General features: G+C 41.4%; 2 protein-coding genes and 1 long non-coding RNA gene across 3 annotated transcripts; 2 read left to right on the top strand and 1 right to left on the bottom strand.

Moving 5' to 3' along the window:
* Positions 1 to 25,238: 25,238 nt before the first annotated feature.
* On the top strand, positions 25,239 to 49,077 carry LOC121568859 (sphingosine-1-phosphate lyase 1-like). Its single transcript, XM_041879321.1, has 14 exons — positions 25,239 to 25,369; positions 30,423 to 30,588; positions 31,798 to 31,865; positions 35,869 to 36,016; positions 37,209 to 37,288; positions 37,501 to 37,629; positions 37,766 to 37,854; positions 38,066 to 38,174; positions 40,716 to 40,814; positions 41,456 to 41,602; positions 41,766 to 42,004; positions 44,114 to 44,260; positions 44,466 to 44,586; positions 44,757 to 49,077. The coding sequence occupies exons 1-14, from the start codon at positions 25,358 to 25,360 to the stop codon at positions 44,913 to 44,915; spliced, it is 1,713 nt and encodes a 570-aa protein (XP_041735255.1). The 5' UTR covers positions 25,239 to 25,357; the 3' UTR covers positions 44,916 to 49,077.
* Positions 49,078 to 50,610: 1,533 nt separating this feature from the next.
* Positions 50,611 to 53,633, bottom strand: LOC121568866 (pterin-4-alpha-carbinolamine dehydratase). The gene is made up of 4 exons (XM_041879332.1): positions 53,538 to 53,633; positions 51,951 to 52,082; positions 51,552 to 51,632; positions 50,611 to 51,314 (listed from the first exon to the last, which is right to left on the bottom strand). The coding sequence occupies exons 1-4, from the start codon at positions 53,538 to 53,540 to the stop codon at positions 51,222 to 51,224; spliced, it is 309 nt and encodes a 102-aa protein (XP_041735266.1). The 5' UTR covers positions 53,541 to 53,633; the 3' UTR covers positions 50,611 to 51,221.
* Positions 53,634 to 53,743: 110 nt separating this feature from the next.
* Positions 53,744 to 64,476, top strand: LOC121568875. The gene is made up of 4 exons (XR_006001301.1): positions 53,744 to 54,812; positions 55,010 to 55,107; positions 64,133 to 64,196; positions 64,437 to 64,476. It is a non-coding gene; the product is annotated as an uncharacterized LOC121568875 (long non-coding RNA).
* Positions 64,477 to 72,089: the final 7,613 nt, after the last annotated feature.

Raw genomic sequence — 72,089 nt, 5'->3', positions numbered from 1 at the left:
TATGTATACTTCTCCTTTTAATTTGAATTTGGGGACAATTATTTTTAAAACCTAAAAGAATAAGGTACATTGAGAACCACTTGTTTCGGTTTTCATTATATTTCCTAAAACTTGATAACTTTTATGAAAACACACATTGCATTGATAACAGTAACAGGTTGGCCACTTGGTTAAGTCACTTTATAACATCAGGTTACAGGACATTCATTCTATGATGTAGGTGTAGTGATGATGTCAGTCACAACATTGCAATTAAATGGCTTGTGCCTTTATGTCTCGTGGGTTTCATAACCATGTCTTTATAACAATGCAATAATGATGAGATGGGATACAGGAATTAGTTCAACCATTTATCTGAACGTGCTCATCTCAACACATACAACCCCCATAATGCTCTGCGGCACAACCCCAATACACCACATCTCCCCTCCTACTTAAAAACCCACACCAGTAGATATCCACTTTTTAGAGCTGAAAGACGATTGCCAGAGCTTACCCATGATGTTGCACAACGATTTAAGTCAATAAGTCAATGTATTAGTCAAAGTATGATATATTTGGACTTGAAGTGACATCCGAACTGCCCACTTCATGCAAATCCGTGTGAATGTGGTGTCTTTTCCTATGAAATGCCGTACAAATTATTTTCAACCTACGTTTCGTTTCAGGGCTGGTTTTATTTGAATGTTACCACCTCCCAGCATGGTATTGTTTATAACGCACAAATATCATAACCTCAAGACATGATAATCTCTCACCATTACAATAACAGAGGAGGTTTGCATTTTTTGGGGTGTATGATATTTGTGCGTTTAACTTTCTCACTCATCATTATTCACTCATCATTCAGGATTATCTGTAATCATGGTAGCATCCACATTAATGTAGAAGTGTTTAGAAACATATTCTATTCTCATTTACAATAAAAGTGACTCCAGAATGACACAACACATTATTTACCATTCATTTCTTTGGGCACAAAATAATCTGAAACACAACCAAAACAAACCGCAAATGCAACCAACACATTTGTAGAGTCACAAGCTTGATATAGTCATTGTGTGGTATGAATATGGGAATAATACTTAACTTTTTCCAACTCTAATACACATAAGTGAATTTGGTCCCATAAAATGGGGGAGCCTGTACAAAAAGTGCTGTAATTTCTAAAAGGTTCACCCGATATGGATGGAAAATACCCTGAAATGAAAGCTGACCGTCTGAACTTTAACCTCATAGTCATTGTATCATTTCAAATCCAAAGTGCTGGAATACAAAGCCAAAACAAAAATGTCACTGGCCCAATACTTTTGGAGCTCACTGTAAGTGTGATCTCACATGGCATTTTGGCAACTTTGAAAAAAGCAATTTTGTATCTGAGTTGTTCCTGTTGTCATAGCGATAGAGGACTCATCATGGATATAACCCGTTTTAGAATGGATCTTGCCATTGAGGGCTTCCACCATTTTAAAGTAGTCAACTGGGTGGGGATTTCTATGAATTGGGAGCAATCAGCCAATAAAGAAAAATAAAATTGACTATTTTAAAATGGAGAAAGCCTTAATGGCGCTGCCCATGCTGTAACAGACGCTATAATGGCACAGATACAAAGATGAGTCCTCTATCTCTATGGCCTGTTGTTCACACACTTATCTATCTCTAGCTCCAGAACCAGCCATAGAGCCAGCTGGCTAATCTTTTCAATACAGTGTAGCTAAATAAAAAAAAAATAACAACAACAGATAACATTAGATAGCTAGATAAGGTTAGCATGACCCACTGGGAATGTGATGAAAGAAATAAAAGCTGAAATAAATCATTCTCTCTACTATTATTCTGACATTTCTCATTCTTAAAATAAAGTGGTGATCCTAACTGACCTAAGACAGGGAATGTTGACTAGGATTAAATGTCAGGAATTGTGAAAAACTGAGTTTAAATGTATTTGGCTAAGATGTATGTATACTTCCGACTTCAACTGTATATGTATGTGTGTGTGTGTGTGTATATATACACTGCTCAAAAAAATTAAGGGAACACTTAAACAACACAATGTAACTCCAAGTCAATCACACTTCTGTGAAATCAAACTGTCCACTTAGGAAGCAACACTGATTGACAGTACATTTCACATGCTGTTGTGCAAGTGGAATAGACAACAGGTGGAAATTATAGGCAATTAGCAAGACACCCCCAATAAAGAAGTGGTTCTGCAGGTGGTGACCACAGACCACTTCTCAGTTCCTATGCTTCCTGGCTGATGTTTTGGTCACTTTTGAATGCTGGCGGTGCTTTCACTCTAGTGGTAGCATGAGACGGAGTCTACAACCCACACAAGTGGCTCAGGTAGTGCAGCTCATCCAGGATGGCACATCAATGCGAGCTGTGGCAAGAAGGTTTGCTGTGTCTGTCAGCGTAGTGTCCAGAGCATGGAGGCGCTACCAGGAGACAGGCCAGTATATCAGGAGACGTGGAGGAGGCCGTAGGAGGGCAACAACCCAGCAGCAGGACCGCTACCTCTGCCTTTGTGCAAGGAGGAGCAGGAGGAGCACTGCCAGAACCCTGCAAAATGACCTCCAGCAGGCCACAAATGTGCATGTGTCTGCTCAAACGGTCAGAAACAGACTCCATGAGGGTGGTATGAGGGCCCGACGTCCACAGGTGGGGGTTGTGCTTACAGCCCAACACTGTGCAGGACGTTTGGCATTTGCCAGAGAACACCAAGATTGGCAAATTCGCCACTGGCGCCCTGTGCTCTTCACAGATGAAAGCAGGTTCACACTGAGCACATGTGACAGACGTGACAGAGTCTGGAGACGCCGTGGAGAACGTTCTGCTGCCTGCAACATCCTCCAGCATGACCGGTTTGGCGGTGGGTCAGTCATGGTGTGGGGTGGCATTTCTTTGGGGGGGCCGCACAGCCCTCCATGTGCTCGCCAGAGGTAGCCTGACTGCCATTAGGTACCGAGATGAGATCCTCAGACCCCTTGTGAGACCATATCCTGGTGCGGTTGGCCCTGGGTTCCTCCTAATGTACGACAATGCTAGACCTCATGTGGCTGGAGTGTGTCAGCAGTTCCTGCAAGAGGAAGGCATTGATTCTATGGACTGGCCCGCCCGTTCCCCAGACCTGAATCCAATTGAGCACATATGGGACATCATGTCTCGCTCCATCCACCAACGCCACGTTGCACCACAGACTGTCCAGGAGTTGGTGGATGCTTTAGTCCAGGTCTGGAAGGAGATCCCTCAGGAGACCATCCGCCACCTCATCAGGAGCATGCCCAGGCATTGTAAGGAGGTCATACAGGCATGTGGAGGCCACACACACTACTGAGCCTCATTTTGACTTGTTTTAAGGACATTACATCAAAGTTGGATCAGCCTGTAGTGTGGCTTTAATTTTGAGGGTGACTCCAAATCCAGACCTCCATGGGTTGATCAATTTGATTTCCATTGATAATTGTTGTGTGATTTTGTTGTCAGCACATTCAACTATGTAAAGAAAAAAGTATTTAATAAGATTATTTCATTCATTCAGATCTAGTATGTGTTGTTTAAGTGTTCCCTTTATTTTTTTGAGCAGTGTATATATATATATATATATATATATATATATATATATATATACACACAGTGAGGGAAAAAAGTATTTGATCCCCTGCTGATTTTGTAATTTGCCCACTGACAAAGAAATGATCAGTCTATAATTTTAATGGTAGGTTTATTTGAACAGTGAGAGATGGTTTTTGCGACTGCACTTGTTCCGTATTTACTGACCTTCATGTCTTAAAGTAATGGACTGTCGTTTGTATTTGCTTATTTGAGCTGTTCTTGCCATAATATGGACTTGGTCTTTTACCAAATAGGACTATCTTCTATGATCATTTTAACATTAGTTGATGGGAGACTTTGCAATTGAGCTGAATGCAAATAACTAGCAAACAAATATCTCTTGATAAATATCCCCCCCCCCCCCATGTAGACTTGATTGTGTGTTTTGGATCATTGTCTTGCTGCATGACCCAGCTGCGCTTCAGCTTCAGCTCACAGATGGATGGTCTGACATTCTCCTGTAGAATTCTCTGATACAGAGCAGAGTTCATGGTTCCTTCTATTAAGGCAAGTCGTCCAGGTCCTGAGGCAGCAAATCATCCCCAAACCATCACACCACCACCACCATGCTTGACCTTTGGTATGATGTTCTTACTGTGGAATGCAGTGTTTGGTTTTCGCCAAGCATTACTGGAACCATGTCGTCCAAAAAGTTATACTTTTGAATCATCTGTCCATAGAACGTTATTCCAAGAGTCTTGATGATCATCCAGGTGCTTTTTGGCAAACTTGAGTCAACTTTTTGGACGACATGGTTCCAGTAATGCCTGGTGAAAACCAAACACTGCATTCCAGGCTTCGCACTGGCTCCAGTCCATAGAAGACTCAAAAGCTTCCTGAGAGATATGACACGCCAGGGACACATTGTGAGAGTGCAACCATAAATCTTCATTATGGGGTGGGACTGTTGTGTTTTTTATATTATTATTATTATTATTATTATTATTATTATTGTGTGATATCAGTTATACCTGACACACCATTCAGCTTGCCTCCTTCTACATGTCATATTACTACTCACTGGGCACACACTGGTTGAATCAATGTTATTTCAACGTAATTTCGTTGAATCAGCATGGAATAGTAGATGTTCAATTGACTGTGCCCAGTTGGTAGGCTCTTCTAAGAATGAATGTATCTTTCAGGTCTATATCTTCATGGATGTCATACCTGGATGTGTGCACCACTGCACCTCAGCAGTTAGACTCAGCTAAATGTGTGGAAGACACAAGGCTATCCCACTGGCCATAATCAGTTTAGCCATTTTCTGTGGCTTGTAAGCATTTGGTTGAAAATAAAAAAATACTATTTGCTAATGCCAAAAGTACTATATTTGCATGAGAGACCTTGTTCCAAGTAATATTACTGTCAACAATTTCATATTTTTCACAAAGGGTAATCCAGTCATCACACAAAAGTATGTCCCTCAAGAGATATTTGTTTGCTAGTTATTTGCATTCAGCTCAATTGCAAAGTCTCCCATCAACTAATGTTAAAATGATCATAGATAAGCAACAAATGCCACTGGTTAATAATAACTAGCAGCACCCCGCCCTTATGGGAGATAAATCATTGAAAATAAATCATTTTATTTAATGCAATGTGATTTTTTGGTCTCTGGATATGCTGCTACTATTCTCAACTCCATAGTTGATTTTATATAAAACACGGTTCCATATTTCTGTAGGATCAAGGCACTTGTAGACTGGGTGCCAGTCTGTTTATGCTGGGAGAGTAGGATGAAAATAAAACTCACCCTCTTCAGTGTAGGCTGACAAACCTACTGTATTGTAATGAAACAGGCAGGGAGCCGGTCTCGAACCCTCAACCTTTTGGCCCGAAGACCAGCGCGCCATCGACTGTGCCCCAAAAGCACGCTCCCGTGGCAGAGTCGATATCTGCGTTTATAAACCTAGGGTCGTTACACAACTCCCTCCTTTCAAAGTACGCGTCCTCGCGCTGGCCTACAACTCAACGTCTTACAGGAACGCGCTCACCTGCCAAGCACACGCACGTTCGTATATGCAAGGTCCGATCAATTCTGACACCAATGTAATGAAACAGGCAGGGAGCAGGTCTCGAACCGTCAACCAGCGCGCCATCGACTGTGCCCCGAAAGCATGCTCCCGTGGCAGTCGATATCCGTGCTTATAAACCGAAGGTCATTACAGTTTGTTGGCCTATATGTTTGTTATTGTGATTATTAGATTCATTATAAACCTTGATTTATTTAAACGCAGCATTATTTGGAAGGACTTGAGGGTTAGTTGAGCAGTTGGGAGAAACAGGGCAGTGTGTAGTAGTTCATATGGCGAGGACACCTTTTACCTCCAACAACTGTTTTGTAGAAGCATAAAGGTTTGTACCAAAAGCATTATGATGCATGTACATGACACCACAATGGAAGCAGATATTATAGATGTGGGTAAAGGGGTTGATGGAACCCCACTTGAGTGAGTGAGTGCTAGCCAGCTACCAACCGGAACATTAAATTAGCCAAGACCAACAACACAAACAAATTGACTATACATCTTTCAACACACATAGCTACGTGTTGCCTCCTTGGCCACCGGGTCCCCACATTTCCCACTATCCCACGCGAAATAGCCTAAAGACACAGGGCTCTTCTCGCAGGCTCTATTTCCCTATGTGGGAGCATTGCGAACTATAGGTCGGAATTGTTGACCTGGTTACATGTACATTGAACAACAGGGCAGCTTTTCGGCATGTTTAGTTATTTCTGTATAACTAAAAATCGACGAGGAAGCTGGCTTTTTTTACAATGGGGGTCATTGGGAAAGTGTTTATTTCCCCCAATTTCTGAGCGTGGTTGAGGGGAATTCCGTTTTATGACCTAAATATCGACTGGAGTATACCCAAGCCATTCACCATTATGATCCACTCAACGTGATTTTATGACATATATAAAATGTGATGCCTTATAAAGAGTTAGGGTAAATGTGAGCAATGCATTAAAAGTTATCAATACTTTATTATAGCAAATACAAAGTATTTCAAGGATGTGTTTTAAATATAAATTAACAGTGCTACTTCAGACCTAATTTTTTTTTCCTTCTTTTTTTAAATGTTAGGGGGTAGATCAGCTTTAATACTGCAGATAGATTGTAGCTTCCATCAATGTAATTGTCTGCATAATTTCCAATCCCCCCCATATATTTTAAAAATATATATATACAGTGAGGGAAAAAAGTATTTGATCCCCTGCTGATTTTGTACGTTTGCCCACTGACAAAGAAATGATCAGTCTATAATTTTAATGGTAGGTTTATTTGAACAGTGAGAGACAGAATAACAACAAAAAAATCCAGAAAAATGCATGTCAAAAATTGTATAACTTGATTTGCATTTTAATGAGGGAAATAAGTATTTGACCCCTCTGCAAAACATGACTTAGTACTTGGTGGCAAAACCATTGTTGGCAATCACAGAGGTCAAACGTTTCTTGTAGTTGGCCACCAGGTTTGCACACATCTCAGGAGGGATTTTGTCCCACTCCTCTTTGCAGATCTTCTCCAAGTCATTAAGGTTTCAAGCACACCCGTCGCTATAGGGGGCCGGGCCCGCCCCCAAAAATGCTTGTGCCCCCCCCCCCACTTGAGGGAATGTATTATGAAATATACGTACTGTAGGCTAATAATAATTGTGCCCTGCCCTCCCATGCATTTCATATGCCCCCCTTAAGACTGAGGTCTGGCGACAGGTCTGGTTTCAAGACTGACGTTTGGCAACTCGAATCTCCAGCTCCCTCCACAGATTTTCTATGGGATTAAGGTCTGGAGACTGGCTAGGCCACTCCAGGACCTTAATGTGCTTCTTCTTGAGCCACTCCTTTGTTGCCTTGGCCGTGTGTTTTGGGTCATTGTCATGCTGGAATACCCATTCACGACCCATTTTCAATGCCCTGGCTGAGGGAAGGAGGTTCTCACCCCAGATTTGACGGTACATGGCCCTGTCCATTGTCCCTTTGATGTGGTGAAGTTGTCCTGTCCCCTTAGCAGAAAAACACCCCTAAAGCATAATGTTTCCACCTCCATGTTTGACGGTGGGGATGGTGTTCTTGGGGTCATAGGCAGCATTCCTCCTCCAAACACGGCGAGTTGAGTTGATGCCAAAGAGCTCAATTTTGGTCTCATCTGACCACAACACTTTCACCCAGTTCTCCTCTGAATCATTCAGATGTTCATTGGCAAACTTCAGACAGGCATGTATATGTGCTTTCTGGAGCAGGGGGACCTTGCGGGCGCTGCAGGATTTCAGTGTTTCACGGCGTAGTGTGTTACCAATTGTTTTCTTGGTGACTATGGTCCCAGCTGCCTTGAGATCATTGACAAGATCCTCCGTGTAGTTCTGGGCTGATTCCTCACCGTTCTCATGATCATTGCAACTCCAGGAGGTGAGATCTTGCATGGAGCCCCAGGCCGAGGGAGATTGACAGTTATTTTGTGTTTCTTCCATTTGCGAATAATCGCACCAACTGTTGTCACCTTCTCACCAAGCTGCTTGGCGATGGTCTTGTAGCCCATTCCAGCCTTGTGTAGGTCTACAATCTTGTCCCTGACATCCTTGGAGAGCTCTTTGGTCTTGGTCATGGTGGAGAGTTTGGAATCTGATTGATTGATTGCTTCTGTGGACAGGTGTTTTTTATACAGGTACCAAACTGAGATTAGGAGCACTCCCTTTAAGAGTGTGCTCCTAATCTCAGCTCGTTACCTGTATAAAAGACACCTGGGAGCCAGAAATCTTTCTGATTGCGTTTTTCTGGATTTTGTTGTTGTTATTCTGTCTCTCACTGTTCAAGTAAACCTACCATTAGAATTATAGACTGATCATTTCTTTGTCAGTGGGCAAACGTACAAAATCAGCAGGGGATCAAATACTTTTTTCCCTCACTGTACATATCTTTTTTAAATATATGTTCCTTTATTATTTTCCCCTAACCGTACCACCACTCCCTTAATTGGAGTAAACGAATGGACAACAACACTTAGGCTTCTATTTCCAGTTTATACATACTATATCAATTTTTCAGACACAACGCATTTTACATTAGTTATCTTGTTGGTTTTAATCCCACCCTTCAGCTAACTCAACCCCTCCCAACTATCTCTTAACACCATCCATTTTTTATTTATATTTGCCATATATTTTTCAACTGTGCTGTGATGTTTCACAAAAGTTCTGAACATTTCTATTCTCATAGTTTCTACAGATTGTAAATTAAAGATAACATTTTTTGCCAAAAGTCTTATTATATTATTGATCGATTGACTATGACTTTTCAAATCACCCAGTAGTGCTATCTGCAGAGTTAGCTCCAGGTAAATGTTGCATTTCTTCAACCATTCCTGGACCTGCGACCAAAAACAAGCTACATATGGACAGTACCAAAACAAATGATCTAATGATTCGGTCTCTTCGCAGCAAAATCTGCAGAGCTGGGATGGTTGTATCCCCCATATATATATATATATAACATTCTATTGGTTGCAAGAATTTTGTATAATAATTTAAATTGAAAAATTATAAGTTTTGAATCCGTCGTTGTTTTGCATATCAGTTCATAAACCATGTGCCATGGAATCGAAAATCTCTTCCCAACTATTTTGCAATCTATATGGCACAGCTGTAAAATGTGTGGTCCTTAAACGAAACTGGTATACTTTTTTATTTATCACAATGTTCTTTAACCAATTTTGGTTTTTAATGCAGGGCCAACAGACAAGTTCCTTAATGATCTTATGTAAGGTATTTACTTACCATTGTAAAATATTTCTGTCCAGATTCATTTCTAGGCTACAACCAATTCATCTTTGCTAAGTGCATGAGAGATTAACATTAACAAGTACAAGAAAATGTATAATTTAAGTGCTAATCAAATATATATCATTACAATTCAATCAAGCTTTAAATATTAAAATGAATGATGAAATCAAGCTTTGGTTTGATTAGATGCCATTGTCTTTCATCGATCATTGATTGTGAGATAAAATGCAAAAGGAAAGGCGCTGGATTCCTCCTTTGTAAAAACCGTTTGACTCATCCCAATATTGTTTATTATGTTCTCCATGGTTGAAATCCACCCTCGTGTGCGCTGAATTCCCGTGCCAAGAGGATGAGGTGGATGATGAATCCCACTCAGGTGAGCTCACACTTGTTGGACTCCCCATATGTTTCATGCAAACCTGTGATTCGGGTAAGTACGCCTCATGGTGGTGGTGAAGGTAGTCAGGAATTTCACCGAAGTGATCAGCCATGCGCAAAGTCTCAGTCAGTGCCCAAATGTAGTTGTGCGCAAAGCGCAACGTTTCAATCTTGGTCAGTTGAGCATCGTCGGGCAGAGCAGGAAGGATGCTTCTCAGAACATCCAACGCGGAGTTGAGATGGTGCATGCGATGCCTTTCCCTGTCGTTTGCCTTCGTCCTACGATTTACCCTTTGTCTGGGAAGTTTTAACCCCGTTTTTGCTTTCATTCGATTTTTGTATTTTTCCCCATGATGTATCGATATTTTTCTGTAATTGCTGTTGTTGACCACAGTGAATTCTTCTCCTGGCTTGTCCTCTGGATAATTTACGTCAGTTGTCACTGCTTCTTTAGTTACGCACTGCTCAACAGAGGCGCACAGCAATTTGGGTGACATTCTGCAAAATACAATCATGATATGGCATTGAGACGAGATCATGAAAATAATGAGATTAGGCCTACATTAAATTATTACTAAAAGAAATGGAAGTGTTCATAAACAAAATCCCTAATACCCTTTACAAACATACATGGAGGAAAAATGTACATGTGATCTGATGCACAACATCACTTACCTATGACAGATACAGCTTGGGTTGAGTGGGAAGGAATCGGTGTCTTTTGGCTCCACTTTGTTGATGCACTGCCTGGCTGTATTAATTGGTGACAGGCGTCCATTCTCTCATCTCAGGGTTCTTCTGTAGGCTATATAAGTGCTGCGGACAATGGAGAGTGATGCGCAATTCTGCCATTTTATGTTCCCTTCATCTTATCTGTCTATTTAGAGTGCGCCTGGATCAACAGCAGCTGCCAAGTGCCTAATTTGCCAAGTAGCCGAGGTTGCCAAGTTTGCCAAGTAGCCTAATTTGTATTGCTTGGAGATTTATAAAGCATTCCCCTAACGATACATCTAAAATGAGTTCAAGCAGCTATATAGCAACGTTTTCGGGTGGTTCTTAATCTAAAACCAGTAAATACTGTTAGATACTACTGCACTGTTGGAGCTAGGAACATAAGCATTTCGCTACACCCGCAATAATATCTGCTAAATATGTGTATGTAACCAATAAAATGTGATTTGATTTGATTTGAAATTATGTATGTACCAATAAAGTGATACATATTTAATTCCTCCACTTGGATACAACCTGATAATAGGTTTTTTTCCTCCCAATACGAACACGACCAAAGCAAAGGAAGAGTATTCCGTCTGCTATGCCATCGTTATTTTCGAGTTTCAGCACCTTTTGGTGTTTTTATCTGTGAGTGTAGATCAGAATTGCTATTCAAAATATCACCACCACCCCTTATAATTTCATTCAGTTTGGATAAATTGGACACATATGGGTAGCCTACATAGGCCTATATATGGTGATTTATTCATAATGATTTGCTTCATAGTTAATATACAGTACCACCGTTCTCTAATATTCACTGTAATTTCGTATATAATTCCCCCAAAATCTCAAACATAATTAAAACTTCATATTTGAACATTGGATGTGCTTGGAGACACTGTAGGGGCGGTGCGCCAAACTAATTGCCACATTAGTTGAACCGTGACAAACAACAACTTTCCTCTAGCAGTTAGGATTTATTTTTCGAATAATGTGGCGCTTACAAAAACTACTAAAATGCAAATTCACAATAATCCATATGATAAGGTATGTATGCCTACAAAGAATATTTACTTTTTGAAGGAGATTGCGCTTGAACAGGTGTTGCGCTGCGTGACATTACGCAGGGGTCACGTCACAAACAATTATTGAAGGAGTGAAACGTTTGGTCTGTGGTGACAAGACAAAGGGTCTATCTCTTTGTTTAGTCCATAAAAGCTCTGTGTATGCTCTGACGTGGTAGTGATTCTGTGCGCTTTGACATCTCCAAAATAACCAGTGTCATCTGAAAGTCAAGAGCGCATTCTATTTTTATAAAATAAAAATACATTATAAAATTAAAACATACTTAAATTGTATCTTCATTATCAAGATATATGTTCCCCATTTTATGAATGATATAGAGAAAGCGTGTGGTAGCCCTGTAAGACAAACATTATAGGCTATCGTTTTAGATTGCCCACAAGTGAACACAAAAGCAACCCTTAACTTTCTATCTAAATATGTATTTTGGGAGCCCTCTGATAACCATATGCTTTCAATAAAAAGGACAAATATGCCAAGTAGATAGTAGATGTTGCCTTGCTGTTATACAAGGCACGAAAAGTCCAAAGTAAATTAAATATTACCGCTTTACAAATAGTAATTGATGCCAAATCCATATTCGGATACCATGGACAGGTGTGAATTTGAAGCTGTCAGTCTTCCCCCTTGATTTTTATCAGTGTTGTGTAGTGTCTTGCTTGTTATGCAAAGTATAGGCAAACATAGACAGCCCAGTTGCTGTGGAAATGGGAGATATCGGGAAAGAGTTGGTACGAAAGTGATTTAACAATGTTTAACAATAAACTGAGCTAGCTTGAGAGCAGGTGATACCTGCCCCAGTCTCGTGATTAACACTTCTTCTACTACTTCACTTTACATCTGTTGTAATTATTTATTAAACGAAATCTATTTATTATTATTTTAGCAAACAGAAGTACCAGGTGGGGCTTTATTTTCGTCTTAAGCTTTTGTTTGAAGGACGTTTGGAGAGGGCAATCAAAGTCTAAAAACTCGCTGACCAGATTGTTGCCATCCATTTGGTACAAACTCGCGGCAAACCCATTGAATTTGTCCCCTCTTGTTCAGACACGAAAAAAGGGCTGCATATAAAGAAAAAAGGGAAACATCTCTAAGAAAGAAAAACAACTTAAAAAACATTTAATTACAACCCGGAGGCCATATGTACACCGTTTTGTGTATATTCTAACAATGTCTCTCCTTCAGAAAGTAGTATGTGCGCCTTTGGAGACGCGTGCGCTTTTGGAGAGGTGTGCGCATCTTGACCAGAATGACCCTGAGCACACTTACAGTGAGGGGGGAAAAAAAGTATTTGATCCCCTGCTGATTTTGTACGTTTGCCCACTGACAAAGAAATGATCAGTCTATAATTTTAATGGTAGGCAGAATAACAACAACAAAATCCAGAAAAACGCATGTCAAAAATGTTAGAAATTGATTTGCATTTTAAGTATTTGACCCCCTCTCAATCAGAAAGATTTCTGGCTCCCAGGAGTCTTTTATACTGGTAACGAGCTGAGATTAGGAGCACACTCTTAAAGGGAGTGCTCCTAATCTCAGTTTGTTATATGTATAAAAGACACTTGTCCACAGAGGCAATCAATCAATCAGATTCCAAACTCTCCACCATGGCCAAGACCAAAGAGCTCTCCAAGGATGTCAGGGACAAGATTGTAGACCTACACAAGGCTGGAATGCGCTACAAGACCATCGCCAAGCAGCTTGGTGAGAAGGTGACAACAGTTGGTGCGATCATTCGCAAATGGAAGAAACACAAAATAACTGTCAATCTCCCTCGGCCTGGGGCTCCATGCAAGATCTCACCTTGTGGAGTTGCAATGATCATGAGAACGGTGAGGAAGTAAGAGGTAGGCCCAGAAATACACGGGAGGATCTTGTCAATGATCTCAAGGCAGCTGGGACCATAGTCACCAAGAAAACAATTGGTAACACATTAGGCCGTGAAGGACTGAAATCCTGCAGCGCCTGCAAGGTCCCCCTGCTCAATAAAGCAGATATACAGGGCCGTCTGAAGTTTGCCAATGAACGTCTGAATGATTCAGAGGAGAACTGGGTGAAAGTGTTGTGGTCAGATGAGACCAAAATCGAGCTCTTTGGCATCAACTCAACTCGCCGTGTTTGGAGGAGGAGGAATGCTGCCTATGACCCAAAGAACACCATCCCCACCGTCAAACATGGAGGTGGAAACATTATGCTTTGGGGGTGTTTTTCTGCTAAGGGGACAGGACAACTTCACCGCATCAAAGAGACGATGGACGGGGCCATGTACCGTCAAATCTTGGGTGAGAACCTCCTTCCCTCAGCCAGGGCATTGAACATGGGTTGTGGATGGGTATTCCAGCATGACAACGACCCAAAACAAACGGCCAAGGCAACAAAGGAGTGGCTCAAGAAGAAGCACATTAAGGTCCTGGAGTGGCCTAGCCAGTCTCCAGACCTTAATCCCATAGAACATCTGTGGAGGGAGTTGAAGGTTCGAGTTGCCAAACGTCAGTCTCGAAACCTTAATGACTTGGAGAAGATCTGCAAAGAGGAGTGGAACAAAATCCCTCCTGAGATGTGTGCAAACCTGGTGGCCAACTACAAGAAACATCTGACCTCTGTGATTGCCAACAAGGGTTTTTCCACCAAGTACTAAATCATGTTTTGCAGAGGGGTCAAATACTTATTTCCCTCATTAAAATGCAAATCAATTTATAACATTTTTGACATACGTTTTTCTGGATTTTTTTGTTGTTATTCTGTCTCTCACTGTTCAAATATACCTACCATAAAAATTATAGACTGATCATGTCTTTGTCAGTGGGCAAACGTACAAAATCCCTCACTGTATCGCAAGAAGTAATTCGGTTTTGATGTGCTTTAGAGATTTATTTTCCAATACCTATAGCTTTTGATGACAATACACCAATTATAGAGGAATAACAAACAGACTCGTGCTTGAACATGTTCTTTGTGGTCGCAGGGTATTTTGTCCTCTTTATACAGGTTTAAGGCCCTGCGGTTTGAAATCTAAATGGAATAGTGTTATAACGAATACCGGTCGATCGATTTCTTCAATCTTTATTATAACGAACTTTACGATTTCATCAAGGGGTTTCGTCCATTGTCGATGGACAAAAACATACATTTTTAAAAAACAACAACGATTTTGTTAGACTTTCCATACAACAAAAGTGTTCCATTACAGTAAATTTGATATTTTATCCAATAAACCATTTTCTTACCTGTTGTCCGTATTGGAGTCCTAGGTACAGTGGAATGAATAATAATCTTTGTAATAATGAACTGTAACAATAGTCTCTCTATTTTATTTATATCTGGAATGTTTATGGATTATGCTTGATATGCCTTGAAATTGACTGAGCTGTAGGCCTACTAAATCAAACTAGGAGTAAGGGTCACTGTGAATAGGACTTAATAATGATGACTGTAAAATCCAAACTTTTGTTGCTTTTGTAACCAAATCCTGCTTAATCAAATAACCAGAAAAAAAATGCAAATAGATGTGATTTAATTAAATATATTGTTATTGTTAAGGATTTGTTATGGAATCAATAGCCTGTACTTCTCTGCGTCTCTAACATTATGGCTGGGCTTGGTTGTTTACAGTCATGGGAGACTATTTACTATGAAGTTGCTGTAATGGTGTTGGTAAGGCCAGTAGGTGGCATTATTGTTGTTCCTCGTTGACATGGGTCTGACAGGATGTCAACATCAGAGTGCAGTGGCAGATAGCCTGAATTGGGATGGCACACATTGAAAGTTCACGTAGGCCCCTATGGTATCATATAAATGCTCCTATCAGGCCAATTCTATTCTGGGTTATAGTATAACATCCCATGTTATGAAACATAGCATAATTTAACATAACATCAGCAGCAGTAATAATTGATGTGCTGTGAGCATCCCCACAAAATCAATTGGCTACTGCATTATTCCAGCAGGCAGCTGCACATTGGCAGTATATTAAGTGAATTACAGTGCACCAGGGCAATTGAAAGATTCCATAAATCATTTTGGACTTCTCAAAACTTGAACTTTTGAAAGCCTTAATAGTTGGGGAAATGATTTTGTTGAATATTGAATAGAACATTACTCATCCTTTCTCTCAAATTAGAATATTACCAGTGTGTGGTAATTATTTTACGCACAATTATTAATGTCTTCGCTATTTGCTCAAATAGATGTTGCTCTCATAGTCTACTATATCAATTATTAGTTACACTATCATCTATGTCCTTGTGTTATTATACTGTGAGTGTAATGTATTGAGGCAGTCAGGGGGCGGCGCGCGTGGTCTGTAGCTATACCAGTCGGGCGCTCGGGGGCACTGTTCTCTCTCTTCGCTCCATCTCTGATTCTCCGCTGGGCGTGCAACATCAAGTGCGCCTATAGGCTATTTAGTGTGGTCTCAATCAAATGATTCATAGCCTATAGGCTATAGGCTACGAAGTGCATGCTTGGAGAAGCACAGATCAAAGTTATATTTTTATGATAGCTGCTGGGATGGTGTAAATAAATCTAGGGTGCATTACGCACTGCAATGGATATTCCAACACTCAGCCCCAGCCTGCTCTGCTCTTGCTGATCAAAATATTTTTTGTGCGCTGCTTATCCAATGCTGTGCTGTGTAGGCCTACAGAGGCAGTTCAAGAGGAGAGTCAAAAGCTTCTTCCCAAAATAAATTTAGATTAGGCCTAGTCCAAAAATTGCTATATATTGTGCGCGGACTAGCCTATGGCCTATGTTCTGTTCAGTTTGAGAAGGAGAGCGCGAAGATGAGAAGGTCAACTTTGATAGCTCGCTACTACTATAACTGATTTGAATATAAAACAGTATGTTTCTTCATCTTGCCCATGATGTATTTATCAGAGTTATTGACCTCACAATAAGCCAGATTCGAGTAACTTTATGGCGCTGAAACTTGAAGCAGCAGCTGCGGCACAATCAGTCGGAAATGGACAGTTCATGGTGCTGAAAGTAATCAATTTCGAGTAGGCATAATTCATTTCAACGTCTTCATTTTAATTAGACTTTACTAACAACAAGATGGCTTTGTGTTGGAGCCTATTTCTTCCTATTTAAGAAGTAAGAGGTAGGCCTACCTGTTTGACAGATGAACTTAGGCTATATGCTCTACCTGGAGGCTGCTGAGGGGAGGACAGCTCATACAGTAATAATGGCTGGAAAGGAGTAAAGGGAATGGCATAAAACACATGAAAGCCATGTGTTTGAGGTATTTGATACCACTCCACTCATTCCACTTGAGCCTGTCCTCCCAAATTAAGGTGCCACCAACCTCCTGTGATAGGCTCATAGCCACGGGAAGTAGGGGTGCTGAGGGTGCTGCAGCACCTCCTGATAAATCACAATTAAAAAATAATTAATATTAAATATATATATATATATATATATATATATATATATAAAAACCCATCTTCCCATAGCCATGTATAGGCTGCTCTATCCATAGATTTGTAGGCCCTTGTCCCTCCACCCAACATGCACTCTTTAAGTAGCCAGACTCCATGTCAGCGAAGGGCTATTAAGTTAAAACCAGGACTTTAATTGAGGGTTGAATTGAGGGGGTATGAGAGGGTACGCAATAGGCCTAACTTTTATTAAATAAAATGGCCAAAAGCACAGGCCTACCCCTTGTTAGCTTAAGATTTTGAAAAATATGTAAAACGGACTGCATCGCAGTGCCAGCTGTGCCACTAGAGATCCTGGTTCGAATCCAGGCTCTGTCGTAGCCGGCCGCGACCGGGAGACCCATGGGGCGGCGCACAATTGGCCAAGGGTAGGGGAGGGAATGGCCAGTTGAGAAGTAATCTAATTATGTCACTCTCAATTGATTAAGCTGTTCATTTTCTGTACACAAGAAGATGTTTAAACCCAAGACAGCCTTTAGGGAAACCCTTAAAACCGGCGCCTGGCATCCAACTTTATTGGGCATTGACGCCACCAACTGTACTGGAGCGCCCCCACCTCTCACCAGTCCTAACTTAAAAATTGACCAATAAAAGTATAAAGAGGTTAATGTAGGATGTAATGGGGTGCTCGAGGTGCGGGAGTGTTCATGCAGGAACTAATGGGATGTTCAGGGGGGCAGGAATGCCACGATTTACGGGCTGCGGTTGCACACTATTGGTTTCGTTGCAAACAAGACACACTATGATAGGCCTATCCATTTGTCCATTCATAGTGTTATCTATCTGTCCATTCTATTTCTGTAATTTGTGTGGTATTTAAAAAGATTCTGCTAATATGTAAAATGACCTAGAACTGTGTTTGCAGATATCGAAACCTGCTGCCATGCTATTATACACAATCTTTATAGTATATGGACAAAAATACAGTAGAGAAGGCTACCCATTGAGCTAATCTATCTGGCTTGTAGATTTATAATTGTGTAGACTGTGCACCAATAATATGAACAATTATAATAACGGGAAGTTCACCAATTTTTACATGCAGCATTATCACTCTTTCTGTGCTTGTAGTTGATACCCCAAACCGTTTTTTAAATATTTTGTTTCATTACAGAGAAAATAGGTTGTTACATTTTGCTGAGTCATCACTTTCCATTGACTACAATGTAATATGCAAAAATGTCTAAAGTATATTAGAAAACTCTCTAAAACACTCCACACTAACTCATATTACATCAGAATCCCATTCTGAATGATGACTCCGAACAAAACTTTAGTTTTTTCCCCCCACTGTGCCATAAATCCATATTTGAATTATGCTGTTTACTAGAACAACAACAACAAAAATATAGCTGCAAGCAGCCATGCCGGGGTTCAAGCTTTGGACACATTGCCCTAGGATTAGCTACTTCTGTATGTCACGATCGTTGAAAGGAGTGGACCAATGCGCAGCGTGATAAGCGAACATACTTTTATTAGAGTACTTACACAACTAACAAAACGATACGTGAAGTCCTTGGGTACATACACAAACCATACACGGAACAAGATCCCACAATACACTGTGCCAAACAGGCTGCCTAAGTATGGTTCCCAATCAGAGACAACAAGCAACAGCTGATTCTCGTTGCCTCTGATTGAGAACCACCCCGGCCAACAGATACACATGAACTAGATCCTAACATAGAAACACAAACACATAGAATCTACACACCCTGGCTCAACATATAAGAGTCCCAGAGCCAGGGCGTGACAGTACCCCCCAAAGGCGCGGACTGCGACCGCGCCAAACATAAACCGAACAGGGGAGGGCCGGGTGGGCATTCCTCCTCGGAGGCGGATCCGGCTCCGGGCGTGACCACCACCCTCTAATAACCCCCCCGTAGTGCCCCTGGTCTGGTCCCGCTGGCTGGAGCTGGACTGGACATCGGTGGAGCGGATTGCTTAGGCTCCGGTGTGGAGCAGCTGACCGGTACCTGACCAGGCACTGGTGAACCGGGCACGGGCTGTGCCGGACTGACGACACGCACCCCAGGCTTGGTGCGGGAAGCAGGAATGGGCCGGACCGGGCTGACGACGCGCACCCCTGGCTTGGTGCGGGGAGCAGGAACGGGCCGGACCGGGCTGACGATGCGCACCACAGGCTTGGTGCGGGGAGCAGGAATGGGCCGGACCGGGCTGACGACGCGCACCCCTGGCTTGGTGCGGGGAGCAGGAACGGGCCGGGCTGGGCTGGCGACGCGCACCCCTGGCTTGGTGCGGGGAGCAGGAACGGGCCGGGCTGGGCTGGCGACCCGCACCATAGGCTTGGTGCGGGGAGCAGGAACAGGCCGGGCCGGGCTGGTGACGCGCACCATTGGCTTGGTGCGGGGAGCAGGAACAGGCCGGGCCGGGCTGGCGACGCGCACCATAGGCTTGGTGCGGGGAGCAGGAACAGGCCGGGCCGGGCTGGTGACGCGCACCATTGGCTTAGTGCGGGGAACAGGAACAGGCCGGGCTGGCGACGCGCACCATAGGCTTGGTGCGGGGAGCAGGAACAGGCCGGGCCGGGCTGGCAACGCGCACCATTGGCTTGGTGCGAGGGGCAAGAACAGGCCGGGCCGGGCTGGCGACGCGCACCATTGGCTTGGTGCGAGGGGCAGGAACAGGCCGGGCCGGGCTGGCGACGCGCACCATTGGCTTGGTGCGAGGGGCAGGAACAGGCCGGGTCGGGCTGGCGACGCGCACCATAGGCTTGGTGCGAGGGGCAGGAACAGGCCGGACCGGGCTGGCGACGCGCATCACAGGCTTGGTGCGAGGGACAGGAACAGGCCGGACCGCACTGGGAACACACACCACTGGCCTTATACGGGGATCAGGAACGGGCCGGACCGGACTGGCAACACACTTCAGTACCTCTCGCCGTGCCTCTACACTTTCCCTCCCTCTAATCACCAATGGCTCCCGTAACCCGGTGGCCTTCTCTCCTCGTCCACAAACTCGCCCCTTATCTGCCTCCAGCAGCCCTGTCGTCCATGCCATGTGCCCCCCCCCTAAAAATGTATTGGGGTTGCCTCTCGCCTGTCCGACGACGACACTGTTGGCGCCGTACCTCCTCTCTCGCCAAGGCTTTAACCATTGCCCATGGTCCTCTGGCCTCGAACATGTCCTCCCAGGACCACCATTGGCCCACCTGGGCCATCGCCAACTTCTCCATCTCCTTACCCGGCGTTAGCTCCGAAACACGCTGCTTGGTCCAGTATTGGTGGGATCTTCTGTCACGATCGTTGAAAGGAGTGGACCAATGCGCAGCGTGATAAGCGAACATACTTTTATTAGAGTACTTACACAACTAACAAAACAACAAAACGATACGTGAAGTCCTTGGGTACATACACAAACCATAAACGGAACAAGATCCCACAATACACTGTGCCAAACAGGCTGCCTAAGTATGGTCCCAATCAGAGACAACAAGCAACAGCTGATTCTCGTTGCCTCTGATTGAGAACCACCCCGGCCAACATAGATACACATGAACTAGATCCTAATATAGAAACACAAACACATAGAATCTACACACCCTGGCTCAACATACAGTGGGGAAAAAAAGTATTTAGTCAGCCACCAATTGTGCAAGTTCTCCCACTTAAAAATATGAGAGAGGCCTGTAATTTTCATCATAGGTACACGTCAACTATGACAGACAAAATGAGAAAAAAAAATCCAGAAAATCACATTGTAGGATTTTTAATGAATTTATTTGCAAATTATGGTGGAAAATAAGTATTTGGTCAATAACAAAAGTTTCTCAATACTTTGTTATATACCCTTTGTTGGCAATGACACAGGTCAAACGTTTTCTGTAAGTCTTCACAAGGTTTTCACACACTGTTGCTGGTATTTTGGCCCATTCCTCCATGCAGATCTCCTCTAGAGCAGTGATGTTTTGGGGCTGTCGCTGGGCAACACAGACTTTCAACTCCCTCCAAAGATTTTCTATGGGGTTGAGATCTGGAGACTGGCTAGGCCACTCCAGGACCTTGAAATGCTTCTTACGAAGCCACTCCTTCGTTGCCCGGGCGGTGTGTTTGGGATCATTGTCATGCTGAAAGACCCAGCCACGTTTCATCTTCAATGCCCTTGCTGATGGAAGGAGGTTTTCACTCAAAATCTCACGATACATGGCCCCATTCATTCTTTCCTTTACACGGATCAGTCGTCCTGGTCCCTTTGCAGAAAAACAGCCCCAAAGCATGTTTCCACCCCCATGCTTCACAGTAGGTATGGTGTTCTTTGGATGCAACTCAGCATTCTTTGTCCTCCAAACACGACGAGTTGAGTTTTTACCAAAAAGTTATATTTTGGTTTCATCTGACCATATGACATTCTCCCAATCCTCTTCTGGATAATCCAAATGCACTCTAGCAAACTTCAGACGGGCCTGGACATGTACTGGCTTAAGCAGGGGGACACGTCTGGCACTGCAGGATTTGAGTCCCTGGCAGCGCAGTGTGTTACTGATGGTAGGCTTTGTTACTTTGGTCCAAGCTCTCTGTAGGTCATTCACTAGGTCCCCCCGTGTGGTTCTGGGATTTTTGCTCACCGTTCTTGTGATCATTTTGACCCCACGGGGTGAGATCTTGCGTGGAGCCCCAGATCAAGGGAGATTATCAGTGGTCTTGTATGTCTTCCATTTCCTAATAATTGCTCCCACAGTTGATTTCTTCAAACCAAGCTGCTTACCTATTGCAGATTCAGTCTTCCCAGCCTGGTGCAGGTCTACAATTTTGTTTCTGGTGTCCTTTGACAGCTCTTTGGTCTTGGCCATAGTGGAGTTTGGAGTGTGACTGTTTGAGGTTGTGGACAGGTGTCTTTTATACTGATAACAAGTTCAAACAGGTGCCATTAATACAGGTAACGAGTGGAGGACAGAGGAGCCTCTTAAAGAAGAAGTTACAGGTCTGTGAGAGCCAGAAATCTTGCTTGTTTGTAGGTGACCAAATACTTATTTTCCACCGTAATTTGCAAATAAATTCATAAAAAATCCTACAATGTGATTTTCTGGATTTTTTTTCTCAATTTGTCTGTCATAGTTGACGTGCACCTATGGTGAAAATTACAGGCCTCTCTCATCTTTTTAAGTGGGAGAACTTGCACAATTGGTGGCTGACTAAATACTTTTTTTCCCCACTGTATAAGAGTCCCAGAGCCAGGGCGTGACACTGTAGTCCTTGCCACCCTTGCCAAATATCAGAACTCGACATCGAACAGATCATGCAATATGCTTTTGATGTATTTTGGACCATTTTCAATTATGTTGACTACTTTAAACGTCTTCTTCTCCAGAACTGCTGGACCGATTGACACCAAATTTGGTACATAGCATCTATGGATGCACATCTTTAAACACACTATTTTCATTTTCCAAGGCTAGCTCAAACAATATGGCTGCTATCAGCAAATGAGCATGCATTACTGGTTTTCATGTCAAACAGAACCAAAAACAGAACCATTCTCTACAGCTTAGCTAGACACATATCCCTCAGCATGTGTGCCAAATTTCATCACTCTGAGTAAAACAAATCAAGAGAAATAAACATGTGCCCGTTATAGCGCCACCCATATAAAAACGTGCCCATTATAGTGCCACCATGTGGTCGATCTAAATGTGATTGCATATGTTGAGTCTTGACAGTGTATTTGTATTTGTTTTTATTATGGATCCCCATTAGCTGCTGCTAAGGCAGTAGCTACACATGCTGGGGTCCAGCAAAATTAAGGCAGTTATACAATTTTTAAAACATTACAATAGATTCATAACAGATTTCACAACACATTATGTGTGTGCCCTCAGGCCCCTACTCTACTACTACATACAGTTGAAGTCGGAAGTTTACATACACTTAGGTTAGAGTCATTCAAACTCGTTTTTCAACCACTCTTGTTAACAAACTATAGTTTTGGCAAGTCGGTTAGGACATCTACTTTGTGCATGACACAAGTAATTTTTCCAACAATTGTTTACAGACAGATTATTTGACTTATAATTCACTGTATCACAATTCCAGTGGGTCAGAAGTTTACATACACTAAGTTGACTGTGCCTTTAAACACCTAGGAAAATTCCAGAAAATGATGTCATGGCTTTAGAAGCTTCTGATAGGCTAGTTGACATCATTTGAGTCAATTGAAGGTGTACGGTGTACCTGTGGATGTATTTTAAGGCCTACCTTCAAACTCAGTGCCTCTTTGCTTGACATCATGGGAAAATCAAAAGAAATCAGCCAAGACCTCCACAAGTCTGGTTCATCCTTGGGAGCAATTTCCAAATGCCTGAAGGTACCACGTTCATCTGTACAAACAATAGTACGCAAGTATAAACACCATGGGACCACGCAGCTGTCATACCGCTCAGGAAGGAGACGCAATCTCCTAGAGATTAATGTACTTTGGTGCGAAAAATAACAACAGCAAAGGACCTTGTGAAGATGCTGGAGGAAACAGGTACAAAAGTATCTATATCCACAGTAAAACTAGTCCTATATCGACATGTCCTCTGGTCTGATGAAACAAAAATAGAACTGTTTGGCCATAATGACCATTGTTATGTTTGGAGGAAAAAGGGTGTGGCTTGCAAGCCGAAGAACATCATTCCAACCGTGAAGCACGGGGGTGGCAGCATCATGTTGTGGGGGTGCTTTGCTGCAGGAGGGACTGGTGCACTTCACAAAATAGATGTCAGGAAGGAAATTATGTGGATATATTGAAGCAACTTCTCAAGATATCAGTCAAGAAGTTAAAGCTTGGTCGCAAATGGGTCTTCCAAATGGACAATGACCCCAAGCATACTTCCAATGTTGTGGCAAAATGCTTAAGGACAACAGAGTCAAGGTATTGGAGTGGCCATCACAAAGCCCTGACCTCAATCCTATAGAAAATTTGTGGGCAGAACTGAAAAACCGTGTGCGAGCAAGGAGGCCTACAAACCTGACACAGTTACACCAGCTCTGTCAGGAGGAATGGGCCAAAATTCACCCAACTATAGTTTGTTAACAAGAAATGTGTGGAGTGGTTGAAAAACGAATTTGAATGACTCCAACCTAAGTGTATTATAAACTTCCGACTTCAACTGTATGTGTACATTTATTTTGCAACGCTCGCGCACGCGACGCGGGCGGTGTGCCAGCATGTTATGTGTAATGTAATGGAACTGGGTTATGATCAAGGGCTAGGTAGAGGTAGACACATTGGTCTACCAATTTTCTCTGTAATGAAACAAAATATCAAAATACAGTTTTAGTGATCAACTACAATCACAGAAAGAGTGAAAATAAGTCTACATATACCAATTGGTGAACTTCCCCTTGAAGACGGTTGCTTGCTTGCTTGTCACTTCCTGAATTTAGGTTATGATTGTCTGTGATATAGTGGTATGAATACATTACGTAGTTACAGGTGTCAAGTTTATGAGCATGTGCCAGCAGTTTGTAGGAGGGAGGTTCCTAGGTGTGAGAAGTGTGCAGAAGGGCATGAGACAAAGGAGTGTGTAGCATTGGGGAAAGTAGTGGTATGTGTTAATTGTATGGGGTGCCCATGGGGCTGGGGATCAGAAATGTCCCATGCGAGAGAGGCAGGTTGAGGTTTCCAGGGTTAGAGTAGTACAGAAGTTGTCATATGCTGAGGCAGTGAAGAAAGTAGAGGAAGATGGGTAAAGGGGGAGGGATCCTGAGAGGAGTGGTGTGAGTAGTAGATCTGTACCAGTACAGAGGGATAAACCAACAAGTGATATATGTTTCAATAAGATTGGATTTTTTGTCATTTATAGCAGTGGTTATCAACTGTACTGCAGGGATGGAACGTAAGTCACAGAAAATAGAGGTTGTGGTGGCAGCTGCAGAGAGGTATTTGGGTGTGCGAGACTTAACATCAGAAGAGTTACAGGGTGTGTTAAGTGGCGGTGTCCCCATCCTTTCAGGCTGTTGGCCTGAAGTAGGACTAAATAGATTTAAATAGTGGAGTATGGTATTTATTATTATTTTTAAATGTTTTTTGAGTGTAGTGTAGATGGTAGGGTATTAGTATTATTATTATTTATTTTTTTGTAATAAAGTTTTTGTGTGTTTTTTTAAGCAAAGTATATGGGAGTTAAACTCCAGTCTAATAGGTGGCGGTAATGCAACATTTATTAGATGCCAACCACCGTTAAACCGTTTCGAAGAAGAAGAAGAAGAAGAAGAAGATATAGTGGCATGTTTATCAGCTCCTCGACCACAAAGCAAGCTATACAAAGATATTGGAGTGACTTTCGCTACCAATAAAAAGTGAAGACAACCATTTGCTGAAGGCTTGCCTGGACACTAACTATGGACTGTTGGGTAAGTAAATAATATACCCAGATGCATTTTCTTTCTCTAAGTAGCCTACATGGTATTGAATAAATGTACAATTAGCTTGAGCCATGTAGCTAACTCCGTGTGTCAAAAAGCATACGAGCAGTAGGTCTTGCTGACAAATTATTTACATTATAATCAGGATGTTTACAGTGTTGCTGCAACCTATAGCCAAGTGAAGTGTCTAGAACAGTGGAGTGAGAGAAGTTTGCCTACACAATCATGTTGCTTGCCCTGGAGCGCTACAATGTTGCCATCGCTCGCGCATTGTTACGGTGATTATAGCACGTATTATTGACTTACTATTTGAATAACCACCCCGGCATTTATAATTATTTTGAGGTCGAACCTTTTTCAAGTGTGAGGATCATTTTCTTTAGGGTAGTTTTTATTTTGAATATATTCAGAGGGAATAATGTGGCATAACAACAAATCTGATATGGAAACATCTAGTATCATCAAAGACATCGATTTTTATGCAGACCTCTTCTAGAGGTGTTGATTCTTGTAAACAACATTTTGTCTTATTAACTGCCTCAACAACCATTCACACTTTTAGGCATAGCCTTCTAGTTGTAGATTTGATTTGATTTTATAACCCCCGCATTTGCAGTATAATGCAGGGTGTTATTACATTTATTAGAGTGAATAGCTGGCCAAATACATTCTAGAAATGGGGCAAAACTATCATACATTTCAGTGTTCTTATTATGGAGTATACCATCATTATCACTCTCGCTTGATAGGTTTTGACCCACAAAATCACTGCAGGCAAATCTCCTTTGCAGTGATTGAAGGCAAAGACAGGGAGGTTTACACTGTGATTTCCACACTGAGCCTCATTTTACTGTACTGCACTGTACTGCACACTGTCTATCATTAAACTTCCTGTTTAACACAAACATACTATGTGGCTATACGGTGGATACAGACATCAGCAGCCACACATGTTTGTCTTTGGACATCAGTACCTTCAACACTTTTTTTGCCATGGAACTTTGCTTTTTTATCACTTGCACAGCACTATATCAGCTAGGTCATAGTGAATGTAGCCTCCAAACCCAGACACTAAAGGCAAGGAAATTTCACGGATTTGCTCAGTTTTGTAAATTCCCAGAAACCACTCTTCATGAGGTGTGTTGTACTCTACTCTACTGTATTTTAAACCCCGACTGTATTACGGTCATACAGTGAATCCAGTCGACATTAAATGAGAAGAAAAGGAAATGCTCCAAAACCACTAAAGTGATTCTGCATAATCAAATGCATAGTACAATGTGGAATGTTATGCATGTTACTGCGAAGTCTGGCGATTATAATGGATATTTGCTTAAGTATTGCACACGCTCAGATGTTGGTATTTGACATGATTATTTGAATATTGTGTAATTTCCGTAAGATACAGACCTAAGAATTCATAGAATGTGTTTGCCAAACCAGTGTTGATACTAATGTCATTAAAATTATTGGGTGGACCGCATTAGCGTTTTTTCGGGTCGCCTAAGTCCAAACAGTGTAAAAAATAAACAAAAATGAAATTTATTTTCGGGATGGAAAAACGCTTCCAGTGTAAACTTAAACGACTAAAACCAGATTTTAAAAAAGTATGTAGAAAAGATAATGGATATCTATATGTTTTTATAATATCATTTTTGAGAACTAACAATCACCAAAATAAAAGCTAGACAGTCATGGAGAATAACAAATTCCAAAAACAATTTATTTAGCAGTATTGATTTTGTTATTATGTTTGAGCAAAGAAACACAGCATTAGCCATGACAACATGCATTGAATTGCAGGAAATTGGTGTAGAAATGCACAAAAGAAAATCTCTACACCACCAACATTGGGGCCTCTAAAAATATAATCTAAGTTCAGCCACGCTTACGGGCTAACCGCAGCCATTGCCACGCCCACCACCTAAGCCTCTTTTTGAGCCAGAACAAACTCTGAGTGTGTGTGTTATAACACTGTTTTCCCCTTGATGTCTTCCATAACAGTAGCCTCCTCCTCACACCCAGTACATTTCCAGGATAAATATGACCTCCCCTTGGAGACAACAAAGGTCTCCTTACACAATACTGCTGGCCTGGGAAACCAGGGGCATGGGCGTCTACACAACAGGGAGAACAAAATAGGCCGCTACAGCTTTCCTAATACAAAGACGGCCGCAACAAATGTTTTGTAACAGGGAAAGTAGATTATTTGAAAAATGTCAGAAGGAAATGTGTTGGATAACTTGGAGTATGTACACTGAGTGTACAAAACATTAGGAACACCTTCCTAATATTGAGTTGCACTGCCTTTTGCCATCAGAACAGCCTCAATTCGTCGGGGCATGGACTCTACACGGTGTCAAGCGTTCCACAGGGATGCTGGCCCATGTTGACTCCAATGCTTCCCACAGTTGTGTCGAGTTGACTGGATGTCCTGTGGGTGGTGGACCATTCTTGATACACATCGGAAACTGTTGAGCGTGAAAAACCCAGCAGCGTTGCAGTTCTTGACACACAAACCGGTGCGCCTGGCACCTACTACCATACCCCGTTCAAAGGCACTTAAATATTTTGTCTTGCCCATTCACCCTCTCTAAATGGCACACCATACACAATCAATGTCTCAATTGTCTCAATGCTTAGAAATCGTTCTTTAACCTGTCTCCTCCCCTTCATTTACACCGATAGAAGTGGATTTAACAAGTGACATCAATCAGGGATCATAGCTTTCACCTGGATTCACCTTGTCAGTCTATGTAAAGAAAAGAGCAGGTTTTCCTAATGTTTTGTACACTCAGTATTTGTGGCGAAGGGTTCATGTACCTGTTGCATCAGGACTTGCCTTTTGCCCTGACGCAAGATGACAAAATGAAATCTCCAGTTTATGGAAGATGAAAACTGAGATTTGGCACTGGACGCTCAGCTCTGCTGTCTGTGCTACAGAAGCACTGAACTCAAAGGGTACTACAGCTTTTGCATACATATTTCAGAGACCTGAGTCCTGACAAAATGTTTATTACACCATTTAAGATGGGCAGTGAAGCCTAATCTTATGATAAATCATTCAGATTAGCTGCCCATCTGAAACCTGGCCGCTGCTGGTCACATGGTATGGTTCTTTCATTGCTCCCGACTCTGCTCTACTTGGCAAACCTGTCGGAGAGCATGTAACACAGACAAGTAGACCTAACAACTGTCGTCAGGGGGTGTATTCTTGTCATTGAATGGCAAAGCTTCCATTCAGGTTCATTCATTGTAGAATTTGGGTTTGTCATTACGCAAAGACACAAAGGCTCCATCTGTAAACTGTCAGTACTCTTTATTACGTGAACCTTTTGTTTATGTCATACGGTTGGTATTTAGTTTGCTGTGACTTTACTAGACCTGGAATGATGTGAGTCCACTTAAGCAATTAGTCATTCAGTCAGTTGAAGCCTACATTTCAAACAAAGTGACTCAGTGTTTACTTTGCATGGGCTCCCGAGTGGCGCAGCGGTCTAAGGCACTGCATTTCAGTGCTTGTGGCGTCACTACAGACCCCCTGGTTCGATTCCAGGCTGTGTCACAACCGGCCGTGATTGGGAGTCCCATAGGGCGGCGCACAATTGGCCCAGTGTCGTCCGGGTTTGGCCAGTGTAGGCCGTCATTGTAAATAAGAATTTGTTCTTAACTGACTTGCCTAGTTAAATAAATAAATAAAATAAAAATTACATTGCAAACAAATACTCTGCGTTTAGAATGGTTAGTGTGCATGATGTCATGGGAATGCATCACCAGTACCTTATATTTCCCCCCCAAAGCATTATGTGATGTTAGTTTCAGTGGTTATGAATAGTGGTTATACAAGTTACTGTCCTGTGGACCTTAAGCTTTTCTCTATCTGATTACAGTGAACCTTTATGGAAACAATCTTTATTGTTATCAAGCAGACAAGCATAATGTTGTAAAAACCAGTAATCTAGAGATGATAGTGAAGAGAGAATAGATATGCTCATTTTTACTGCATTTATGAAATTAATGACATTAAGCCTATTTCAGGTTTAAAAATAGGCTTAATTTGTCAAATGCAAATATGATATGAGCAGTTAGTACTTACTGTACTTTGTATTTGGAATACATTAGTGACACTTCTATCAGTGTTCACAGATAGTGATGAGCTTTTGAGTCTATTGATAATGAGCTTGTGCAGTAGCATGTTATTGCACTTCCTTTGTACTGTCATTTGTTTGGAGAGGAACGGTTTCTCCTCTCCATTGGCTACAGATGTTATGTCTAAAGGGTGATAGGGGCAGAGTCTAGTCATTCCTCCACCTCACCTGGTCCTGGTTCAGGAATATTATCTACCTGTCAGTTCTAGTCACGTTCTCTCTCTCTGACCAAATTTCACAACTGCAATTGTGCTGTGTTTCTACAGAGCAATTGAAATCTAAACATAGCATGATGACAGTCTTCTGGTGTAAATACTCATCATAAGTAGACTTGTTTTTACCTGTTGGACATTGTATTCCCACTTTCACAAAGATTTAGTTGACGGATTGTGTGTGGTGTGTGGAACTGTATATGATGGAAAGTGTGATGAACATGTTAATTGATTACGAGGTAGGCTAATTGCATTGTAACTTGTGTGTTTTGACTTTTTTCCATTTCGATTTTGTGCATGGGATGTGAAGCTGCTATTGGGCCCATGATTACTCATGTGAATAATTGACTATGATATGCGGAGAGAGTCAGTGTCTCTGATGTCCATGTTGGGACATGTTTCTGTCTAGTACTGTTGTGATCATATAACCTCTTTTTTTAAGGGGAAAATATTCAACCCAAAGCAAGACACTGTAGGATGAAAGCTTTACTTTGATATGATCTTTAAAACAAAGTGTATGTTTAGTCATGACCATTTATTTCTTATTCTCAGCAGTTTTATCTATATGCATGTAGTGCTCAGAATCCTCCAGGAAATCCTGACCCGTTGCATAGCAGTACAGATGGATCTACAATTGTTATACCATTGTTCATTTGCAATGTAATCCCTCTATGTTCCTAGAGTGCCTTGGAGGTGTACAAGGAGATGCTGTTGCTCTACCTGGACGAAGGCAGGCAGCTTGTGAACACCAACTGTGAGGAGCTGGAACCATGGCAGATCATTGGAGCCACTCTCATCTCGACCTTAGGAGCAGTCTGGGTCAAAGGCTTCCTGTTTCAGCAAGAAAGTACGTTTTCAGATTCAGTAATAAGGCATGTCTTTATTCTATGCATGGATAAAAAGTGATGAGTGGGTGTTTTTTGTGTTCTACATTATGGAGAGTGGTTTTTGGTTTAATCAGACATGCTGCTTCATGATTCTTTACCAGTCTGAGTAAGTGTGCACTTATTCACTTCCCCTCATGGATTTAAATGACTGGTGTAATAATATGGTATAAACTCTCTCTAGCTCATGCTTACGTCAATCCAATGCTTGTAAATGTGTTGGGTGAGGTGCTCAAGTGTAGACTGGTAGAGACTTGGAGAATTGGGATGCAGGGAAGGTGTCAGCATTAAAACACAAGTATGGCAGGGATTGACATTAAGGTCTGAAAGGCACAGTCAGGAGTATTTTGGGGTTGACTGAAGATTTTGGTTACTTGCTTGAAGTAGCTATTTTTGCCTACACACAGGGGAGGAACCAGAAAGACCAGACTATGGGAATTCTTTGCCTTTTAGTTGTTATCAGTAAAAGTAAAAAAAAAATCACCTGCCCAATGGGGCAACCTCAGAGCAGGCTCAACTTGCACGACTGCTCAGATCACTTGCCCTGGGCAATAGGGCAACCCTTAATGTCAATCCCTGTATGGCCTTGAATACTTCTTACTGATACCATTGTGAGCAAAGATCAGATGACATAACAATCTCTGTGATCAGTTAAAGCACTTTATGGAGAGTGGTTTTTGGTTTAATCAGACGTGTCCTGCCCAGCAATTTTAAATCTGTTTGAACTTGAAGTTGCTATTTTTCTTCTTGCTCCACACTTTAGTTAGGCTCTCTTTGTGCAGTACATGTGTTTTACAGCGGTTTTACAGCTATTACAAGTGACCTAGCCATGTCATACATGTTAGTGTTCCCACTGATGTTTTGTGTGTTTTCTAGAATTCCACAGATGAGTGATATTCATATTCCAAATCAGTGGAAATTACAATTCGTTTTTTTGTTGTTGATGGCATTAACTGGCTGTACACATCATCTCATTTGGCAGGAATGTTGGCAGGAAACTGTGTTCCAGTATTAGCTTGTGGGCCAGCTGTTGGCCTTTTTGATTTGTCTGTCATCTCCAATCAGCTGTTTTATTCATCAAAATGTCCCCATTTGAATTCAGCTTGTGGTTTTCTCCCGTGCTCATCTACCATTCTTTCAACACAATCGTCTCTTTCTTTGTTGCTTAATAGCCCTGACATCCCGAATCAAGAAGCAGTGCTTTCGGCTCGTCAGAAAAATACCCTTTGTTGGCGCGGCAGTAAGTTTCAAGCAGTATTTTGTTCCTCTATTCTACAGATGTGGTCTTTCTTGTCTAGTGTGGTATGAGTCACTCACTGATGACTGAGTGTCGGCATGAGGGCGAGGGAGGAGGGGGATGAGACCTTTGACACAGTTTACATCATGGACTTGTGATAATGCTGGGTTACTGTTGGTCATTACTGTCTAACCTAACGGAATGACTAAACTGTATTTGGATTGAATTGAAGTGTGAATAGGCTACACTTTAATCAGATGGGTATATACACATTTACATAACTGATTTTGCATAGCTTATTTTAAATGCTCTCTAGCCACAAATATTTGTCTAGCCCAGATCTTTCCTGGTTTGCAATCACCCAGTGTTGTAGTACTCGAGACCTGTCTCGAGACCACATTTTGAGTGTCTCGGTCTTGTCTCGGTGTCGGATACATTTGTACTCGGTCTTGACTCTGTCTAGGACAGTGAGGACAATTTCTTCCCAAGACCAGCGGAGTAAAAAACTCATAATTATCCGCTTCCATTCAGTAATCGCATAAAACCGCTTCGCCAGGTCAAATACTGTATATTACTCCTTTCTTGAAACATTAATACTTGCAGTCTTTAAATCTATTAGAGACATGTTTGCTCAGTGGTGAACCTATTGGACCTAGGCCTTCAGTGTGTGACATGTTCGTGATGCTGAAAGGACAGCAACGTTAATACCAGCACACTCATGAAGGAGAGTGCACTTTTTGTAAAACACAAAGGGCCAGTGGCGTAGTGGAGGGTATATGCAGGTATATGGCGTATACACACTTTTTTTATGGCCATTGCGTATACTCTTTAATCCCCACTGATGCGTATCAAAGTAGTGTAGTGGAGGTATACGACTTATCAATTATGTAGTATAATAGAAAAATCATGCACAAAGTAGCCTACACACTCGCAAAGCACGTGATGTACACTACCGTTCAAAAGTTTGGGGTCACTTAGAAATGTCCTTGTTTTCGAAAGAAAAGCCTTTTTTTTTTGTCAATTTTAAAATAACATCAAATTTATCAGAAATACAGTGTAGACATTGTTAATGTTGTAAATGGCTATTGTAGTTGGAAACGGCTGATTTTTAATGGAATATCTACATAGGCGTACAGAGGCCCATTATCAGAAACCATCAGTCCTGTGTTCCAATGGCACATTGTGTTTGCTAATCCAAGTTTATCGTTTTAAAAGGCTAATTGATCATTAGAAAACCCTTTTGCAATTATGTTAGCACAGCTGAAAACTGTTGTGCTGATTAAAGAAGCAATACATTTGGCCTTCTTGAGACTAGTTGAGTATCTGGAGCATCAGCAATTGTGGGTTCGATTACAAGATCAAAATGGCCAGAAATAAAGAGCTTTCTTCTGAAACTCATCAGTCTATTCTTGTTCGGAGAAATGAAGGCTATTCCATGCGAGAAATTACCAAGAAACTGAAGATCTCGTACAACGCTGTGTACTACTCCCTTCACAGAACAGCGCAAACTGTCTCTAACCAGAATAGAAAGAGGAGTGGGAGGCCCCGGTGCACAACTGAGCAAGAGGACACATTCATTAGTGTCTAGTTTGAGAAACAGACACCTCACAGGTCCTCAACTGGCAGCTTTATTAAATAGTACCCACAAAACACCAGTCTCAACATCAACAGTGTAGAGGCGACTCCAGGATGCTGACCTTCTAGGCAGAGTTGCAAAGAAAAAGACAAATCTCAGACTGGCCAATAAAAAGAAAAAATTAAGATGGGCAATAGAACACAGACACTGGACAGAGGAATATTGGGGAAAAAAAGTGTTATGGACAGACGAATCGAAGTTTGAGATGTTCGGATCACAAAGAAGAACATTTGTGAGATGCAGACCAAATGAAAAGATGCTGGAGGAGTGCCTAATGCCACCTGTCAAGCATGGTGGAGGCAATGTGATGGTCTCGGGGTGCTTTGGTGGTGGTAAAGTGGGAGATTTGTACAGGGTAAAAGGGATCTTGAAGAAGGAAGGCTATCACTCCATTTTGCAACGCCATGCCATACCCTGTGGATGGCGCTTGATTGGAGCCAATTTCCTCCTACAGCAGGACAATGACCCAAAGCACAGCTCCAAACTATGCAAGAACTATTTAGGGAAAAAGCAGTCAGCTGTTATTCTGTCTATAATGGAGTGGCCAGCACAGTCACCGGATCTCAACCCTATTGAGTAAGAAGTGCCCATCAAGCCAATCCAACTTGTGGGAGGTGCTTCAGGAAGCATGGGGTGAAATCTCTTCAGATTACCTCAACAAATTGACAACTAGAATGCCAAAGGTCTGCAAGGCTGTAATTGCTGCAAATGGAGGATTCTTTGATGAAAGTAAAGTTTGAAGGACACAATTATTTCAATAAAAAAATCATTATTTCTAACCTTGTCAATGACTACATTTCCTATTCATTTTGCTATATTTCCTATTCAAACTCGTTTCATGTATGTTTTCATGGAAAACAAGGTCATTTCTAAGTGACCCCAAACTTTTGAACGGTAGTGTATATTCACATGTGCCGCACACACAGCCTAGTTTCAGCAGAATATCATCTGCAGGCAGAAAGAGCTCACAGCTCACAACTGGTTTTGGCATGGAGTAGCACACAGAAGAATGACATTGGTAGCCGGTAGGGTAGGTAGGAAAGACGTTTCAATTTATGATATCTACCAGTAAATGCTAACTAAGGCAACAATGGGTATGCAAACCAAGTCTTGGTTAGTAGGCTATTTGTGTTGCGCAATTCAGTCATCATGCCCTGTTTGCATCAGGGGTGGACTTAGAACATCACATAAAAAAGTGTGATTTTGAGAGTGCAAATCTGAAAACAATATAGGAAAACTAATTTGTAAGAAAACATAGGATTTTTCACACAGGGTGCCTTTCCTTCGCTGGGCAGGCCGTTTGGGATTTCTTTAGCAAAATTAGAGTATACCCACTTCTCCAGACACCACTGCATAGGGCCGATGGAAAGACAGCAGTCACACACAGCATGATGTTAAAGGATAAGCAGTCAATTCACTCGGCTATAATAAGCCAATAGGTCCCAATCATAAGAATACAAAAACACAACCATTAAGCATTTCCTAATCTAAATGTAGAAGTATTACTTCCCATTGCAAAAAACATTTCACGTTTAGCACAAAAAGTAACTGGTGACCTAAAGTTTAAATGCAACAATGTTTCACACAAGTTATTTTCAAAAAGATGGCTAACTTGGGCTCCCGAGTGGCGCAGCGGTCTAAGGCACTGCATCTCCGTGCTAGAGGCGTCGCTACAGACTCTGGTTCGATTCCAGGCTGTATCACAATCCAGCCATGATTGGGAGTCCCATAGGGCGGTGCACAATTGGCCCAGCGTCGTCCAGGTTTGGCCAGGATAGGCCGTCATTGTAAATAAGAATTTCAACAGCAAGCGAGCTCCAATAACAAATCCTGATTGGATATTTATTTCGCTTCAGTGTTAACCCTTTCCTTTCCAACAAAAACTGAAGAGATTAAATCAGAACATAATTGAAAAGAATAATGTAATTAGAATTATTATTATTATTATTTATTTACTTCTGAAATATGAACACAGAAATACTGGACTTTTTGGACACTTGTTATGGTAGTGATTTGACAAAATTACAATCATGGTCTTGAATTGAATTCGCATTTTTCTGGTCTCGGTCTTGACCTGGTCTCGGACCCCTTGTTCCCCTCCCTGTCTCAGTCTTGACTCGGACTCGATTTACTCCGATCTTGGTCTTGAATTGGTCTCGCTTTAGGTGGTCTCGAACAAAACACCGCTATCACCTATACTTTCACAAAAACAACTAGCCAGTTTTGATTGCTTTCATTGATTTTCAATATTTTCAAGAACACTTTTAGATAAGTTGTCAATGCCATAATGGGTCACTGCTTCTAGGAAATGGTTTGTTGTCTGAGCAGTGATGTGTGTAATGTGACTGACTCAGTGTCTCTTTGTGACAGATCCAGACCCAGCTGAACAAGGCCCTGGATGACATGTCTGTCAGTCTTTGCACACTGAAGGAGGGTATGAGCTACATCAAACAGCTGCCTGAACAAGGGCTAACCCAAGTTGAAGTTCTAGACAGGATCAGCGAGTACGAAACACTGAGTAAGTGGCTGAGAGTTGTCCCAGGGCGTGTTTTGGAGTGTGTTTTCTATGTTGTTTCTGGGGCCGATGAACTACAGTGCCCTACTGCCCTAATATATTTTGTATTGGCTAGACTCTAGAAAATGAAACATTAGCTAAGTTTCCATCCAATTGGCGACAGATTGTCATGCGAATATTCTCAAATCTGCATGTTAAAAAATGAGCATTTTCCCACCAGAGATGTTTCCCTCAAATTGACTTGTTGCAGATAAAAGGCTGTGCGTGATGACGTAGCGCACTTAAAAACACCTTTGCGATTATATTCCCATGTACTGAAAAAAGGAAAGGAAAATGGGTTTCCATTGCATTTTCAACTCTACTGATGGTTTTCTCACACAGATTTTAGCTTTATATAGCGAGTGTGCCCACTCTGGTATTGGCACATGCTCACGCTGTTGGCTAGAGCGCACATATAGTCTACATGTTCACATTATTATGGACAAAAGAGCAAGATTATTTGTATTTGTCAAACATTAGCCAAGCATTGACGATCATGTCACCAGAATAAGACCCTGGATATTTATTGGAAAGGAGCGTCAAGCTCATCACCTTGCACTTTCATCACCCTGTGAAGTTCATCATAACTTATTTAATCTGTAGCCTAATAAACTGCATGCTTTCCCAACGTGTGGTAGTGGGAGGACCACACAACATGTAATAGCATGACTCCACATTTCTATATGATGGTTATTATATCAATATTTGCGCATAAAAGCGTTTTCACTGACATTTTTCGCATTATTAATTAACAGACACAAAAAGATCCCCCCTTGTCTATAGCGTATTTTGTTTTGTCTACATTTTTCAGGCCTGTCATGAAGTTTTTTATCCGACATGTACTTTACTCACATAAAGAGGTTGGATGGAAACCTGGTTAATTAATAAGTTGCTTTGGTTCTAGACCGCTTTGTTCTTCTTCTGTGGAGCCATAATACAATTGAATGACATAATAATTATGGCTTATTATGGAGCCAATGACCTACAGTGCCTTTTTGTATTGACTACTTTTATCCTAGAATATGTGATACATTTTTTTAAAAGTGTGCCTGCTACACAGGGTGTTTTAGCATTGTTTTTATTTGTAGTGAAAGCTGATGTGGAGTTACAGTATATAGTTGTTTCCTGAGGCATTGCTGTCGTCTGCTCTTCATAGATGAAGTGGATTGGGAGAAAGGACGAGTGTCGGGTGCAGTATACTGGGGAGATCAGACACTTACCAAACTTTTGGTGAAGGTATGTCTAGTCCACAAACAACCCGTTTTTGGTTTTGTCTTGAATTCTTTGGATGAACAGTCAAGTTAAACTTCTGTGTTTAGTATTCTGAGTCATACTTTTTCCCGAAAATGTGGAATTTAGAACTCATGCTACAGTCAGAATATGCCTTGTTTGTATGACAAATCCCATAGCTTACAGATTCTCTTTGATATTCTTCCTTTTGTCGCTAGGTGTATGGAGACTTTGCATGGAGCAACCCACTTCACCCAGACATCTTTCCTGGTGTGAGGAAGATGGAGGCAGAGGTTGTGAGAATGACGTGTACCCTCTTCAACGGTGGGCCCAACACATGTGGCACAGTGAGTTTACCTTCAGTACTCCCACAAGACTCACTGACCCAGGGCTTGGGAAATGTTCTACTTGAGGGAATAACCAAAACCTATGCACTGGCACATTCTGAACACTGATTGTTCCTGTTGTTTCTGCTTTGTTCAGGTCACCTCAGGAGGAACTGAAAGCATATTGATGGCATGCAAGGCGTACAGAGACATGGCCTATGAGCGCGGTGTGAAACATCCTGAAATGTAAGTTCACTGTCAACATGTAGCCTCAGATTATTTTTCTTTAAACTGGCACACCAGATGATCTTAGAACAAGCTTGATTTGCATTGTTGAGATGTTTTCTGTCTCATAAAGGGTCATTATGGCTTTATATAATGGTAATATCACCTGTGAAAGACATTTTATACAGTACTGGGAATAATTAGTGTTGTATTTCCTCCCCTAATTTTGCAGCATTGCACCAGTCAGTGTCCATGCAGCCTTTGACAAAGCAGCAAACTACTTTGGAATGAAGCTTGTTCACATCCCCCTGGACAAAAAGACAATGAAAGTGGATGTTAAGGTGCAAATATTTATTAGTTCCTATACAAATGGTTATTCTAAAGAATAACTTGACTGGAAAGTCAGTCAGTGCTCAACACACGCTGAAAGGGTCAGAGTAAATGTAAGTTTGTTGGTGTACAAATTCCCAATTGAACTGTAGCCTTGACCCCAGCCTAGTCTAGGTAACAAGAATATGGTGTCTGGCACTTCCGTTACTGATTGGGGATCACTTCCTCAGTTTGGACTGTTCAAGAGTGGCGCAGTGGTCTAAGGCACTGCATCGCATTGCTAGCTGTGCCATTAGAGATCCTGGTTCGAATCCAGGCTCTGTCGTAGCCGGCCGCGACCGGGAGACCCATGGGGCGGCGCACAATTGGCACAGCGTCGTCCAGGGTAGGGGAGGGAATGGCCGGCAGGGATGTAGCTCAGTTGGTAGAGCATGGCGTTTGCAACGCCAGGGTTGTGGGTTCGATTCCCACGGGGGGGCAGTATGAAAAAAAATATATATATATATATATATTAAAAAAAAAATTAAAAAAAAGAATGTATGCACTCACTAACTGTAAGTCGCTCTGGATAAGAGCGTCTGCTAAATGACTAAAATGTAAAATGTAAATGTACATGACCACAGTAGTTGGTGGCAGCAACTAGGGCTGTTGCGGTGACTGTATTACTGCCACACCGACGGTCACGAGTCATGAAGGCAGTCAAATTCCACATGACCGTTTAGTCACGGTAATTAGGCTTCTCCAAGCTCTGATGCTGCTGCTGGTCATTACTAGCCTACCAAACTTGCTAACTGCCTGGTACTCAGCACTCTATTGTCCCTCTAATCACTCTGACATCAATGCAAATGTCTTCGAAAATCTAATCAAACACTTCATGAGAGCCCATGAGCTCATGTTGCGCAACATTTCTATAGGCTATGCAATTGCTGGAGAAAAAGTGATGGCAGCTAATAGAAAAAGGAGGATCCCATCAGCTTTCTATAGGCTAGGCCTACTATATTTATTTCTCAACTTTCCTAATATTTAGCAGATTGCTTATATTTACAACAGGAGTGTAGCCTACCTGGCTGGCATGAAAATAAACCATGGGGAAAAGCGTCCTCCATTCGCTGTTTATGTGCATAGATGACACATATTTTTTCCCGCTGCCCCTGTTTCGATACAGGTGCATGATAATGGTCCATTCTAAATCAAAACAAATCACACATATATTATTTAGTGTATGTAAAGACGAGATTAAATCAAGAATAGTCTGATGGGTGACAATATTAGCCTATCACTTGTGAATTATATATTATCACTTGTGAATTATATATTATCACTTGTGAATGATGCCCAGCATAAAAAACAATGCCTTTTTTTTGCGACTTGTTCGAATCATAGTCGCACACCTTATGTAGCCTAGCCCATAGGCCTATATGTTTTAATAAGGTTTGTATCACAACTAAAGTGGCCAAATAATTTCTTAAAATTAAGCACATTAATCCGCTTTACAAGGGGTATAGAGCCTAACTTGCATATAAAAGCAGCGCTTGAGTTTCAAGTTTGGGGAAGATTATTTTTCACCATAAAAATGCACCTTTATAATAAAAGCATTACATGCATAATTGCATTTGCGGTCACTTTTGATAATGGTGTTTTCCCAATAATGGAACATTTGCGCTTATAGCCTACTACCATGTGTGCATTGCTGCGCTTATAATGTGAAGAAATAGCCTAATAGTTTATCAACATTTTAAGCTAAACAGATCAGAACGTCAAATTGCTTGTGACCATTGTGAATGAGAGACTATTGGAGTGTGTACAGCCTGCTCAAAAAGCAAAGCAGAGCTCATGCCTTTCAAGCAACTTTTTTCAAATCATTAGTCTCATCATGCAGCCTTACAATGTATTAAAAATCAAAATATATAGCCCAACGTTTGTAGAACAACTAAAGTTACATGAATAACTCCAAATTAAGCAAATAGGAGTACCTATTTCTTTGTTAACCGCTCAACACAGAATAGCCGCATGTGCACACTCCCTCAAATCGTTTGGAGTAAATATTTATATTTTATTCAGCTTTGTTCAATTGTGTTCTTCATACTATAAAATAATAAAAATTAATGCCACGGAATTATAAGCAAATCTTGTCTGCTAAGTGAACTAGTGTAGCCCACAGCCATTTGGCACAGCCACATCAGGACCTAACATAAGGACAACTCAGAGTATGCTATTATTTTCTTCTGAAATGGATAATGGATTTATTGTGAAGGTGTAGGCTATATTACATGGATTTATTCGACTTTTTAAAATGGCTTGTAGGCTATGTGTGGAAGCCAGGAGATGCTAAATGTGTTTATGTTCATTAACGGTCAATTACTGTGAGACCGACAGTTATTTGCTTGACAATCACCGGTTGACGAAATTACGTGACCACCACAGCCCTAGCGTCAACTAGAATTACTGGTTCTTAGTGAGCATAGATGAGACTTATCATCACCCGAATCATTTGTCTTAAAGCAATATCGTGACACCTTCAACTCCTTATAACTCCAACTTGTTTTGTATAGGCTATGAGGAGAGCCATCAGCAAGAACACAGCCATGCTTGTATGTTCTGCACCCCAGTTCCCCCATGGAATCATTGATCCTATTGAGGAAGTAGGAAAGGTAAAGTGTCTCATTGTTATGTACTTCTAATAGTAAAAGGAAAGTCATAGTAAGTAAAAACTAAATAAAGTGGTATTGCTTAAAGGCCCAGTGCAGTCAGAAATGTTCCTTTGTTTTATATTTATATGTTCACACTGAGGTTGGAATAATACTGTGAAATTGTGAAAATAATGATAATGGCCTTTTAGTGTAGAGGCTGTTTTGAAAAGGCCGCCTGAAATTTTTGCCTTTTTTGGTGGGATGGAGTTTTGGCCTTCCATGGCGACATCCCCATATGGTAAATTAGTTAATAGATCAATAACAAAGAGTTCCAAACCTCTCTGCCAATAACAGCAATTTTTCAGTTTTCCCCTCCCCACTCAGACCACTCCCAGATAGTCGTAGCAAAATTCTTGCTTGAGAAATTGCTCTTTGCTAGGAAGCAATTCTTTTTTTATTTTTGACAATTTTTCACAATCACAGTAAGGTACTTAATGTTACCCAGAAATGATTTGATATTGAAACAAAAACGGCTGCATTGAATCTTTAACTTTAAGTTGCTTGTATACCTGTGTAGTAACACTGTAATTACTACAATAACATTGTTGTTGCATAGTACTTTACATGAAACTACGTAATCCATCCCACGTGGTGCTTTTCAGATGGCTTTAAAGTACAACCTCCCTCTGCATGTGGATGCTTGTTTGGGAGGGTTTCTCATCGTGTTCATGGCCAAAGCCAATTACCCACTGGCTCCCTTTGACTTCAGGGTAAAGGGTGTGACCAGCATATCTGCAGACACACACAAGGTAAGAGTTTTTTAAAAACATTTTCTCCCTCTTGATTTTCGATCATAAGATGCTCATTGTTCCATAAACTTGTCGTTTTTTGGTTATTGTGTTAACCAGTCAACACAATAACCAGTTATGGTGTTGACTAAGTATTGTTTTTTGATCTACCTCTACTCTCCAGTATGGCTACGCCCCCAAAGGTTCATCAGTGATCCTGTATAGTGACAAGAAGTACAGGCACTACCAGTACTTTGTGGCTCCGGACTGGCAGGGGGGCATCTATGCGTCCCCATCAGTGGCAGGTTCTCGGCCAGGCGGTATCATCGCAGCGTGTTGGGCTACCATGATGCACATGGGAGAGGATGGCTACATAAAGGCCACCAAGAAGATAATTGACACTGCACGCACCATCAATACAGAGTAAGAGACCCAACTTTTACTGTAGTCATTATCGGCAGAACCCTGATTTCCGGCTTTCTCACTTAACAAGACTTGGATGTATGGTAAAGCGAGACTATTATTACAGTGGGGGAAAAAAGTATTTAGTCAGCCACCAATAGTGCAAGTTCTCCCACTTAAAAAGATGAGAGAGGCCTGTAATTTTCATCATAGGTACACGTCAACCATGACAGACAAAATGAGGAAAAAAATTCCAGAAAATCACATTGTATGATTTTTAATGAATTTATTTGCAAATTATGGTAGAAAATAAGTATTTGGTCAATAACAAAAGTTTCTCAATACTTTGTTATATACCCTTTGTTGGCAATGACACAGGTCAAACGTTTTCTGTAAGTCTTCACAAGGTTTTCACACACTGTTGCTGGTATTTTGGCCCATTCCTCCATGCAGATCTCCTCTAGAGCAGTGATGTTTTGGGGCTGTCGCTGGGCAACATGGACTTTCAACTCCCTCCAAAGATTTTCTATGGGGTTGAGATCTGGAGACTGGCTAGGCCACTCCAGGTCCTTGAAATGCTTCTTACGAAGCCACTCCTTCGTTGCCCGGGCGGTGTGTTTGGGATCATTGTCATGCTGAAAGACCCAGCCACGTTTCATCTTCAATGCCCTTGCTGATGGAAGGAGGTTTTCACTCAAAATATCACGATACATGGCCCCATTCATTCTTTCCTTTACACGGATCAGTCGTCCTGGTCCCTTTGCAGAAAAACAGCCCCAAAGCATGATGTTTCCACCCCCATGCTTCACAGTAGGTATAGTGTTCTTTGGATGCAACTCAGCATTCTTTGTCCTCCAAACACGGCAAGTTGAGTTTTTACCAAAAAGTTCTATTTTGGTTTCATCTGACCATATGACATTCTCCCAATCCTCTTCTGGATCATCCAAATGCACTCTAGCAAACTTCAGACGGGCCTGGACATGTACTGGCTTAATCAGGGGGACACGTCTGGCACTGCAGGATTTGAGTCCCTGGCGGCGTAGTGTGTTACTGATGGTAGGCTTTGTTACTTTGGTCCCAGCTCTCTGCAGGTCATTCACTAGGTCTCCCCGTGTGGTTCTGGGATTTTTGCTCACCGTTCTTGTGATCATTTTGACCCCATGGGGTGAGATCTTGCGTGGAGCTCCAGATCGAGGGAGATTATCAGTGGTCTTGTATGTCTTCCATTTCCTAATAATTGCTCCCACAGTTGATTTCTTCAAACCAAGCTGCTTACCTATTGCATATTCAGTCTTCCCAGCCTGGTGCAGGTCTACAATTTTGTTTCTGGTGTCCTTTGACAGCTCTTTGGTCTTGGCCATAGTGGAGTTTGGAGTGTGACTGTTTGAGGTTGTGGACAGGTGTCTTTTATACTGATAACAAGTTCAAACAGGTGCCATTAATACAGGAAACGAGTGGAGGACAGAGGAGCCTCTTAAAGAAGAAGTTACAGGTCTGTGAGAGCCAGAAATCTTGCTTGTTTGTAGGTGACCAAATACTTATTTTCCACCATAATTTGCAAATAAATTCATAAAAAATTATACAATGTGATTTTCTGGATTTTTTTTTCTCATTTTGTCTGTCACAGTTGACGTGTACCTATGATGAAAATTACAGGCCTCTCTCATCTTTTTAAGTGGGAGAACTTGCACAATTGGTGGCTGACTAAATACTCCCCCCCCCCCCTGTATATGTACAATCAGAAACATTATGGTAGTTTTTCTCAAGATATTAACATTTTAGATTTTAGTAATTTAGCAGACGCTCTAATCCAGAGTGATTTACAGGAGCAATTAGGGTTAAATGCTTTGCTCAAGGGCACATTGACAGTTTTTTCACCTAGTTGGGCAGGGATTCAAACAAGGGACCTTTCAGTTGCTGGCCCAACGCTCTTAACCGCTAGGCTACCTGCTGCCTGTGTTGATTCTCTTTCTGTTGGTTCCTAAACCATCTTTCAACCTATTTACAACAGGCCCAAAATGTTGTTATATTTGACTGTTTCTAAGAGCTCTTGGCAAGCACATTGTGATCTCACTATTTTTGGATGAGATAAACATTTGATGTGTTTTGTTTTTGTTTATTTCCTAACAGAATCCGTAAGATAAACGGTGTGTTTGTGTTTGGAGACCCTGAAGTATCCGTGGTGGCAATAGGCTCTGACGTCTTCGACATTTTTCGTTTATCCAACGCACTGACGTCAAAGGGTTGGAATCTCAACACGCTACAGTATCCATCCAGGTATGTTTTCTCATCTTTTTCTCATCTTTGAAATTCAGGCATACTTATCAATGCTATTGTATACATTTCATAGAATATTGACTATGCACCTTATTTTGAAGTAATACCAGCAAGCAAAGACCCCCAGGCATGATATCACCATGTTGATTTTTTTTTTTAAAGTACTTTTGTGTTTTTCAACAAAATTATATCTTTCCCATCACAGCATCCATATCTGTTGTACTGTACTGCACACACATGAAGGTGTGGCCAAACAGTTAATCAGTGACGTCAAAGAGCAGGTGGCTCTCATTTTGAAGAACCCCAATGAGAAGACCACTGGAATGGTGAGTGTTAATGCTGACTCCGTTACCTGGAATACACTACACAGCAGTGCACCATATTAATCCATTCATTTCATGTCATATACATTGGCTTCACATGCAGACATTTGTTTATATTTTTATATGCAAACACTTTGGATAAATGGCTCTACATTCATGTGTTCATGTTCTAGGGAGCAATCTATGGCATGGCCCAGTCCATCCCTGACAGATCCATGGTGACAGAGATCTCCCGAGGCTTCCTGGACTGCCTCTACAGCACAGAGGAGCCCAAGTCGTCTCAGCCTCAGAAGACCCATATGAATGGCAACAGCAACGGCAAGGCCCACTGAGTCAGGAGTAGGCTGGCTGTGGCCTGGACACATGCCTAGGTCATGTTCATTAGGGAACATAATGGTAAGCGTTGTAAAACTTTTTGCAACAGCAAATGAAAAGGAACATTTACTGGAGAAGTTCAAGTAGTCCCTCCCTGTTTCAGTCATTTTTTTTCTCCATTTGGTGCCTAATGAACACGACCCTGGTTACCAGCCTGCCTCACCTCTTGTCCACCCACTACATCACTCAACATATCCTGCCCACCTTTTATCTATCTACTCACCTTTTTTCAGATATGTTCTGAAGCACAAGCCATTGTTTTTAGCTATCATGAGGAGAATTGTTCAAATATGTAGAAAGTGAAAGCACATATTGTAAAATACGTAGAATAGTTGCTCAAACCATTAAGGGGGGTTTTGGTCTGGTTGTGTTAATTGTCCCCCACGATGAAACCGGGGATGGGACTGTTGATCTGTCTCTGTCCATTAGTACGTTCATACGTTAGTCACACGCGATATCTCAGACAGCACTGGCCCGATTTTGACAACTTGTGTGAATGATGATTCTTGCCATAGGGAGCCGGCATTTACAAAAGTACCCTGATTGGCCAGATGGTGCCGCTAACACAAGATTGAAAATGCAAACTTTAAAAGGTCACGCCCCTCACTCTGTTATACCTAAAGTCATTACATTCGGAACATAGGTCCCTCTCCTCACAAGGAACAGATTTACCTCAGGGACCCATAAGGTCTGCCATGATAGATTTTCCGCCATTTTGAATTTTGTGAAAAACACTTAAAATGCTACTCTTCTGGCACCGAATGAGCAATCAGCACGAAACTTAATATGTGGCATCTATGGACAAAGGTCTCTCAGCGCAATATTTTCCAGACTAGTACCTCAATCAACATGGCCACTATTGAGTCTAGCTAACCCACGCAATATTTTGACGAAACATGGGTGAATTATGTGTCTTTAATAAAGGTTTGTGGTCATACGCACATCCTTAAAAACGTAGGTGCTGAAGAATAATTGTAAAGAACAGGAAAGCCTGCACACTGTTTATGCTCCCAATTCACAGCTTATTGACAACGTTTCGATCCGAAACAGATATTCCTCCAGTCAAACAGACTGAGTGCTCACATCCCAAAATATACACATTTCACCTCACATGACCATTACACACATCACGCATGGTGGGTGTGGAAACAATTCAATTCACTTTTGCGCATAGTCAATCATAATTAATCACAGAGGTACATATGGTCATAAAGGATTACATACATAAAAATCGGTCAGAGTTAAAACGTAGGCAACAATATGACCATTACGCACAGGTCGGGCAGTGGCCGTAGATATAATCAAAAACAACTTGCGTACCTCTAATAATTTGATGTCAATGAGATGGGCACATGTAGTAGTTACAGAAAATCAAATATATACATATGTACAAAATTAGCAAGTGGAGACCTGGATGGCAAGACAAAACATATTCATGTAAGTAATGGTCAGATATCAAACTCTTGGTTCAGACCTTTAGGAGACATGGTGGACAAATGGTGAATCCAATACAATTCTCTTCTCAGTAATAGATGATCAATATCTCCCCCACTCCTAGTAGCCTTAACATGTTCGATACCAATGTATCTCAGAGATCTGATGTTGTGACGAGCCTCCATGAAATGCGCAGCCACAGGGTTTCTCTGATCAAGAGTCTTGATATTACTCCTGTGTTCTGCTATCCTTGTTTTCAGAGAACGTTTCATTTTTCCTACATAGCATAGATCACAAATACACTTTATCAGGTATACCACATTTGTAGAACACGTAATGATACCCTTAATCTTAATGGCCTTGCCCATGATGGGGTGATTTGAACATTGTGCATTTGTTCGTTAAATTACACTGGATACATCGGCCACGTCTTTAATTACATTGTCTAGGAAGGTGCTACATGACACCGATGGAAGATCAGACCTCACCACCATTTGGCTGATGTTGGGGGTGCGTCTGAAGACTACCCAGTTGTGGGTCAGTGCTCAAGATGTGTAAGTTTTTTTTTAAAGATATGGTCGAACTGTTTGCCAAGTGGGGATTATTGAAGGAAGCGTTGGACTCGTTAGTCAGGGGGGCGGGATGGTTTGGGAGTGAGGCTGTCATCCTGGGTCATATTTCTGTAACGGTGGTCCCGTGCATCATGCAGCTATTCCTCTGGGTAACCAAGCTGTCTGAAGTGCTCATCCAGACTGTGTGCTTGTTTGTCATAGTCACTCTGTGTACTACAGATCCTGCGTATGCAACTGTATAGGCTGATAGGGAGGCTCTTAAGGGTGTAGGGTGGAAGCTATCTCTGTGTAACAGGGAATTCCTGTTCCGTCGGTTTCCTATATAGGTCTGTGCTAAAGCCACCCCCCCTCCCTCTTTAGCAAAATGTCTTGCCATAAAGATCCAGCATTTACAAAATTACACTGATTGGCCCAAGGGGGGCACTATAGTAATCAACTGTATGTACAGCCTTTCCTATTTTGTTCTCTATTGCTCCTCTAAGGGAGAGGCCGATGACATCACATATTTCCATCAGACCAACTCCTTTGAAGCCCTACTCCTTGAATTTTGCTCCCCAAATATTTTTTTTTACCCTTTAGTGTGTGTACTTTACTGTATTTATACTTGGGATATCGCTTTTCAACAGTCAAAGTAAAAAAATCACCGGAGGACATCTTTAATACTCAATGTTCCAGGTACAACATAGTGATTGTCAGTCTCTGTTTGATTAATCTACAACAAATAGTGGTTTTAACTAAAGAGCACTGTAATGTACTAGTGAAAGAAATACCCTATGAACAGGAAGGAGCAATGTTCTCTGCATGGATTTGTAAGGACAACATACTTGAATCATTTTCAAGACTTGAGCCCATTTTGAATTTAACATATTACCTTCCTAGGCTCTTGTACTAAATTGCATATATACATGTATTCCTAATTGTGGTCTATTTGTGGCTAATTGCATCTTTCAGTAATAATTTAGACAGCAGGAAACCCTGGCTGCTGTAGTACATTACCTAGTATACTGTACACCGCCAATATGTTAAGAATCTGAGACTGCAATCCTCTGATTTGATAACATATTCATTACCCACCTCTATTCTTCGAGACAATGGTTTAGTCCTTAATTGAATGGTTTAGCCCTGAATTGATCTCAAGGAACAGAATACAAATTATTTCAGTATCTTTATAAGATGTAAAGTCTCCATCAACTCAGTTTTAACAGTTTATGTGTTCTTGTAGCTAATTAATTGATTTGGCTTCTAATTTTATCTACCTCAGTTTCTGTTCAATGCAATTGTGTTGCTTGTTCACACGGTCATTATAGGTCTAAAGAAGAAAAAAAGCCTGTCTCAGTTTTTCATATGTAACATTTCAACTTTTCAGACTAAACTGTTATGGCATTTGATAAACTGCATTGTTCTTTAAAAGCAATAATACTGGCATAAAACTGTTTGCAAAAAAATTTAAGAACTGGATGTGCACTTGGTAGGCCCCCCAAAAAACCTTTAAATGATCTTTCCCCTCAATATTTTCCATGTGCTTTCACGTTTGTGTTTGTAGTCAATCTTAAGTGCATATCCACTGTTTTCTTTTCAAGTCTCTAGCTAGGTTTCTATCCAATTGGCAACAGATTTTCATGCGAATATTCTAAAATTAACTTATAGAAAATACTGTGTACTCATTTTCCCACCGGTGATGTTTTTCCACCAAACAGACCTGTTGGGGAGAAAAATCAGTGCGTGATGACGTAGGGCACACGTTTTCTTTTTCGCTTAAGTTTATGTACCGAATAAAAAATCTAAAGTTCAATGCGTTTCCATCGCATTGAACTTTAACTCTACGGATAGTTTTGTCACAAACTGTTGCGTTAAATAGCAAATGTGCCTACTCTGGTCTTTGCACTTGCGCTCTAGCCAACAGCTTACAGATAAAGTGCGAGTAGGCTGTGCGTGTAGGCTAGATATAATTATGCATATTAATATTTTTTATTTGGCAAGCATCGATCATCATGTCATCAGGATATGACCCTCGATATTTAATGAAAGTTGAATCAAGATCACCGTGCACTTTCACCACCCTGTGATGTTCATCACAATTTAGTTAATCTGTAGCCTAATAAACGCTATGGTTTTCCAAGTTGTAGTGGGAGGACCACACTATCATCGCGTGACTCCAAGTTTACTTCGATATGATGGTTGTTATATTTCTATTTGGCGCATTAAGGCGTTTCCACCCCGATTTCTCGCACAATACATTTTACATACACAAAAGGATCACACGATGTCAAACGAATGATCAGTCGGCATTTATTAAATTGTACCGACACTTCCTGTTTACATCACAGTTGTCGTGATTTTTAAAAATACTTTATGACTTTACTCACATAAAAACCTGTGGATGGAAACGTGGTTTGGGTCGTAGATGTTTTACTTTCTGGAGTCATAAGAAGGGAAATAGTCAACGTTATGATGATGCGATGGCTTTTAAATCATACCATTGACTTTTAGCCCAGACCTGTTGTATAATTATTAAGCATTGTCTATGTGTGACCAATGTGTTATTATTCTTATTAATCACTAATGTCATTTTTCATTGTTTTCTTATCTGCAAGGATTGTGTTTTTGTTTTTGACAATGTGGGCATGAACTACAGGGTAAATACTAGTTTGTTCTTTGATTGGTTTTCTAGCTCAAAATCAATGCTTGATTATTTAGCAGGGACTAAATTGTCAAAGATCTGACAATGGGTAGTTTCTATTTTTCGGTGGAGCCATCAATGGGGAAATAACCACTAATATGTTGTGACATTTTAATAGCCAGGATTATATTCAGTTGCAATAGAAACATATTGCATGTCCTTTTGCAAATGATTGTGATAGTGTTAGTACCTGAGAAATTGCTGCTTAGTGCTTACCCCACCATATAGTCTGTAAATTGTACAGTGAGAATCTGTAAAATTTATAAATGTACAGTGTAAATCTTAACAAAGCACCTTGCCCTCAAGGAGGTAGGGTAAAGATCATGCCTTCTGTTGTTATTGTCTAAGGGCATAATCTTCATAGCAATAAATCACATTCACCTGTATGCCTTCAGAGGCCAGATTGATGAGGGCTATTGGGTAATGCCAATTTATAGATCCCTAAAAATATAATCTCTATAAAATGTAGATTATATTTATATGTATCGATCAGCCTCAGGGATTTGGCTTCTCAACATCAAGTTCAGTAAGGTCCAGTTCTCTTTTATACTGTACATGTAAATGTTGTTCATTTGAAATATATAATTAAATGTTTTGAAAATCCAAAAATATAGTGGCATGAATTTGTAGCTATTTGTGCTATTGTGTAGTTTCTTGCTACCCTTCATTATTCCAGAGAAAACCCCTTTGGAAAGCATTTGTTGGCTACAGTCATGGCTACACTCCTTTCAGCACAACAATTGATTCCAAAATACTTTCAGCATGCAGGAAGCTGAGCACCATAACATTTTCAATAAACCCACAACAGCTGTTTCATTTGTTGTTTTTAGAGAAATTCATTCAATGTGATGAAACCTTGTTTATAATATGATTTCTAGGAGGGGTGAAATATTCTGAGGCTGACCCCATTTGACCCCATTTGTCTGTAGGCCACACTTTGGACAAATGAATAAATAAACACTTACCGGTTATTCAAAATTTTTTATTTGTCACTTACAGTACAAAACACTACACAGAGGAAAACAGTTTCAGACAAACAGACTAGACAGACTGACAACAAAGTCAGTGTTTTATGTAGAACATTTGTTTGAAAGTGACTGGAATTAACAAGTGAAGGAATTAATAGATTTTCCCCAGATTTCAAAGGTTTAGAGTCAGAGTAATATATACCTTAGACGCTTTTGATTTTACATTACCTGATTCCACTCAGTAAGGGACAGAGGAATGTTTGATATACAGTATCTATGGTCTTTTTACTGGCTCATGGTCTGTTGCTCATAAATCCACTTTCCACCAAAGCAATTTTTTAAAGATATATTTCGCTTCATCAGTCTATCAACAAACACCACACCAGCAAAATGTTTGGGAATTGAAAGTGACCTGTAAACATTAAATATTAATTGGGATTCTGTGATGTACTTTCCTGTTTGATCATTTCCTGTTCCTGTTAAAGTCATCTGAATGAACGTATGGAGAGCGATGAATAGGCATGCTCTGCTCTGGGTTCCACCATTGAAATGACTGGAACTGAAATGACGGGCGCTGACAGACTGAAATGGCAGCAGGCCATGAGTTGCTTAGAGGACAGATGCTTGGTCAATGAAGGTAGCCAAAGTGATGTCTCTCTGAGAGAGGCCCCCACAGTCATGTGTGCTGAGTGTGATCTGGACCTGGGAGAAAGGAGAAGATGAAGTGTGGATAAGGATGGGCGACAGCAGGAAAGACATGGTAAATGGAACCCAGAATGACAGGAATGGGTGAGAATGAGACATACAGAGGGACATTCAAATGAAAAAAATGTCAAGTCACAACATACCTTTCACAACTAGTGATGCTAACAGGTTTGTCTATATCTATTTTACCCCAGGCAATCTTAGTGGACCTTGGGCGGGGGCTTATTGAAATACCTTGTTGTACACGTTAAACCACTCAGGGTGATGGTCCATCTTCTCAGCTTGCAGTGCCACACTGGACATGAAGCCAAAGGCCTGTGATAAAATAGCAGATTATACTTCCAAGTCCTTACTGTCACAATCAAGTAATATGCATTGTATAGCCTACAGCCATTTATTAGCAAGTTTCTTATTTTGTTTGGTCACGTGACGTCACATTGTCCGAAAAAAATCGGTGCCTGTATTCAAAACGCATCTAAGAGAAGGAGTGCTGATCTAGGATCAGTTTAGACTTTTAGAACATAATGAATAAGATAGCATGGACAGAGAGGACCTGATCCTAGATAATCACAGACGCTTTATGAATATTGGCCCTGAGCCCTAGATTGAGTATATTGTCCAAGCCTTTCTGACCTGGTTAAAGTCTTTGAAGATGAACTCTTTGTAGATGGCATCCCTCCCAACCACCTCCACCCACTGGGCATTCCGTAGCAGGGGGAGTAAGTGGTCTCTCTCCTCCTCACTCAAACCCTGGATTTTACTGGCCTGGAAGAGCAAAGCAAACATTCACCGGGTGCCAATGTGAAGGGGGCAGTTGCACAAATGCAAACTGTGATTGGTTGCAGAGAAGCTCATCTGGAATCAATAGAGTGTTGCATAGCATTCCTGAGGCCTGTTCGTAAGGGCGCAACGTTACAGAACATTCAGATAGAAATGTGTTTTGTAGAACAAGACATGTACAATTACCTGTTATGTAGAATTGGGAATTGTGTCAGCTCTATTAATACAATTTATTTCTGCAACATTCTGAACGTTTCACCCTAACTAAAAACACCCTGGTTTCAAAATGGGGGAGGCTTCATTGCATTCTCTGTATCGCTTCAATAGAATTCCCATAGAGATAGATAGAGGACTCTAGTGCCCAAAAGCCCGTTTTAGCATGGGTAGAGGACTTTCACCATTTGGAAGTAGTCAACTGAGTGGGACTTCCTATGGGTTAAGGAAGGATCACATAATTCCATCCAGATCACCAGGAGGGATCAGCCAATTAATTATACTTGTGATGAAACATTCCATAACTGCAGGTGGCAGTAAATCGCCAACCTTGACTTTATACCTGTTCAAACACACTCTATCTGGCAGTGTGCACGCTTTCAGTTTGTTTGCCAACTCATTGAAGTAGTAGAAGAAGAAAATGGACTACTTCAAAATGGAGATGGCATCAAAGGCGCTGCCCATGCTCTCACAGACACCATAATAGGACAGATATAACAATGCAATGTCTATCTAAGTCTATGGGAATTCCACAGCTCTGTCCACATGATGTAGTATCACATGAGCTTTAAACTCAGTTCATTCTGAAAGGTAAGTCAAAAAGGAGGGTTATGTCAGCTGCAGTTGTGAACGGAAAAGGCACAGGCTATGTAGTGCAATAATAAGCAAATCACTCATCTTCAACAAATTTGTGTTATAGATTAAAAGGCATGCAACTGAATGAATGAAGGGGGGTATTTTTAAGAGGATTTGTCAATGCCCACAAATGAACCGTCATGGTGTTGAGCCAACATGGACACAAAGCAAACATATCTCAGCAACATGCTAATCTGTTCTATCTGAGAAGCGCTGACAGATTTTGGGGACAGCGCATTGAGCACAGGCAGACAATAACCTGAGGCTTCAACCTAATGTAATTCAATGATTGGCTGCATAGAGACTGTTCCTGTCAGGAAAATAATATGTTTTATAGCAAAACAACAAATATATACACTTTAGGTGCCATCTCTCATGTTATAAGACTGACACAGTATTCTGTTCGTCAAATATTATATTTGGCACAATCAAATGATCAATCAACAGTAAAAGCTCATATTGCTTCATCTTCAGTATCTATTGAAGACAGCAACATAACTATGCAGTATGCCAACAGGTGTGTCAGGCAGAATACAGTTGGCACGTGGCTGTAAGAGGCGTCCTCTGATAACATTGAAGCAATTCACTCACCATGGTCTTTGGCTGTTCTCAGAGAGACAGAGGGCTCTGCTTCTGCTCGTTTCACTTGCACAGAGCCAATCTGCTATTGCAGTTAGCAGCTGGAATGCAAGCGGGGGTCCTGTTTTAGCTGTCCATGCAGAAGCCTGAAGAGAAATGACCTCTGCTGGTTATACTGCCCAGCTTGTCTTCAGCATGGCCATCATCATAAAAATAAACGCCATTTCTCTAGCCAGTCTTTATGAGAGAAAATTGAAAAGGGCATCCATGTAGGAATATGTTTTCTTTGTGAAAGAATGATGAGACATTATGGTCTCATATAGAACAGCACTCACTGTAAACAAAAATCATTGATTGATGTCATTCACATGAGTGTAGGATAATAACGTTCAATAGTTTACTGTGATGAAGAAGTAGACTTCGCTAAATGAAGACCCATATGTCAGAGCGAGTCGACGGTTACCTCTGTCCCACTGTCATGGTCCAATGCAGGTCAAAGTTTAATGAGTTGCCCTACTGTGAGATAACCCCTGTGAACTCAGCCCTCACAGGGAGCGCTCAGGGAAATGAACTAGTTAATGAAATGAACAGAGGGAGAGGATGTGACAAGTGATAATGTTAAATGGCTGAATGAGTGTAGGAAATTAATATGCTGCTTCAGTGGTTTGGTTTGGTTTGGTTTGCACTGCAAAGGATTTGTTCATGTGCATACATTGAGTGGCTAGACCTTAAGGTAGATGGGTTTGGGTTGAGTAGTGGGGGATGTTATACTGATAGAGGGTTGTTTGAGCTCTCTTCTTTCTCCCAAATGACATCACCTTAGAATGTGTCTCCCTCTCATCTGTATCTCCTTGTGTGTAAGACAGACCCTGGGATGGTACAGCAATAGAATCTCAATACCAAAATAACAACGCACACATTCATGTTCATATTGCATGGGTTTCAAATGTGTGGGTAAAACCTTTAAGTGACATGTACTATGAATACCCACTTCATAATGCATTATAAACACACGTATAACTCCTTATGTGACTGTTCATGTTGTCTTATCCTCTCAATCTGACCCAGAAGACACTCCAAGCCAAATGAGAGGAACTACTCTACATGCATGCATGCATACTGCCCTTTAAACACTGTTTGTATCTGTAGCTGTCATAAAGATGAGTGGCAGTGGAATTGTTTTGTAGTAGGAAATGGAGCCCAGAAGAATTCTAACACAGACCCTATTTTTGCTCCTTCTTACAACTGAGCTAAATGAAGGACAGCATAATGCAAAGTCGTATTCAGGTGAGTGTTCTCATTCAGGGGTAAGGGTGCTAGAGGTGGTCTTATTTTGATGTCCAACAGAGAATGTATAAGACTGCGTATGCATAGGCATGCTATTTACAGTGTCTAAAGCCTGCTTTGTCTTTATGATTCAGATAAAGCTTTTTAATGTCATTGTAAATGACTGTATCAGTATTTTATGAATCCATTGTTTTTAGGACTGCCTGCATTGAAAATGGACCTGGCATGGCTTACGGTCCATAACCTGCTACCAACCTAAGTTGATGTCCTCTACACCTCTGATTACTGTTACAAGGTACAGTGTCTGTCTATAAATTCTACAAGGTTGAAAAGGGTAAAAAGGTCAACTATAGATTTAAAGAGAGGTAACAATATCTTTAGGTAAAAATGTAAAAAGACAGTTTCATATTTTAGCTTCGTTCACAGGTGTAACAATGCTCAGTAAATCTGGTCCTGAGTGCACATGCTTGCATATTTGTATGAAACAAAGAAAGTCATACATACAGTGTTTGATGGTGACATCATGCCCAAACATCACAAACCTGAGACTTTAATTAGTATGCTGAACATTCCAGATAACATCATGATTTGTAGGTAAATCACTACACATTCTAGTTCCTTGTGTTTCGATAATTAGAGTCCTCTCTCATAGTGGATTGGCTGCAGGTCTGTAACCTTCCCAGATCTTGACACGGAGCAGAATATACTGCATTGGCATTCTGATGATTGCATTTGCAATCCATGAGATTATTTACTGGGGTGGGAGTGTAATCCTGACCTGCTTTCTGAGACTGACTGATGCTTCTGCTGAAATTACCTCGCCGCGTATTGATCAGAGGCCCTTTTTGGGGTTAATAGGAGCTGACACTCCAATAATGATGGAAAGAGCCATTAAGCCTGCGAAGATACCGGTGGAAACCTCAGAAGGGATGTTCTACAAGAAGAGGCAGTGGCCGTATTTATAAACAATCAGAGCGTTACAAGACATCAGGGAAGAGCATTGACATTTGGGGGTCACCCTTAAACATGCTCCAAGGGATCTGGTTTCACAGGACAAGGCAGGGGCAGGTTTCTCTTCTCCTCTTCAGTTGAGGTCTAGTCTTGGACTTCCTATAGATCAATGCTGAGGTCCCTAACCAGAGTGAGCCACTATCGATATCCTTTTCCCCTTTAAAAAAACACTCAAAGTGATAGCTAGAATGTCATCCCCCAGTCGATCAATAGGAGCTTGTAATGTACATTTGGGGGGTGAAACTGGAGACATACAGGATACAGCTGAAGGCTGCACTACTGGCTTATGGACACTAAGTGTCCCCCACGAGCTACATTGATTCCTGTGAGGACCCTTCAGAGGGGATAATAATAATTAGTCATTTAGCAGACGCTCTTATCCAGAGCGACTTACAGGAGCAATTAGGGTTAAGTGCCTTGCTCAAGGGCACATCGACAGATTAGAACCAGCGACCTTTCGGTTACTGGCACAACGCTCTTCACCACTAAGCTACCTGCCGCCCTAGCGGAAATGACCATTTACCACTAAGGTCAAAGGGAAATTCATACTAATGTGTACTGTAGTAATGTCGAGTGAATGTAATGATGAGCGGGTTATTCGTTGCCTTTGCATCTTCCCGCTATTGAGTGCATTGTTGTTGATACAGGTATAGAGTCTCCCATCAATGTCACCTGCTACCATACTGTGCATGTCAGTCCAAGTAACAACAATTTGTGTGAATTTCCTGTCATTTTGAAAACAAAATATTTAGAACAGCATCCTTTTTTAAACTTTAGATACTCATACTTTACCGCAAATTATTTTTTCAGAAAATCATTTTACTGAAAATGTCCAATCAATTGGACAAGATGATTTAAGATATGGACTTTTTGTGTTTTTATGGACTTGTTGTGACCACAATTATTTAGTACAGTGGATGATACCTGTTTAATATGGCAAATGTCAACAAAAGTGAAGTAGACAGTACTAATGTACTTGTGAATCCTTCTAGGAGTAAGGCTAAGCCTGAGACTTTGATTTTCACAGTTCCTAAATGAGTCAGCAAAGAGGAGCCCTGTTGTACACTTCTATTGAGAAGTAATTCTCTCTCCTCTCATGGGACAAGATGTGTATCGATTAGATAAGACAGTCTTTCTTGAAGCGGATAAAAGAAAAGCTTTTCTGTTTGTTTTGGATGGTGCTCTGCACAGGAAAGGGATTGTGGGTAATACATTAGGGAGCGTGGAGGGATTAAGCCGTAATGGGATTTTGAAAGCGTCTCTCCATAATGTACACTCTACTTAACAATATTGCAGATTATGTTGTGGATCAGACTTTTAAGGCCAAGTAGCCATTATCTGGCAGATATATGGCTAGTGTGACAGCACCCCCCACAGTATGATGAGCTTCCATTAGCTTCACTGTCCGGTGATTATAGTCAGGCCCCATAGGGCTCTCACAGCTTTAAGTAATGGGCTGGTCATCAGCAGAAGCTAAAGGCACAGGGAGCAGGTTAGAGTTAGCCTATGCAATTTAAAAGTTAACTTTAACCCTATCAGTCCCGAGACCCCAGCAAAAATCATATTTTAATTAATCTGACTTTCATTTATCTGCATGTTCAGCCCTTATATTTAGCCTCACAATGAAGTGTTTTACTATTTTATTTCAGGACAACCAGGGCTACAAGTAGAATGCAAAACAATTAGACATAAACAGTTGCATTCATTAGTTTTATTGACAAATATCAATAAATCAAAAAAAGGTCAGGCGGAAGCAAAAAATATATATAAATACATTTCTATGAATGCTGTGTACAGAAATGGTTTGCTCAGTGGGAAATTAGTTTGGCGTTTGTGAGCTTATTACAGTATTATAGACACTATGTCCTAGGCTATAAAATCTATAGCATCCATGAATATTACAGTGGACATGCAAGTCCACTCTGTATTTTATTTGAATTTATTTATTTAACCTTTTTAAGTCATACTGAGACCAACATCTCTTTTACATGAGCCCTGAATTAGGCTACATAAATTACAGAAAATACACACATCAAAATATGAATACAATGCAAGCAGAAAGAAAAACACGGTCATAAAAAACAAACACATTCATCAGTAATAAGGTCCTCAATCAGCTTTCTGAATTGCCCAAGAGACATCAAAACATCAAATGTAAGAATATTTAGAAGATTGTTACACAAATAAGGTGCAAGAAAACAAAAAGATGATTTACCTAACTCAGTAAAGACCAAAGGAATTTCCAGAGTTAGCCATCCCTGAGACTGGGTGTGGTAACTCGTATGTCTAAAGTTTGGTTGTGCTGTGCTGTGATGGGTCGGGTCTGGTAGAGCTGTGCTGTGATGGGCCGGGTCTGGTAGAGCTGTGCTGTGATGGGCCGGGTCTGGTAGAGCTGTGCTGTGATGGGCCGGGTCTGGTAGAGCTGTGCTGTGATGGGTCGGGTCTGGTAGAGCTGTGCTGTTATGGGGCGGGTCTGGTAGAGCTGTGCTGTTATGGGTCGGGTCTGGTAGAGCTGTGCTGTTATGGGTCGGGTCTGGTAGAGCTGTGCTGTTATGGGTCGGGTCTGGTAGAGCTGTGCTGTTATGGGTCGGGTCTGGTAGAGCTGTGCTGTTATGGGTCGGGTCTGGTAGAGCTGTGCTGTTATGGGTCGGGTCTGGTAGAGCTGTGCTGTGATGGGTCGGGTCTGGTAGAGCTGTGCTGTTATGGGTCGTGTCTGGTAGAGCTGTGCTGTTATGGGTCGGGTCTGGTAGAGCTGTGCTGTTATGGGTCGGGTCTGGTAGAGCTGTGCTGTTATGGGTCGGGTCTGGTAGAGCTGTGCTGCTATGGGTCGGGTCTGGTAGAGCTGTGCTGTGATGGGTCGGGTCTGGTAGAGCTGTGCTGTTATGGGTCGGGTCTGGTAGAGCTGTGCTGTTATGGGTCGGGTCTGGTAGAGCTGTGCTGTTATGGGTCTGGTAGAGCTGTGCTGTGATGGGTCGGGTCTGGTAGAGCTGTGCTGTTATGGGTCGTGTCTGGTAGAGCTGTGCTGTTATGGGTCGGGTCTGGTAGAGCTGTGCTGTTATGGGTCGGGTCTGGTAGAGCTGTGCTGTTATGGGTCGGGTCTGGTAGAGCTGTGCTGCTATGGGTCGGGTCTGGTAGAGCTGTGCTGTGATGGGTCGGGTCTGGTAGAGCTGTGCTGTTATGGGTCGGGTCTGGTAGAGCTGTGCTGTTATGGGTCGGGTCTGGTAGAGCTGTGCTGCTATGGGTTGGGTCTGGTAGAGCTGTGCTGTTATGGGTCGGGTCTGGTAGAGCTGTGCTGTTATGGGTCGGGTCTGGTAGAGCTGTGCTGTTATGGGTCGGGTCTGGTAGAGCTGTGCTGCTATGGGTCGGGTCTGGTAGAGCTGTGCTGTGATGGGTCGGGTCTGGTAGAGCTGTGCTGTTATGGGTCGGGTCTGGTAGAGCTGTGCTAAGTGGGCCTGTTCTGGTATCATGGGAGGGAAGTTGTAGGGGGAATTGAAGAGGGGGGTGTGGAGGGCAGTGTGGCCGGCGATGCTCCAAACTCTGCGTGGGGCCTCTTTTACTGTATACGGCTTGGGCATAGCTCAATGTATCTGCATGCAGTTCCTGGGAGAGAAGTGGTGGGCAGTGTTGCTGGCTGTTCTCCAGTCTCTGTGAGGCGCCACCAGATGCAGGTCTAAAGGAGCATCTGATTTGTCTCAGGGAGTTGGTAGCTGGTCTGTTGCTCCTTTGAGGTGAGGTGGACTGGCCACCCAGAGCAACATCCTTTAATGTCCTGGTGAAGGTGGGGACTGTCTCTCTGTACAGGTGTACATTGTTTTAAATACAGTCCAGGCTGAGGGTGGGATGGTGGGCCAGGTGTACGTTTGGCCATAGCACACAGTCCCGAGAGAGGCTGGCATTTACCCTCTGGATGGTGTCAGGGTGGAAATCTCTCCTCTGGAGCAGGGTAGATATTACAATCTTAGCAAGGGGGAAGATAGTGAAGGCCCTCTCTATCACTCCCCTTAGTGATGTGACCACCCTCTCCTGTTGGGCACACAGGTCACTGGTCCCCATGTGAATGATGATATGGCTTGGGGAGCTAAGCTGGGCCACAGTCAAGAGCTCCATAGCGCTCTTTGTTGTGGGGCACCATAACGTTGCCACCTTTTTATTCGGGCAAGGTTTATTCTCTAATATAAACGTTCCATTGCAGTCCATCATTAATATAATGTCTGGTTTCTCATCAGGTCTATGGCGGATGGCAGGAGTGATGGGAGGAATTACAGGCCGTGAGATGGGGATGGAGGGGATCAGCTGGGTTGGCACAATGGTTGGTTGGGTTGGTAGGTGGGTTCTGATTCAGCTGTTGGCTTGGTCCTGGATTTTTGTGGGACTCTTTGTAGAGTGGATGGTGGTGGCTGAGAAATTCCTGCCTTAGCTCATGTAGCTCCTTCTGCAGGTCCTGCATGTGGCTGGTGTCTGTAAGATGCTGTGGTACTGCAGGCGTCACATGTGAGAGAGGCATGCTCAGGACTGTGTCTGCTGTTGGCGAGGGAGGGAGTGGGACACTGGGGACTACATACTGGGGCACAAAGGGAGTGGAGGCTGTTGTAGGTAGTGACAGTGGAGAGGTTTTAAGTTCAGCAACAATAGGTTTTATTTGGTCAAAGTAGTGGAAACATTTATCCAGACTGGCCTCCGAACCTTGTGCCGTTATTATAAATATTAATGTTACATTTGCGGGTGATATCAATGTACAGTTGCCTCATTGATCTGTTTTCTGACATTTTAAGTTCATTGTTGGTCTTGTGGAGAGCTGTTTGCCAAGCATTAGGGTCATCCGTGTAGAACAGAAGGTCTCATTTTATTTGCTTGAAGTCTGCCCTCAGAGTCTCTGGGGATTCTCTTAGCAATTTATTTTTGAATAAATTTTTTCCTGACTCACTTGTAACAATTTCAGGATAAGTGATGGCAAGGTCTCTGAAACAATGCTTAGAGAATGCATCCATCTTCATCTCCATGGTGACCTCTTTAAACAATGCACTCTGCTCTAGAATTATGTTCATGTGCCTATTGATGAAAGCACTTATCTAAATAATGCACCTATAGATAAATGCACTTTTAAAATAATGCACTTTTATGAATAATACAAATAAATATATTAAATGTGTTTTTCAATTAAACAACACATTACACATAAAATATACTCTCTCAATGTTCAGAATGTTCCCACCTCCTTTCCAAGTGCTCTTTTGCTTGTTTGTTTGTTTGTTTGTTTGTCTGAATGCTTGCATCACTATCAAGGCCTGAACAATCCTCCAGAAACCCCTCAGAAATCCTTCCTCTTTCTCCCTCTGTTGGTTTTGTGTTTGTTTATCTGTGTCCTAATTCTTCTTGTTGTCCTTGTTGGGTTTACAGTCCCCCAATCCCACTCCTTCCTTGTGTTGCCTGATGATTCAGTAGATGAGCCTTGCAAGAACCAAGTCGATCAATCTCTCGAAATCTCTCCAAACTATTTTTGCACAAAATGTTACACAAAATTCCTCTGGATGTGCAAGAACACTAAAATAACTAAACTGTTCACATATAATAAAATAATTTAACAAAAAATTGCAATTTAAGGAGGAGCTCTTCTTATTTGCTGCTGCTCATGGAATCGGTTGCTAGGAGACTTGTGTTGCATATACAGTACCTCAGACCACAAGTCACCTGCCTGGTTAATGGAAGCTACAATGCTTCCAGAGTGGTTTGTAATATAGTGAAGATTATTAAGTATTAATTAAACTAATATACATGACTCAAAGTCATTTTAGGATCTAATTTCCATGTCCAATGCCGTTTTTGAGTGTAAATTGATCCCAACTCTGTAAGCTATTTAGCTGATAATAAAGATGACTCTACTGTACAGTACATATGAAAAGGGTTTTAATTACTTTAGCCAAGACATGATTTCCTTTCATATCAAATTTCTATCTTGAGGATAAGGAACTAGGGCCAACGCACCATACCCACATTTACCCCCCATGTTTGGAGAGTAATATGGGTTTTTAATGAGTGACTGACAGAGAGGTTGGACTTTTTCAGAAGTGATCTAGTGCGCATTATCTGTTCAGAGTGGGTGTCATAGTGTCTATTCAACCACGGATTAAATGGCCTCTCATTGTTTGTTTTTCCACTCTACGACAGACAGGGAGCACCGTGTTTGCTGTCCCCTCTGCTTTGAGGCTTCTAATTACATAGCTGTTTTCAAATTCTATAAACAACACATTGCACAGAAATTAAGATACTCTCTCAATGTTCAGAATGTTCCTTCCTCCTTTCCAAGTGCTCTTTTTCTTGTGTGTTTGTTCGTCTGAATGCTTGTTTGACTATCAAGGCCTGAACTATCCTTCAGAAATCCTTCCTCTTTCTCCCTCTGTTGGTTTTGTGTTTGTTTATCTATGTCCTATTTCTTCTTGTTGTCCTTGTTGGGTTTACAGTCCCCCAATCCCACTCCTTCCTTGTGTTGCCTGATGATTCAGTAGATGAGCCTTGCAAGAACCAAGTCGATCAATCTCTCGAAATCTCTCCAAACTATTTCCACAAAAGAAAAGTATCTTCCAATTACTCTAGATGTGCAGAACACATCAATGCACTAACATGACTAAACTGTTCACATAAAATAAAATAATTGTACAAAAAAATTAAATTTAAGGAGGAGCTCTCCTTAAGTACTGCTGCTCATGGGATTGGTTGCTAGGAGACTAGTGTTGCACATACAGTACCTCAGACCACAAGTCACCTGCCTGGTTAATGGAAGCTACAATGCCTCCAGAGTGGTTTGTAATATAGTGAAGATTATTAAGTATTAATTAAACTAATATACATGACTCAAAGTCATTTTAGGATCTAATTTCCATGTCCAATGCCATTTTTGAGTGTAAATTGATCCCGACTCTGTAAGCTATTTAGCTGATAATAAAGGTTTTAATTACTTTAGCCAAGACACGATTTCCTTTCATATCAAATTTCTATCTTGAGGATAAGGAACTAGTGCCAACGCACCATACCCACATTTACCCCCCATGTTTGGAGAGTAATATGGGTTTTTAATGAGTGACTGACAGAGAGGTTGGACTTTTTCAGAAGTGATCTAGTGCGCATTATCTGTTCAGAGTGGGTGTCATAGTGTCTATTCAACCATGGATTAAATGGCCTCTCATTGTTAGTTTTTCCACTCTACGACAGACAGGGAGCACCGTGTTTGCTGTCCCCTCTGCTTTGAGGCTTCTAATTACATAGCTGTTGTCAAATTCTATAGGTCAAAGACATTTGTTTGACCAATTTATTGTAATTTATATTCTATATTATATGGCTATTATCTTTCAATTTAGCACATTAATGTGTTAATGCAGTGGTTTAACCCTTCACTGTTTCTTACTAAAGGAGACAGTAGTCATAATAAACCACTGTAGTAATTGCAGATTTTTGCTGATACAAAAGTATCTGTAGGTGATTCATATGATTTATATGATTTCACAGATTACATGATTTCAAGATTTGAAACCTATCCAAGAAAGCAATATCACTATTCTGTCTGTGCCCTGGCCGCTGACACATGTTAGCCTACAGCACATAGGTATAGTAATCCCAAAAGCATGCTGTATCATTGATGACAGTCCACTCCATTCAATCCATCTTTGTTTCCTTGTTCTGTTACAAAGTAGCCTAAGAGAATGTTCATTTTTGGATACCTTAAGGCTTAGATTACCTAGATTGACTGCTCTGTGATGGATTGGTCTAGAGTTTCATATTAGGGCTGTTTGTCCCTCTAGGGACCCCCTGTGACACTGGTTGGGTAACAGAAAGCCACTGGGGAGCCTAGAAACAGACGATAGGGAGAAAATCATTTGAGCTGGCCTGGAAGAGGTAGTCAGCCCTAGTCAGATCCTGTTTTGATAGAGAGGTATATAACACTCCTGACATGGACATCCAGACAGGGCTGTGATGTAACCTAGGAAGTTGTTGTCTGGTTTCTCTGTTCAGTTCAGTTAGAAAGGCTTTGGGTCTTTTAAACTTGATTAAATTATGAATTCATCATTTGTATAGTTCTATTTACAAGGATGATTTAAAAATATATGTTTTATTATTTTTTATATCTTCCAAATTTACAAGGGAGGTCCATTCTCTGCTTCCTATCTGCACAGGCCTCCCCTGAGACTCTTAACATTTTGATTGTGTTGCTGACACTCATTGCTCTCCTATGTGTCATTGCTCCCTACCTGTACAGGTACTGTATTTTATTAATTTTACAGAATACTTTCTAAATGCTCCTTGTTTTCTGTTTACAGGAGGTGCTGTATGACAAAGCTTATCAAGACCATTTGCTGCAAAGGCCCACAATATGCAATGGATGTAAGTAATAATAGTCATATTCACTTATTGCAATGCAAATCTCAAGTTAGGATCTAAAGGGGCAGTGCAGTCAAAAACGTGATTTTACTGTGTCCTGCTATCTCTCTCAGAATGACCTTCTTGATCCAAACCAGTCAGGTTTCAAGACTGGTCATTCAACTGAGACTGCTCTTCTCTGTGTCACGGAGGCTCGCCGCACTGCTAAAGCTAACTCTCTCTCCTCTGCTCTTATCCTTCTAGACCTATCCGCTGCCTTTGATACTGTGAACCATCAGATCCTCCTCTCCACCCTCTCTGAGTTGGGCATCTCCGGCGCTGCTCACTCTTGGATTGTGTCCTACCTGACAGGTCGCTCCTACCAGGTGGCGTGGCGAGAATCTGTCTCCGCACCACGTGCTCTCACCACTGGTGTCCCCCAGGGCTCAGTTCTAGGCCCTCTCCTATTCTCTCTATACACCAAGTCACTTGGCTCTGTCATATCCTCACATGGTCTCTCCTATCATTGCTACGCAGACGACACACAATTAATTTTCTCCTTTCCTCCTTCTGATTACCAGGTGGCGAATCGCATCTCTGCATGTCTGGCAGACATATCAGTGTGGATGTCGGATCACCACCTCAAGCTGAACCTCGGCAAGACGAAGCTGCTCTTCCTCCCGGGGAAGGACTGCCCGCTCCATGATCTTGCCATCACGGTTGACAACTCCATTGTGTCCTCCTCCAAGAGTGCAAAGAACCTTGGCGTGACCCTGGACAACACCCTGTTGTTCTCCGCTAACATCAAAGCGGTGACCCGATCCTGCAGGTTCATGCTCTACAACATTCGCAGAGTACGACCCTACCTTACACAGAAAGCGGCACAGGTCCTAATCCAGGCACTTGTCATCTCCCGTCTGGATTACTGCAACTCACTGTTGGCTGGGCTCCCTGCCTGTGCCATTAAACCCCTACAACATATCCAGAACGCCACAGCCCGTCTGGTGTTCAACATTCCCAAATTCTCTCATGTCACCCCGCTCCTCCGCACACTCCACTGGCTTCCAGATGAGGCTCGCATCTACTACAAGACCATGGCGCTTGCCTATGGAGCTGTGAGGGGAACAGCACCTCCTTACCTTCAGGCTCTGGTCAGACCCTACACCCAAACAAGGGGACTACGTTCATCCACCTCTGGCTTGCTAGCTCCCCTACCTCTACGGAAGCACAGTTCCCGCTCAGCCCAGTCAAAGCTATTCGCTGCTCTGGCACCCCAACGGTGGAACAAGCTCCCCCACGACGCCAGGACAGCGGAGTCACTGACCACCTTCCGGAGACACTTGAAACCCTACCTCTTTAAGGAATACCTGGAATAGTATAAAGTAATCCTTCTTCCCCCACCCCCCATAAAAAAAAGAAAGAAAAAAAAGTGGTTGTCCCACTGGCTATCATAAGTTGAATTAACCAATTTGTAAGTCGCTCTGGATAAGAGCGTCTGCTAAATGATGTACATGTAAATGAGATAAAAACAGTTGCATTGGATCTTTAACCCTACTATGTTCTCTATACAATATATTATGTTTCTACATCCAAAACATCACTCATCTTAAAGAATTCATTGTCCTCTGGAATCAAAACTCAACTTTAGCTTAGATCTACCAAATGCATTGAAATGTTTTCATTAACTTATTCTTTGAAGTTTGAGAGGCATTTGAAATTATGCCTCTCAAACTTATCCAACTTATCCTCTGTAGCTCAATTGGTAGAGCATGACGCTTGTAACGCCAGGGTAGTGGGTTCGATCCCCGGGACCACCCATACGTAAAAATGTATGCACACATGACTGTAAGTCGCTTTGGATAAAAGCGTCTGCTAAATGGCATATTATTATTATGCCATTTGTGAGATGCTAATATGATCATTGATAAAAAATGGTAGCAGAGTCAGCAGACCTACATTAGAGTGATAGATCAAGCATTGTATATATCCTCTTATTTTAGTCCATAACGTGACAGCCTGACAGGTTCCTGTGTATTTTTGGAGAGCATGAATAGCTCCTCTCATCTTCTCGAGGAAGAGGCCTTCATCTCCCATATGCTCTCATGATGGCAGTCAGATCCATCATATGGAATTAGTGCTCGTGTCTTCCTGCTCTGGCCCTCCAAACTGCTGCATGGAGGCCAACAGGCCAGGGTAATCAAACTGGGAGGGCAGAAGGCCAGAGTAATCCAAGCCTGTTCTTCAAAAAACAAGGAAGTAGTGGCCAACTACTACTCACCACAGACAGAAAGTCCAACTCGATCCATCTGACTCATTTTGTTACTCTGTAACTGCAAATTCAAGTTTTGTTTGGGTTTGTTACACATTAGCAGAGGCAATACCATCAAGTAAGCATGATTTGACTATAGTTTCTATTACAAACAAAATCATGTTTTTGGCAACACTGAACATTACATACTATTTACATTATTAAAGGGTATTTATTTACTAGGGCCTAATTTATGTAAAGTGTAACAAGTATGTAAGTCAGAATGGCATGTACTTACTAGCTTGTTACATGGTTATAACTGGTTTTTATGTTGATATAAGGCCTAAGTAATGTGAAGAAGTACCCAAAAATGAAACTTTGTCGACTGAAATGCTTTTGTTCAGGATAAAACCCAAGGTTGTGTGGATGAGGCTAACACTGCCAAACCAAAATCAACATGACTGCACTTCCTGGATACTTTCTGAGGGTATGTACATTGATTTCAGGCTAATCATAAGCATGCTGAAGTTGGACAGAACACAAAACATAGTATGTATTGTATAACGAAAGATCATAGGGGTCATTGTCTGGTTACATGGTCACTTAAGCCTTTGTTTTCAGGCAATCGCTTTGGGCATGATTTGTAATATCTATTTTTGTCTATCTATGGTTGAGAACAGCGTATTTCTGTTGGACAGGAGTGATGTGATTTAATTTCGGATCCCTGCTCTTCTTAATAGTGGCCTCGGGGCAGACACAAGGCACGCCTCTCTGGAAACAGGAAGCTGGTGTGGGTTTGACCTCCCCCTTGCCAAATAATTGATGTAATAATACCGTCAACATATCAGCACACATTCACTGAACCATAGACCTACAGCTGGGATAGAAAGGAAAGAGCTTTCCAGAGCAAGGTCTTTAGTATCGTGCAGACTTCTCCATGTCTGCTCCCTTCATTTTTAATGTGGGAAAATGATTTGTCAGCTGTAAGAATATATTAGACAGATTCTTTCGGAAATGTTGAAATCTCATTCACTGTATCTGCTCAATCTGACTTAATATTATTTTGGTCATAGAAAAAATAAGAAAGAAAAGTGCTGCTAAGATACAAAATAGTAGATATTTGTAGATAGGTTATTTTTGGTAAAGGGGTTAATTGGTCATAAAAAAAAACAAGGCAGACCAAGGCACGCTTCATATACTTAAAATGCCTTTATTGTTACGGCATGTTCAATGGAACAAATATTTAAAAACTCAGAAGTGTTTCAGCATAGGCTTTCGTCAGAGAGCACAAAAGGTAATATTGTATATCTTCAAATCAACATTCCAAGCCTTCCTCAACCGGGGAAATGAAATTGCTCAATATCACGTTGTTTCAAAATGCTTTTAGGTACCAGGAAATGACCTTGATGAAGAGACCGTATAATACATCTTAATGAATCACATTTTCAAATGCTCTAGAGAAGACAAGTACAAGTTAAAGGGCAAATTAGAAGGTTGTGAAAACATGTGTTCTAACTGCTGTTCCCTGACACTAACCAGTAGCCTAACTTTTCTCAGGGCTTTTCACATATAGTCAACAACAGACCTATCTCATTAGAAATATGTCAGAATGTTGAAATGTGTTTGACGTGCTCTAACAATGCAATTGTTATTTGTCCAAAACTGTTTATTCTGCCTGAATATATAATAAAAAACAATTGATCAAAACAATTAAAGAATGTTAAAATGTAGACACACCATAGTATATGCCACTGAAGGTGACATTTAGATATACAGTTGAAGTCGGAAGTTTACATACACCTTAGCCAAATATATTTAAACTCAGTTTTTCACAATTCCTGACATTTAATCCTAGTAAAAATTCCCTGTCTTAGGTCAGTTAGTTAGTAGAGAGATTTCTTTCAGCTTTTATTTCTTTCATCACATTCCCAGTGGGTCAGAAGTTTAAATACACTCAATTAGTATTTGGTAGCATTACCTTTAAATTGTTTAACTTGGGTCAAACATTTCGGGTTGCCTTCCACAAGCTTCTCACAATAAGTTGGGTGAATTTTGGGCCATTCCTCCTGACAGAGCTGGTGTAACTGAGTCAGGTTTGTAGGCCTCCTTGCTCGCACACGCTTTTTCAGTTCTGCCCACACATTTTCTATAGGATTGAGATCAGGGCTTTGTGATGGCCACTCCAATACCTTGAAATTTGTTGTCCTTAAGCCTTTTTGCCACAACTTTGGAAGTTTGCTTGGGGTCATTGTCCATTTGGAAGACCCATTTGCGACCAAGCTTTAACTTCCTGACTGATGTCTTGAGATGTTGCTTCAATATATCCACATAATTGTCCTTCCCTCATGATGCCATCTATTTTGTGAAGTGCACCAGTCCCCCCTGCAGCAAAGCACCCCCACAGCATGATGCTGCCACCCTCGTGCTTCACGGTTGGGATGGTGTTCTTCAGCTTCCAATTACCCCCTTTTTCCTCCAAACATAACGATGGTCATTATGGCCAAACAGTTCTATTTTTGTTTCATCAGACGAGAGGACATTTCTCCAAAAAGTACAATCTTTGTCCCCACGTGCAGTTGCAAACCATAGTCTGGCTTTTTTATGGCGGTTTTGGAGCAGTGGCTTCTTCCTTGCTGAGCGGCCTTTCAGGTTATGTCGATATAGGACTCGTTTTACTGTGGATATAGATACTTTTGAACCTTTTTCCTCCAGCATCTTCACAAGGTCCTTTGCTGTTGTTCTGGGATTGATTTGCACTTTTTCGCACCAAAGTACGTTAATCTCTAGGAGACAGAACGCGTCTCCTTCCTGAGCAGTATGACAGCTGCGTGGTCCCATGGTGTTTATACTTGTGTACTATTGTTTATACAGATGAATGTGGTACCTTCAGGCATTTGGAAATTGCTCCCAATGATGAATCAGACTTGTGGAGGTCTACAATTTATTTTCTGAAGTCTTGGCTGATTTCTTTTGGTTTTTCCATGATGTCAAGCAAAGAGGCACTGAGTTTGAAGGTAGGCCTTGAAATACATCCACAGGTACACCTCCAATTGACTCAATGATGTCAATTAGCCTATCAGAAGCTTCTAAAGCCATGACATCATTTTCTGGAATTTTCCAAGATGTTTAAAGGCACAGTCAACTTAGTATATGTAAAGTTCTGACCCAATGGAATTGTGATACAGTGAATTATAAGTGAAATAATCTGTCTGTAAACAATTGTTGGAAAAATTACTTGTGTCATGCACAAAGTAGATGTCCTAACCGACTTGCCAAAACTATAGTTTGTTAACAAGAAATGTATGGAGTGGTTGAAAAACGAGTTTTAATGACTCCAACCTAAATGTACGTAAACTTCCGACTTCAACTGTATGTAACTATAATGACATATTAATTATGTCTCTAACAAAAAGACAGGAGGACTCTGGTTGTGTGGATGGGGGACATACAAAATGATTTGATTCAATATCATTCATAAGGAGTTTTCCAAATAAAATTCCCTTTTCAGCACAAATCTTAAAGTTATCAGTAACACTAAAATAGATCTTTATCTGTCCATTGTAAAAACAGAAATGTGTATTTTCACAGCCACAGTACTGAACCCCCTAAGTGTAAGAACATGTTTTTAGTTACTTACATGACATTTACAATTAGTGCTCCAGGCCAGAAGTTGCTCTAGGCCAGTTACTCTATTTACTTCAGATCCACCTTCTCCCAGGTATTATCACAGAAAAGTTAATAATTAAATACGATAATATTGATCATTCCAAAGTCTTTTTACCCAGTGGCATCTTGTCACATTGAAAGATCACAAAAGAGGATACAAAACACTCAATGCGAACAGTCACTGACCACTTACCCTGTTCTGCTCCCAGCCTGTTACGTGAATAGTGTTTCAGAGGGTTGGGTACTGCTGCAGTATGAATACAAATTTCCGATGTGCAATGGTTGAATAAAGATCAATATCAAGGGACTTTTATTTTAGAAAACTTATTTTGAATTATTTTGAATAAATGTGTTAAAACGTTTGTTATGAATGAACAGTGGTGACCTGTCATTCAGGGCAGGTAAGGCAAAGCCCCACTTGTTTTGAGCCCCACCTGTTTAGATAAAATATATATACAGTGCTATGAAAAAGTATTTGCCCCCTTTCTAATTTTCTCTACTTTTGCATTTTTGTGATACTGAATGTTATCAGATCTTCAACCAAAACCTAATATTAGATCAAGGGAACATAAGTTAACAAATAACACAACAATTACATATTTATCTCATAAACAAAGTTATGCAACACCCAATTCCCCTGTGTGAAAAAGTAATTGCCCCCTTACACTCAATAACTGGTTGTGCCACCTTTAGCTGCAATGACTCCAACCAAATGCTTCCTGTAGTTGTTGATCAGTCTCTCACGTCGGTGGCACAACCAGTTATTGAGTGTAAGGGGGCAATTACTTTTTCACACAGGGGAATTGGGTGTTGCATAACTTTGTTTATGAAATAAATGAAATAAATATGTAATTGTTGTGTTATTTGTTCACTTATGTTCCCTTTATCTAATATTAGGTTTTGGTTGAAGATCTGATAACATTCAGTATTACAAATATGCAAAAGTAGAGAAAATTAGAAAGGGGGCAAATACTTTTTCATAGCACTGTATATATATATATATATATTACACAGTCAGGACATTGACCAAGTTATTATTATTTTAGCTGTCTACCACAGCATATTGGAGTTTAAATTAAATAATTAATATAAGCTGAAAGTGCAGACTTTCAGCTTTAATTTGAGGGTATTTACATCCAAATTGGGTTTTTACATGCACTTTTTACATGTGGTCCCCTCCTTTTTAAGGAACCAAAAGTAATTGGACAATAGGCTGCTCAGCTGTTCCATGGCCAGGTGTGTGTTATTCCCTCATTAGTTCATTTACAAGTAAGCAGATAAAAGGTCTAGAGTTGATTTCATGTGTGGCATTTGCATTTGGAATCTGTTGTTGTTAACCCTCAACATGAAGTCCAAAGAGCTGTCACTGTTAGTGAAGCAAGCCATCATTAGGCTGAAAAATCAAAACAAACCCATCAGAGAGATAGCAAAAACATTAGGTGTGGCCAAATCTACTATTTGGTACATTCTTAAAAAGAAAGAAAGCACTGGTGAGCTCAGGAACACCAAAAGGCCCGGAAGGCCACAGAAAACAACTGTGGTGGATGACAGAAGAATTATTTCCCTGGTGAAGAAAACCCCCTTTACAACAGTTGGCCAGATCAAGAACAACCTCCAGGAGGTAGGCGTATCTGTGTCAAAGTCAACAATCAAGAGAAGACTTCACCAGAGTAAATACAGAGGGTTTACCACAAGATGTAAACCACTGGTAAGCCTCAAAAACAGGAAGAACAGATTAGAGTTTGCCAAAAAACATCTAAAAAAGACTGTACAGTTCTGGAACAACATCCTATGGACAGATCAGACAAAGATCAACTTGTACCAGAATGATGGGAAGAGAAGAGTATGGAGAAGGGAAGGAACTGCTCATGATCCGAAGCATACCACCTCATCTGTGAAGCATGGTGGAGGTATTGTTATGTCGTGGGCATGAATGGCTGCCAATGGAACGGGTTCCCTTGTATTTATTGATAATGTGACTGCTGACAAAAGCAGCAGGATGA

The sequence above is a fragment of the Coregonus clupeaformis genome, chromosome 1, assembly GCF_020615455.1.
Source record: "Coregonus clupeaformis isolate EN_2021a chromosome 1, ASM2061545v1, whole genome shotgun sequence".
In the NCBI taxonomy this organism is placed as follows: Eukaryota; Metazoa; Chordata; class Actinopteri; order Salmoniformes; family Salmonidae; genus Coregonus; species Coregonus clupeaformis.
This window is presented reverse-complemented; position numbering and strand designations above follow the sequence as displayed.

Coding starts and splice junctions, on each gene's coding strand:
- LOC121568859 (XM_041879321.1), top strand. Junction 30,589..31,797: donor CTTCCTGTTTCAGCAAGAAA/GTACGTTTTCAG, acceptor GTTGCTTAATAG/CCCTGACATCCCGAATCAAG. Junction 37,630..37,765: donor GGCCCAACACATGTGGCACA/GTGAGTTTACCT, acceptor TGCTTTGTTCAG/GTCACCTCAGGAGGAACTGA.
- LOC121568866 (XM_041879332.1), bottom strand. Junction 51,633..51,950: donor TCTTCAAAGACTTTAACCAG/GTCAGAAAGGCT, acceptor ATTTTATCACAG/GCCTTTGGCTTCATGTCCAG. Junction 51,315..51,551: donor GGTTTAACGTGTACAACAAG/GTATTTCAATAA, acceptor CCTTTCTCCCAG/GTCCAGATCACACTCAGCAC.